The sequence below is a fragment of the Juglans microcarpa x Juglans regia genome, chromosome 7D, assembly GCF_004785595.1.
Source record: "Juglans microcarpa x Juglans regia isolate MS1-56 chromosome 7D, Jm3101_v1.0, whole genome shotgun sequence".
Classification (NCBI taxonomy): domain Eukaryota; kingdom Viridiplantae; phylum Streptophyta; class Magnoliopsida; order Fagales; family Juglandaceae; genus Juglans; species Juglans microcarpa x Juglans regia.
Window position 1 is genome coordinate 9,638,444 of NC_054606.1, and position 72,089 is coordinate 9,710,532.

A 72,089-nucleotide genomic window follows, 5' to 3' on the forward strand; every position below is an offset into this window, starting at 1 on the left:
CTGCATTGAAGGGCAACATGCCCTGCTTTTTGGCATACTTGACAAATGGGACGCTGAGAGTTGTACTGGTGGGAGAAGTTCTGAGGATTCGACTGTTGAGAAAAATTATGAGGTGACGATGTGCGTCCACCACGAGTATTTGGAGTGTAGCGGCCTCTGCTACGGCCTTGACGACCCCCTCGAAAAGAGTTGCGCCCACGTTGATTTGTAGAGCTAAAATGCACCGAAGGCTCAACAGAAGAGATTGCAACACGATTATTATGAGATAATCGAGTTTCATGAATAAGGAGTAGTTGATAGAGTTCATGAGATGAGATGGGGTCGACTCGGGTAGTGATTGAGGTTACGAAGGACTCATATGATGAGCCAAGGCCATTTAACAAATAGGTGACCAGCTCTTTGTCAGATACATGTGTACCAGTGGAAGCAAGAGAATCAACGAGTTGCCGTACCTTCCCAAAGTAATCGGATATTGTTTGATCTCCTTTAGACAAGTTGGTGAGCTGGAAACGAATTTGGAACTCTTTTGCTTGAGATTGAAAAGAAAACATGGAAGAAAGAGAGGTCCATAGATGATGAGAGGCGGTAGATAATAGAACATGAGCTAAGACAGATTTGGAAATGGAGGAGAAAAGAATACTGAGGACGAGCTAGTCAGTCTTGTGCCAGGAGAGAAAAGCAGGATTCATTTTTCGGAGTTCAATGGAAGTTGTAGGAAGAAATTTTGGAGGAGGAGAGCAAGAACCATCGACAAAGGAAAAGAGGTCCTAACCCCGTAAATATGCAGAGGTTTGCACTTTCCATAGGAGGTAGTTTTCAGTAGATAATTTGGTGGTCACAATGTGTGAGAAGGATGAAGTAATGATGGAGTGGGAAGATGGAGGAGGAGGAGTTTCAGCCATGGATCTTAGACTGTTAGTCGAGTGCTCTGGATACCATGTTAGAGTGAGCAGAACCAAAACAGAGAAAGCATAAAAGGATGGAAAATTTCCTCATTGTATTTCATCCATAAAGGCTGTAAAATATATACACTATGTAAAGGAATCAAAAGGGAATAAAAGTTGTTACAGAACCGTAGACAGCAACAACTTCACCTCAGGTCTCTATGGTATTTACAACAGAATGCATATTATCTATTTGTTTATTTTTCTCAAAGGCATTTATTCTAATATTCCATTTCTGGTTTTAGGTCGTTAGGGCATGTCGTAGACATATTGAGAATTATTGCATCAACTTGTTGTTTAAATTAATTTAGTCATTCGATGGAGAGATTTGCTCTATCCATGACTGTCAATGACTGACCTTTATATATGCATGTTCAAATTTCACAAACTGGACTTGTTGCATGCTCGTGATTCATTGTCAATATCAAAATGGACCAAATTAATAGGGGATGTTTGGAAAAGTTTTTAATGATCTTATCCCATCTTATTTCTTTTCCAAACATTATTCAAACACAAATACTTTTAAACTAATTATTACAATCTTTTCAAACTAATCATTACAACTATCCAAACTTTCAAATAAAAAATAAAAAACAATTCAATATTTTCAAATCTCAAAATAAAAATTATATTAAAAAATTATATTTTAATAATATTTTAATTTTCTATTATTTTTATTCAACTTTTTTTCTCTCATTTCACAAAAACCAATAAATATTTAACTTAAACCATCTTATTATTATTCACAAAATCTTATTCTCATTTCATTGTCCAAGCATTCCCTAAGACGTTTAGAAAGAGGGATCGACCTATATAGCTCTTATCTTGAGCAGTACCCCCACTAGGTCCTATAATGCAGTTCGATTAATTTTGGGCGCAGCTAAAACTAGTTTCTAAAGGATGTGTAGATCGATCCGTCTACAGAAAGCTGATTGAGAAAAGCATGTGTACAATGCCCTTTTGAGCTCCTTATATGCAAAGTTCTTTATATCATAGAGTGCGGGCCGGTATCCTTGGCAGCCAAACATATATAAATATATAAGATATATTAGAGAGAGATAAAAGACGAAAAGCTGTATGTTATTGATGATCACATCATAATGCATTGCATTATTAGCTAGCTACGTGCAAATTATATCGATCATTTGTTCACTGTAGCGGTACTCCTGCGTTATATATAATGTCACCGTTGTTTTTCCAAATAATAAACAATAATTTTTCCATCCACCTCCTTATCATTATTAAATGATCGTAGCCACGTACGGATCCTCCAACTTACTAATTATTAAATGAACTATATATAATTAATGGCGTTCCCTTGAAAAATGGTACAAATTAAACCGTACGATTGATTGATATCGATGTAAATTGAGAAGACCATTTGATAACCAAGATGAGAATTAAAATGCAAAATTACTTGAATAAATACCATAATTTAACGAAAACCTTGACGGGAGAAAATGCCATTCTCTTCCTTTATTTCACATGCATGCCTAAGGTGTGACCCCGTTTTTTATTTGTAATAAAGATTGGTGCAGAATTTAAGTTTGGCACAAAACCAGTTCGGTGGGAGTTGGGTGAGAGAAATGGGTTATAATTAAGCATTTTCACATGTACTGTACAACGCATTATCCACAGTCACACTTCTTCTTATATAAGAGTCCCATTTGAATTCCCAACTACAAATCCAATTCTACTCTCTCTCTCTCTCTCTCTCTCTCCCCCTCTCTCTCTCTCATGGAGCATCTCATTTTAGTACTTTATGTTGTCCCTGTCTTCTATTTCCTGTTCTTGGTTTGGAAGTGGGTAGACGCAAAAAGAGATCAAGAATGTTACATTTTGGACTACCAGTTGTATAAGCCGACCGAAGACAGAATGCTAAACACGGAGTTCTGCGGGGAGATCATCAAGAGGACCAAGAATCTTGGTCTCCTTGAGTACCAGTTCCTCCTCAAAGCCATTGTTAGCTCCGGCATTGGCGAGCAAACCTACGGACCAAGGATCATGTTCTCCGGCCGGGAAGATAATCCCACATTGCAGGATGGGATCTCGGAGATGGAAGAGTTTTTCTTTGACAGCATTTCAAAGCTGTTGGCCAGGTCAGGAATTTTTCCCTCCCAAATCGATGTTCTTGTGGTTAACGTGTCCATGTTGTCCGTGGTTCCTTCTCTTGCCGCTAGGATCATCAACCGTTACAAACTGAGGAATGACATCAAGGTATTCAACCTCACCGGAATGGGGTGCAGCGCTAGCCTCATTTCCGTTGACATAGTCAGGTACCTTTTCAAGTCCTACAAGAATTTGAACGCTCTGGTCGTGACTTCTGAGTCCTTGAGTCCAAATTGGTATTCAGGAAATGACAGATCAATGATTCTTGCTAACTGTTTGTTCCGGACTGGAGGGTGTGCAATCCTTTTGACTAACAAAAGGGCCATGAAACACAAAGCCATGTTCAAATTGAAGTGCCTGGTAAGGACACACAATGGGGCTAGAGATGACTCCTATGGCTGCTGCATACAGAAGGAAGATGAACATGGGAGGGTAGGGTTTTATCTAGGGAAGACTCTCCCAAAAGCTGCAACTCGGGCTTTTGTGGATAACCTAAGGGTGATATCACCCAAAATATTGCCAATGAGGGAACTGCTTAGGTTTCTGGTTGTGTCCTTTGCCAGGAAAATGTGTCATAGCTCCAACAAGAGTACTGCTGGGGGAACCAAAACTATGCTGAACTTTAAGACTGGTGTTAATCATTTTTGCATTCACACGGGCGGAAAGGCAGTGATAGATGGCATTGGAGTGAGCCTTGACCTTAGTGAGTATGATCTAGAGCCGGCGAGGATGACACTGCACCGATTTGGTAACACATCGGCGAGTAGCCTTTGGTATGTTTTGGGCTACATGGAAGCCAAGAAAAGGCTGAAGAAAGGTGATACAGTATTGATGATAAGCTTTGGTGCTGGCTTTAAATGCAACAGCTGTATGTGGGAGGTGGTGAGGGATCTGCAGAGCAATGGAAATGTCTGGAATGAGTGCATTGATGCGTACCCACCAGAGTCCTTGACCAACCCTTTCATGGAGAAGTACGGCTGGATCAACCAGGAAGATCTAAGCACCTTCAAAATCCCAGATCAGTAAATCAAGATACTTAAAAAAAAAAAAAAAAAAAAAAAAAAAAATTCCTAGTTATTGCCATCATGATCGATTTCTACTTAATAAAACAAAACAAAAAACACTTCCCATCTGTCATTCTTACTGTTTCAATTATTTTCTGTAATTTATTATAATTAAGAAGGTTCTTTTGTGTAACTTTGAGATGTTTCTTATAGTTGAAATCTCCCGATCGATCGCCGGATCATTCCATGATCTATATCCCACGCTTTTTATCCAAAGCATAACGATTTACACAATTCTTTTTTTTTTTTTTTTGATTTTGTTTTTGTTTTTTTATAATAACGGACCAAATTTCATTCATTAAAAGTGGACATATAAAGTTGACTTAAAAACAAGCCAGTTACAAACATTAATAGCTTCCTAGCACGCTTCCGTGACTGATATGGTCTAGTCCTTTTATAATATATAATGGACCAAATTTTATTCATTAAAAGCCGACATATAAAGTTGACTTAAAAACAAGCCAGTTACAAACATTAATAACTTCACAGCACACTTCCGTGACTGATATGATCTAGTCCAGACGACAGATCTCTAAAAACCTAAGTTTAAGAAATAACACAATTCTGTCCACGACAGAGTTAACAGTATCCAGGTGAAAAAACCCCATACCCTGACTAAGCGTAGTAGGGTGCACCAACCCCAATATAAGCACCGCCTAAGCTGAGGGGGGACTACTCCAATCAAACTAAGGTCCGAAGACACTACTTTTTTAGATTTTTATCTTTCTAAAAAGTAAAGATAGGACATGAAATAAAATACAATGGGAAAACACTGCAAAAATAAAAAATAAAAACAGTTCTCCAAGAGGCTGCTGTGGCACATGCAGTACACGCGCCACTCTGGGAGGAAAATCGACTGTCGATCTTGGAAGTCCTAGACTCATAGACCCCAGAAGCGCCACTCATGGCGTCGACAGAGGGCTTCTCTGTGGCGCATGAAAGTCACGCGCCGAACGTCTTCGAGAACTTCAACCTGCACATGCGGGCTACTCGTTGCTCCGTTTGGTGCCGCATTTGGTGGTTTTGAAGATCGGTGATTGGGCAACACCATGGAGGGACATGTGCTAGACTATGATCGCTGGAAAGTTCCAGATCTACGATTATCCCTTATTTGGCCTAAAAAAACATAAAAACACAAAACAGAGCACTACACAGAGGGAGGGGGAGAGAGAGAGAGAGAGAGAGAGGGAGGGAGGGAGGGGGAAGGGAGCCGAAGCTCCCACCTCCTCTAGCCGGATCTGTAGTGAAAGTTTAGGGAAAAAGAAGAGTGTTTTAGTCTAGAGAGAAGGGAGGCTCTGGAAAGAAAATCACAAGAGGGTCAGATGGCTTTTTCAATAGTCAAATGTTAGAAGTGAGTCAACCGATATATACAATTCTAAAATGTATAAATATCACGTAGATATGTTATAAAAAAAGTAAATTTTATTAAAAAGAAAAGTGAATTTTTTATTTTTATTTTTGGTGACCCCCTATATTTTTACAAAAAATTTACATTTATTTGTGCATTTGGAGGTTTTCCGTTACTCTTTTACCAAAATGTTGAGAAGTCTCCATCCTATATATAGCTGTTAGAACTCCAATCATTATAATCTACCTTGCTTTCTTATTTAAGGTTGATAATGGTATGCTTTGCTTCATTTGAAAGAAATAGATATTGTAAAAAAAAAAAAGTTGTACTATTCACAACCGTTTCCCCTTAAAATGGCAGAAATTATATATATATATATATATATATATATATATATATATATATATATATTTTACTCTTTATTGATTGCCAATAAATCCATTCACAAACCATCTCATTTCATTTAATTATTATAATTTTTTTAAATTTTTACACAAAATACACTAAATAATTAAACTTCTTCAAATCTTAAAATAAAATTATATTAAAAAATTATATGTTAATAATATTTTATTGAATTTTCATCTTATCTATATACCAAAGGAGACCTAAATCTTATGGTTTTTTTCCCTAATTCTTCTTCTTTGCATGCAAGAAATTTATAAAGTGCATATATATACAAACAAAAATGCTAACTTGTCTTGTTATCCATTATCATAGGTAAATCGATTCTCCCTCTACTGTCTCCAATACAGAATTTATAGGGTTCCAGTACCCCTCTCAACCGTTACAGTAAGCGTTCCCACACTTGCTCCTATGTATGTATGTATGCATGCATTTTTCATGCTATCGATATATATATACAATCATTTTTCAATCTTGTTTTTGGATGAATACTGATTTTCTTCTTGTTTTGGACAATTTTTTTATGTTTGGAGCTTCACTTTTTAAGTTTTGGTTGGTGGAAGAATTCAACTTGTTGCAGTTGATTGATTTATTTCTATACATCATGCTTTCCTCTCTGTTTTGGTTTTGGTTTTGGTTTTTTTTTTTTTTTCCATCAATTTTTTTTCAGCTTTCGTTTTGACTTCGGCTATATTCAAGTATTGTTTCAAAGCTTAAAGATCTATCATTAAATCTAGGATAATTGTGTTGTGTCATTTATGCGAAAAAGTGAAAGAAATTGAGTTTTATCATATAGAATCTGGAGTAGTTCTCGGCCTGCCATGGCTTGAGGCTAGCGGTGGTGGCAGTGGAAGGGAAAGAGAAATGAGAGAGTGGGAAGAAGAAAAGAAAAATCTAAAGAATGAGAGAGAGAGAGAGAGAGAGAGAGTGAGTGTATGAAATTAGAGAAAATTGAGAATGAAGAGGTCTCGTCGATGGCTAGGGGAAAGAGAAAAGAGCAAAGCTACGCATCAGCCTGTAGCCGCAGCACACTATATAATTTTTTTTTTTTTTTACCGTAGTACGTGAGGATGCTGTAACTATGAGCTGATACGAATAATTTTCTAAGAGAAAATGAGAGTGGTTGAAGAAAAAAAATTTGTAATAAAGAATAAGCGAACGAGTGAACAAAATAATTGAGAGAGAGAAAACGAAATAATTGAGTGAAAACAAATAACATTTTTTATGCAACCGGTTAGTAACCCCTGCCAGTTCCAGGTAGAGTTTTTGATATATAAATTCTAAAAAAGTCTTGGCTATCTGCCTAGCTAGATGTCGCCCCTTTCGTACCTAATTTCCATATCACGCGGTTCCGCACTTGTTTTTAAATTGTTGATGGTGTTTGGAGCTAGCATTGATTGCATACACGACACCTGGAAACTTTAATTTATTACAACAACTCGTATGCATTAAGTGATGGGCTAGGATACAATATTCGGGACAATTCCATTGATCCAAAATGAAAAGAAGCTGTTTTTGTGAGTGTGAAATTGCCCACGTACTTCTCAAACATTTTCTTTTGAGTGAAATATTTTCAGGTAAGATTGAAGTGATAACATAAATGAGAAGCTCACTGAAAGAATATGTATAAATCAAATTGTATTTGTAGAGTTTTAAATTCTTATTCTTTCATTTGAAACAACATTCATTTTTGATGCCGGCCACTAAAAGAACATATATATGTACATACATACGTGTACACATTAATTAGATCAAATTTATCTAATTCATGCAAATCCGGCCATTGGATAGGTTATCCATTCTGATTATATATATACAAGACTTGATTCACAATTTCATGAGAAAAGCTTGATATGTGTGCATATAATATGCATGCATGGCATCCTATTTAAAAACATAAAATTATTTTTATGTTTATAATTCTGTCCTTTTTTTGAACTGAAGAACCTTAAACAACTGTAATAAATCAAACACATTTTAACGGTTTAGCCAACATATGTGGTTGATGGTCCAGTAGTTGTACCACATGATCACTACCTTTTTGTCATGAATGCCATTAATTGGGCGACTGCCTACTCTGCATTCACGTCTCTGGGCCAACTAGATCAATCAGATCACGAACCTTTTAACTGCAACTAAGATTACCAAAAAGAGTGATGATATATATTATATTAGATATTATGTGATATATTTATTATTATTTAATAATAAAAAAGTATATAATAGATAAATAATAATAAATATATCATATCTTATTTAAGAGGATGATAATATAATATATAAATTTTTTTATCTAATATATAAAATAAAATAAAATAAATTAAAATAAAATAAATTAAATTAAATTAAATGAATTGAGAAAATTGCTAAGTCGGATCAGGGGCATTAAATTTGATAGCGACTAATCCGGAAAAGAAGAGCGGCCACAATCATTTACTAGCCTTAGCAGTCATGCACATGATGAACCATTAGTTGCTGGTATTGATCTACAGGCTTTCCAATCTGAAACGTTTTGCGCGCTGGCCATATAGCACATCATCTTCCAGCATATGTATGTGCATGCAGTGGGTCATGTATACGTGTCAGCTTTCCTCTGGGACTAAAGGGTCTTTCTAAGGACTGTACTACTCGGATCTATAATTAATTATCGAGGAAGTCTACGGACCGACAAATGCAAATGATTTTTTTTTTCTTTTCTTTTAACTATTTTTTACATATCTTTAAATATTTTTAACAAATAAAAAGTTCAAACGGTCACACTGCAATAAATAAGATTTTTTTTGACGATTTTATATCGATTGGAAATAAAATTACCGTAAAAACCTTTTATTTGTAGCATTTTTTACATTCTCGCAATATTTTTACATCATTTTAAAAAATGTTCTTTTACAGTTATTTTATTACTTTTTTACGACAGTTAAATTCACTGTAAATAATAATTTAGTTTTTTACAACGTTGTTTTACTTTTTGCGATGAATAAATTCACCACAATAATAAAAAACATGTTGCAGTGATTCATTGTTTGATAGAATTGTGAAAGTGGCCTTTTGCAGTGATTTTTTAACTTTAAAAATCGCCGCAAATAGTAATCAGACTTTTTCCAGCGATTTTACATCTGTCACAAAAAAATTATTACTTATTTCTAGTGATTTCCAAGTCGCCACTTAATGTCCAGTTCGAAGTTGGGAAAGAATATAGAATTCACTTTTGTGGTGACTCTTTTACTTGTTGCGGCAATTTTTGTCGTCGCAAAAAGAGAATGTGGATTGCGTTAAGGAGGATAAGGATAAAGTTGAATTCAAATGTAATGATAAGGATAGTGCAGAGTTGTTTGACTAGCTGTGATCTAATATGCTAGTTGTTATCTTATATTTAAATCTGTATTGATAAACTTCTATAATCATTATAAACAATGTATATACATCTATAAATATATCAGTAAAATATACTCAAGTAGTATTCAAACTGCATTTCTCTCAACTCTGTTTTATTAAATCTTACATGGTATCAAGAGCCTTTCTTGGGTTAACACCTTTTTCGATCCACTCATGGCTTCGTCAAATGCAACTCCCACCACTACTCCCTTTACTACACAAAATTTAGCCCCACTTATCTCCATAAAACCAGACCACACCAATTACCTTCTCTGGGTGTCCCAACTCACACCTGTCCTTCGTAGCCTTGATTTGTTTGGCATTGTTGATGGATCTGAATCTTGTCCTCCCAAGTTTCACTTGATGCTGAGGGCAAGGAGACCACAACCATCAATCCAGGCTTTGCCTTATGGCAAAGAAAAGATCAATATCTCTTTAGTTGGCTAAATGCCACTTTGACTGATACTATGTTATCTTCCGTTTATGGTCTTACTACTTCGAAACAGGTCTGGACTCTTCTTGCCTCTCGACTTGCTTCTTAATCTAAGTCTAGAGTGGCTCATCTCAAAAGGCAACTCCAATCACTGCGTCAAGGATCAAAGACCTGTAGTGAGTTTCTCTAGGCTACTAAGTCATTATTTGATCAATTGGCTATTGTTGGAAAGTTAGTTGACGATGATGATCTGATATCTTATGCGATCAGGGGTTTAAACCCATCTTTTCATGCATTTATTACTTCTTACTCTTTTGCAAGTCGCCAAACTTCACTCTCTTCTGATGAGTTTCAGATAGAGCTCCTAAATTATGAACTGATGGTCAACAGCCACAACTCTGCACCAGACTCAGGTGGATTTGCTTTATATTCTCATCAAAAGAAATATAACTCCACATCTAATAGAAGACTCTGGTGGTCCATTCAAGCCAAATCAGCATTTTTCTCAAAAGAAAAATGATACACAAAGAGAAACTCGATCTGAGTCCTCATCATCCTCTAATCACAATAGACCTCAATGTCAAACATGTGGCAAGCTGGGCCACTTAGCTATTGACTGCTATCACATAATGGACTTTGCCTACAAGGGACATCATCCTCCAGCTCAACTTGCTGTCATGGCTGCCACCAGCCAAGATGCTGTTGCTGATAATCAAACTTGGCTAGCTGACAGTGGTGCCAACAATCACATTACTGCTGACTTAAGCAACCTTCAAATCAGTGAACCTTACCAAGGTGAAAATGAAGTTGCAGTAGGTAATGGATCAGGTTTACATATCTCACACACTGGTTTCACTCAGATTAAAAAATCTTCTTTGTCCTTACACTTAAAGAATATACTTCACTGCCCTACTGCTGCTACAAATTTGCTTTCAATCTAAAAATTCTGTCCAGATAACCAATGCTGGTTTAAACTCACTGTTGATTACTTTATTGTGAAGGACAACCTCACGGGACAGATTCTTTTACAAGGGCCAAGTAAAAATGGACTGTATCCAATTCACCTTGCCACTTCTCTCAATAAAACAGCAAGCAATAAAGCCTATGCCTTCACTGCCCAACATGGTGTTGCAACAGATTTCTCCACTTGGCATCTTCGTTTGGGGCATCCAGCATCTCAAGTAGTCAGTTTCTTAAAATCTAAGAGTCAAATTCTTGTCAAAGGTCATTTACATAGTGGTCCAATTTGTGAACCCTATCAATTGGCCAAAAGTAAAAAGTTGTCTTTTCCTCTTTCTCAAAGAATGTCTCATTGTCCTCTTGAAATAATACACACTGATTTATGGTGTTCTCCTATTTCTTCCATTAGTGGTTATCGTTACTATATCATATTTATTGATGATTACTCTAGATTTTCTTGGCTATACCCATTACATACTAAATCAGAAGCTTTTACTTGCTTTCTCAAATTTAAGGCTATGCTGAGAATCTACTCAATAAAAAAAATCAAGTGTCTACAATCTGATGGAGGTGGTGAATTCACCTCTCATCAGTTTGAAGCCTTCCTTCAATCAAATGGCATACTTTATCATATGTCGTGCCCACATAGTCCTCAGCAAAATGGTATTGCTATGAGAAAGCATCGACATGTGACTGAAACTGGCCTAGCCATGCTAGCTCATGCCCATCTTCCTCTAACCTACTGGGTAGAAGCATTCAATACTTCAGTTTTTCTTATTAACAGACTTCCCACTGCAGTGCTTGACAACTTCACTCCATATCAACTCTTGCTCAATAAACTTCCTGATTACTCTTTTATCAAGGTTTTTGGATGCACATGTTACCCCTTACTTAGACCATATAATTCTCACAAACTTCTTTATCGATCCAAGACGTGCATTTTTCTTGGATATAGTTCTAATCATAAAGGGTATCCCCGTCTTGACCCTTCCACCAACCGTATATATCTTAGTCATCATGTTGTCTTGATGAAGCTCAGTTTCCAGCCAACTCCACAGTCTCATCTTTATCTCAGCCCGAATAAAAGAATACTTTCTTGCTGCAGGGAACATCCTCACACAAGTCATCACCAGTGGTTCAAGTATTCCATTTACCTCCCTCTATTTTTTCTTCAGTACCGTCTATTGCTACTTCATCAGATACTACCACTCTTGCTACAACGCAACCATCTAGTCCCAATGTTGACATACCTGCAAGTCCAACTCCACCAGAACCATTATTAGATCATTCACCTGCATCTTACCACCCACCACCAGAAGATTTATCCAACACTCACTCTGTGCTCACACGATCTAAAACAGGAACCTCTCAGCCCAAGGCCTTCCCTGACTTCCATCTCTACTATTCTACCAAGTATCTCTTGTGTGCACTTACCTCAAATGCCATACCTACTGCACCTTCTACTTTTCACCAAGCTACTAAGGTTCTTGCATGGTGTGCTGTAATGAGGGAAGAATTTCAGGCTCTACAGGCTAATGGTACATGGTCTTTATGTCCAAGGCCAAATAATGGCAGTGTGATTCGAAATAAATGGGTTTATAAAGTAAAGCAAAAGGCTGATGGATCAATTGAATGACTTAAACCTCGGCTTGTAGCAAAAGGATTCCAGTAGCTAGATGGGTTGGATTATTTTGAAACTTTCAGTCTTGTTATCAAACCTTTTACCATTAGAATTATTTTGGCACTTGTTGTCCACCATAACTGGCCCCTAAAGCAGCTAGATGTCTCAAATGCCTTCTTACATGGGCATCTCGAGGAGGAAGTTTTTATGGAACAACCTCTTGGCTTCATTGATCCATCATTTCCCAACTATGTATGTAGGCTGCATAAATCTCTGTATGGCCGCAATCAGGCACCAAGAGCTTGGTTCTATCGTCTTTCTCAGACATTACTCCAGCTTTGGTTTTGTGAATCTCATGTTGATTACTCCCTATTTACGTATCACAGACCTGGAGTTCATATCTTTATACTTGTATATGTGGATGATTTAATTGTGACAGGCACACATATCTCTTTGATTATGAACCTGATCTCCAGCTTAAAGAAAGACTTTGCTATGAAGGATTTAGGCTCACTCAATTACTTTCTTGGCATACAAGTTGTTAGAGATCAATCTGGACAAGTTGTTAGAGATCAATGTGTGTCCTTTGGTGAAGATGTCAGCCAGCTGAACATAAGTAGATAAGTATCGAAGTATGATATCCTTTTGAGCAATCTTCTCATGGATGAAGTGGTAATCTACTTCTATGTGTTTTGTTCTTGCGTGGAAGACGGGATTAGCTACAAGAGAAAGAGCTCCAAGATTATCACACCACAAAGTGGGAGGAGAAGTGAGAGGAACTTGAAGATTAGAAAGAAGCAAGCGAATCCAATAGAGTTCTGCTGTAGCAAATGCCATTGCTCTGTATTCTAATTCTATGCTAGAACAAGACACAACAGGCTATTTTTTGGCACTCCATGACACTAGGCAGGGACCAAGGTAAATGGCATATCTTGTTGTTGAATGACGGTCCATCACATCTCTTGCCCAGTTAGAATCACTGAAGGCTTGAAGTTGCAGAGATCCTTTGGCAAAGTGAAGACTATGATGAAGAGTTCCTTTTAAGTAGCGCAACACACGCTTTGCTGCAGACCAGTGTAAAGAGGTTGGTGCATGCATAAATTGACAGAGTTGATTAACCACAAAAGCAAGCTCAGGTCGTGTAAATGTACAATATTGTAGGGCACCAACAACTTGTCTATAACTAGTGTGAGTAATTGATCTCATGCAAGAACAAAACACATAGAAGTAGATTACCACTTCATCCATGAGAAGGTTGCTCAGAAGGATATCATACTTCGATACTTATCTACTTATGTTCAACTAGCTGACATCTTCACCAAAGGACACACATCTTCCCGCTTTGTCTATCTTCGAGACAAGCTTTCAGTCCGTGAACTCTATCTCAGCTTGAAAGGGGATGTTAAGGAGGATAAGGATAAAGCTGAGTTCAATTGTAATCATAAGGATAGTGCAGAGTTGTTAGACTAGCTGTGATCTAATATGCTAGTTATTTTCTTATATTTGAATCTGTATAGATAAACTTCTGTAACCATCGTAAACAATGTATGTACATCTATATATATCAGTAAAATATACTCAAGAAGTATTCAAACTGCATTTCTCTCAACTCTGTTTTATTAAATCTTACATACTGTTGCGGCATTAAATTTTCGTCGATTAGAAAAATTGCCGCAATAGGTAATATTTACGGCGAACATTGTCACCGTAAAAACATAAGTGGGCAATTGAAGCTTGTTGGTTGCTTATGTTTTTACGGTCAAATTCGCCGCAACTAATAATTTGGTTTTTTACAGTGATGTTTTACTTTTTGCAACGAATAAATTCGCCGCAATAATAAAAAAACATATTGTAGTGACTCGTTGTTCGATGGAATTGCAAAAGTGGCTTTTTGCAGCAATTTTTTAACTTTAAAAATCGCTGCAAATAGTAATCAAGCTTTTTCCAACGATTTTACATCGGTCACAAAAAAATTATTACTTATTTCCGGTGATTTCTAAGTCGCCGCTTAATGTCCAGTGCGAAGTTGAAAAAGAATATAGAATTCACTTTTGCGACAACTTTTTTACTTGTGGCAATTTTTGTCGCGTCAAAAAGAGCACGTGGACTATTGCGCATTAAATTTTCGTCGATTAGAAAAATCGCTGTAATAGGTAATATTTGCGGCAAACATTGTCGCCGTAAAATCAATTAAAGCTTATTAGCGGCGACTCAAAAGCGCCGGAAAAGCTAATAAAATGTGAAAGCCGCGCCTTACATTTTTCCCTCATTTCTTTCTCTCCAGTCCTCTCCCCAATCCCCCGTCCCCCCTCTCTCTCCCCAATCCCTCTTCTCCCTCAAGCCTTCGCCACGCACAGCCGGTTGCCAACGATCCCGCCACGCCACCGCCACCTTACCTCGATGGCCACCCCCTTCTTCTCCCCCTGCCCCCACGCCGATCTCTTTCTGGCCTCACCTCTCTCCCTCTCTCTCTCTCTCTCTCTCAGATTTCTCTATATCGCCACTACTAGGGGTGCTGTTCACCAACACCCACACCTCGACGCCGTTGCCAATTCTCCGTCGGAGCCCCTTTTCCTCCATGCCTAGCCTAACAACCTGAGGCTCTCCCTCTCTCCCTTTCTCTATTCACAACCCACGCCCACCAGCTCTCCCTCCCTCCAGAGCCACCACTCCACGCCAAGTTCTGTTCTCACAATCTCATAAAGAAACTTCTCCTTTATTTGGATTGAATAAACATATTTGATTGTATTTGGCTTGTTTTGTTATATGTTTCTTATCAAACTTTTTAAATCTCACGTGACAGAGACTTGTTTTGTTATATATTTCAAAATCTCAGGGGATCTCGACCCGAGTGTGACAGAGGGCCATGTCCTTGATTAGGGTTTGTTGAGGAGCTTCTTTTATGTATAAGGCCTCGATTAGAGTAGTCGTTAATCCTACTATTCTGTTCTATGCTCTTTTCTATACTCTGATTTATTTTTACATGACTAATGTTTTTATTAATTGTTAGAAGAACAATAAGAGAACGTGGGAGAATATTTTGATTATGCCAATAAAAATGTAGTGCTCTGTATCTATAAAGATCTTATGGAAGAGTCACGAGGACTTGATTTCGTCATATATTATGCTGCTATGCTATATTCTCTCTCTGTATGAAGTTTATCTTGGAAGGTTAATTAAGACGTCTCTCTCCCTATATATATGTTTATATATATATATATATTTGTATGCTTGCAACTGACCATTTTAGTTTCTATATTCCTTGATATGTTTAAAGTTTGATTTATACATAGCTATAGTTCTTAGGGGTAAAATAAATGAAAGAATTAAAAAATTAGTTCAATTAATATAATAATAAAAGATAAACAAACTAATATAATAATAATAGAAACTAGTTCTATCTTCCTGGATATTATAGATGAAGAAAAAAGGGACAAACATATATAATAATCAGTCTAGCATATGATGAGAGGATGGTTAAACAAACAAGAAGAGGGTTACTTGGACGAGCTACCAATTAAACACAGTTGGCTTTTGGCCCAAAAAAATTCATGCACTCCAATTTCAGTTTGAAGTTCCTATAAATTTGCTCCACTCCTTTATGCACTTTATTTTCTATTCACATTTTCACCTTCACTACCTCCATTTCAACTTGTGCCTTTTTTTATGAAAAAATTAATTATAGAAAGGAAAAGAAAGCAATACTACTAGAGGAAGTCATTACTAAACAAAGATATTTGAAATTTAATTGACAATTGCATAAAACTCAGCTTCTTGTTCAAGTAGTAAGTCAATATCCAACTAGATATATGCACATCAAAGGTCAACGATAAATGTTAAACTTTTGTATGTTTGGCTTCATTTACAATTGATTGGACATGACCGAGAGAATTTTACTCATCTTTCATGTTGGTTTCTATTCAGTTTGTAATAGTGTACGTTTTTTAGAACTTAAAATGCCTACAAACTACTTAGGTATGTTGAGTTATATATTGTGCTTTTCATAAATAAGTATATTTTCTTCACATGGTTGCTCTTTTCTTATTGAATCTATATGTAATAACAGTTTTTTTATACATCTATGCATTGATAGACTTTATTTGCTTCTTGTTTGGAGAGATTCTTTTTCAATCCCTAGTGGTTCTCGATTAGTAGGTGAAGAAATTAAATAAGTGATCATGGTATTTGTTTCCAATTCATTTTGGTTTCAGATTCTTTAGATCTGGGGTTTAGAAGGCTGGGAGTCCAACTAAGTGAGAAAACTTTTACTTACGATTGTTTTGTGAAAGACTGTATCTATGTCGGACAGTTTTGAATTGCCAGATCCAAATGCCCCAACTATCTTTTCCATGCTAACGATGGTTAACGATACTTTTGACATGTTTGACTTAAAAACTAATGGGTGTCATCGATCTTGCACGTGAATTGATTGAGAATTCAACAATTAGTGTGTAAACAAAAAGAGAAATATGGATAATTTGTAGCATATTATAGTAATAACACTCTTTACAAATACTGATAAAATTGTTGATGCATATGTAGATTGTGGTAGGTATTAGAGCTGCACTCTAGGCTTTGTACCAATTATTATTCTTGAATGTTGACTTTGTGCAAGTGAACCATTAATCTTTCTCCGCTTGTTTTTTTCCTTCTAGTTTCATAACATAGGTATGTGGTTTAAGAGATCGAGTTTCTTGCACCCAGTTATATTCAAAACATAATATAAATAAAACTAACTACTATTGCATTTCTTTGTGCCATCTTAATTGGATTAGCTTTGAAGGTTGTTGAACTTTTTGTTTTTAAGTTTTGACTGATATGGTTTTATTTTGGTGCCTTCTTATTTGGTTGTAGGAAAGGGTAGTAGAAGCAATGAATATGTATCTTCTACATGCACTTGTGTCTATTTATATCTTGACTAGGTCTTGGTTCATAATGTGTAGACTATCTACATGCACTTGTGATATAAACCCTCGGGAATAGAATCCATTGAACCTACAATCAATTTGAAAATTCATCCAAGAAAGTCAAAATCAAGTCAAAGGATGGAGAATCTAGACCTGATGAGAAATCGTTTCAAGAACCTAGATTATATTAAAATCTAAACCCGTTGAAGAACCCATCTCAAGAACTCAGATTACAATGAGGAATGCGACAAAGGTTGTGATTTACCTTTGATAAGTTCAAAAGTTCTATCAAGAACACGAGAAGTAAAACTCAACTCACAATGAATAAATTCATCAAATTTCATAAACTTCTTAAAATGCGGCTACAAAGAATACTTAAAGCAAACTCTAATTAAAACCCTAACCAAAATAAATCTCCCTATTCCAAAAATGCTCCTTGTGTGACTAGTGCCGCATTTGCAGTGCGGCTACAATACTCGCTACAGTAAAACCTTAACCCTAGTTTAATAAAATGTCCCTTGGGTGAATAGTGCCGCATCTACAGTACGGATACAATAAAATAATAATTTTTCCAACATACCATTGCATAGGCCCCCCCTTAAGTCATTCTCATAATAAACCCAATTATTCTAAACTAATAAAATAAGTCTTTTAAATAAATTAAATAAATTGAAAGCCTTCAAGTGCCCAAAGCCTTTAAGTCATGTTGTTGATCTCTTCCATAGCTTACCAAATGAATCAAAACTGGACCTTCATCCTTCAAGCCCATCTTGAATGTTGGGTTCTTGCTAAATTCATCCCAAGTGGATTGCATCAATCCTTGCATTGTCTCCTTAATCTTCTTAGCTCTTGACTTTGTAATTGACCCATCTGGAACTTGCAAAGGATCTTTAAGACTAGGTTCATGTTGGTGCCCATCATTCCCCCTCTCTTCAAAAGGATTCGACCTCGAATCTGCACCTGGTTTAAAAGGAAAATGTTAGTAACATTGAAAATAACATAAACATGATACTTACCTGCAAGATCCACTTGATATGCATTATCATTAATTTGTTCAATAATTTAGAATAGTCCATCCAAGATACTCCTGTCATCAACTGGTAAATGCATTAAATTTAAAGGAGTAAATGAATTAAGTCTACAAACAATTTCAAAATATGAAAATTGAGTAGTAGCATGAACACACCAATTATATGTAAACTCAATGAATGGCAAACAATACTCCCGCAAATGTTAATGAAACATATCTAAAGTCTTCATTACATCAAAATGATCACTCCAATTATATGCAAAATCAATGAAACACAAATGATACTCCCGCAAACGTTCATGCAACAAGTCAATGTATGGCAAATGATACTTCTACAAATGTTCATGAAACACACCTAAATCTTTCCTTACACCAAAATGACCACTCCAATTATATGCAAATTCAATGAATGGCAAGCAATACTCCCACAAACATTCATGCAACACGTCAATGAATGGCAAATGATACTCCCACAAACGTTCATGCAACACATCAAAAATCTTTCTTATACCAAAGTTACCCAACAAACCATCATATCTATCACACATAAGCAACTTATGTATAAAACTAGTAGCTACACAAAATCTATTCTCTCTAAACAAGTACCAATCTAGTTTATAGAACTTACCAAATGAGGCTCTCTCACGTACTCCATACACACTAGCCAAGCCATCATCATTAACATACAATTTCTTATCATATTCAAGTCTCAATAACTTTACATTTAAAATGATGACAGGGACACACCTTCTTGCTAAAGCATCAACCAAAAAATTTTCCTTACTTTGTGTGTACTTGATTACATGAGGAAATGTTTCAATGAATTGCACCCACTTGGCATACATTCTATTCAACTTATCTTATCCCTTCAAGTGCGTTAAGGATTTATGTTCTTCAAAGAACGATTGGGTAGGGATTGTTGCACCTAGCACAACATCAATGTAATACTTTATCTCTCTAATAGGTGACAATCCACTAAACACACCCTTAGGAATCATGATCTCATATCTCCGCAACAAAGAAGCAACAACACTAGGCAAATAGTCGTTAAATTCGTTAGTATAAAAGCTTGCCTTAGCATAAAAACTCATTTTTGTTTTTCTGTTTCTCTCTGCAATCTCTCTTTATTTTTCCTCTTGTGGCTCCACTCTTTTTTTTTTTTTTTTTTAACTCTTAGCCACCTCTCTATTTTCTTTTTCACTCTCTCTTTCTCTTGATGTTTCGGCCTTGTTCTCTTTTTTCCTCTTACTCTCTTTTTTTTCTTTCACTCTTCTCTTTTTTTGAACTCTCGGCCTCACAATTGTTTTTCAACTTGTTCTCTCCTTTTCTTAAGGTTTCAGTCTCTCCCTCATCTTTTCCCTTAGGTGGTTCGGTCTTCTCCTTTGTTACAACTTGATCATTTTTGTCCCACATTGGTTCCCAAGGAGTACTAGAAACCGAAGTATACCTTGATGTACCATTTCTTTCTAACTGTCTCTCCACCTTCATAGCCATGTGCACTATGTCCTCTACCTCCACATAATGTTGCAACTCAACAACATTGATTATCTCCCTATTCAACCCACTTAAAAACCTAGCATCGTGGCCTCCCAATTCTCCACTACATTAGCCCGAATCATAGCCACCTCCATCTCCTTATGGTAATCATCTACACTCCTAGACCCCTGTTTAAGATTTTGTAGTTTTTGGTAGAGGTCTCTATAGTAGTGGCTAGGTACAAATCACCGCCTCATGATAGCTTTCAACTCTCTCCATGTTTCTACAGTTCTCTCAAGATTCCTCCTTCTATTGGTCACTAATTGATCCTACCAAATAATCGCATAATCAGTGAACTCAATTACTGGTAACTTCATCTTTTTCTTCTCAGAATAATTATAACAATCAAACACCAACTCTATTATTTTCTCTCATTCTAAATAAACTTCAGGGTCAGTTCTACCCTGGAAGGATGATATTTTCATTTTGATGCTCCCAAGGTTCTTATTTGCTCCATCTCACCCCCTGGGTTTGCCCTAAGTCCTCTTCCACGCCTAACTCCTCTATGTCTACCCAATCCAACTTCAGATGTTAGGTTTTCCTCATCCTCACCATACTTTCCATTCTCATAGCCATTCTCAATACTAGGCTCACGTCGACTCCTATCTCTCCCACCTTTTAGATTTTTAATCACTGCTTCTTGATGATCTATCATATCCCTCACTTCATCTAACACTAAGTTCAACTGCTCAAACTGTTGTTGCATGGCTTGCAACACAAATGATGAGTTATCTGCCATCCCCTTTATTGAAGAGTTACTCCTATGAGACATTGTAATGTGCAGCACAAAAGAATGTTAGTGAAAAACCTCACACACTCCCTTGCGTGTTTACACTCGAATAATGGCACTCCACTCATGTTTCACTCTTAATTGGCTTGTTCTCAATAATAGTCTCACACTCTCTTGCCTTTTACCTCAATAGTTTTCCCGCTCAAGTTCTTTAAGAACTAGTTGAACTAAAATCAAGACAATACAACCTTGTATTATCCCAACCAGTAATATAGATCCAAGAAACAAGAACAATAAACAAAGAAGGAATAAAATGACACGAGATTCAAGGAATTTATACGAGGGAAAGAGTGATTATAAAATAAGATGCCAACTAGAAAGATGTATTTAGCCCATTTGATGATAAAACTCAATCAATAAATATCTTTCTTTCCCTTTATTGTAACTATGTAGCAACCTTTGAATATGTTACAATTGAATTGAAACACACAAGAACTAATAATGAAATAGAAGAGAATCACGGCACTCCAAGAAATTAAGAAACTTAGAGATGCAAGAAACCCTAGAATTTTGAAACCCTAGGTGATGCAAATTTCAACTAAACCAAAAACCCTAAGAATTTCGGCAACCAACCTTTTGTTGTTGTTGTTGTTGTTGTTGTTTTTTTTTTTTTTTTTTTTTTTTTTTTTTTTTTTTTTTTGCAACCCTAGAACAATGAAGCCCTAGAATCAAAATTAAAGATGAAAGAATTAAAAGATAGAATCATACTTGATTGGAAACCTTACTCTGAATATCAAATGATATGAACCCACAGGAATGAAATCTCTTGAACCTACAACCAATTTGAAAACTTACCCAAGAAAGCCAAAATCAAGTCAATGGATGAAAAATCTAGACCCGATGAGAACTCGTTTCAAGAACCTAGATTATATTAAAATCTAGACCCATTGAAGAACTCGTCTCAAGAACCCAAATTACAATGAGGAATGCTACAAATGTTGTGATTTACCTTTGATAAGTTCAAAAGTTCTATCAAGAACAAAAGGAGTAAAACTCAACTTACAACGAATAAATTCATCAAATTTTTTAAACTTCTTAAAATAAAGTTACAAAGAGTATTTAAAACAAAACCTAACTAAAACCCTAACCAAAATAAATCCCCATCTTCCAAAAATGCCCCTTGTGTGAGTAGTGCCGCATCTACAATGCAGCTACAATACTCGCTACAGTAAAAGCCTAACCCTAGCTCAATAAATTGCCCCTTGTGTGAATAGTACCGCATCTAATGTACGGATACAGTACTCGCTACAGTAAAACCCTAACCCTAGTTCAATAAAATAATAACTTTCCCAACATAGCCTTGCATAGGCCCCCCTTAAGTCATTCCCATAATAAACCCAATTATTCTAAACTAATAAAATAAGTCATTTAAATGAATTAAACAAGTTGAAAGCCTTCAAGTGCCCAAAGCCTTTAAGTCATGTTGTTGCTCTCTTCCATGGCTTACCAAATGATTCAAAACTAGATCTTCATCCTTCAAGCCCATCTTGAATGTTGGGTTCTTGCTAAACTCGTCCCAAGTGGATTGTATCAATCCTTGCATTGCCTCCTTAATCTTCTTAGCTCTTGACCTTGTAATTGGCTCATCTGAAACTTGCAAAGGATCTTTAAGACTAGGTACATATTGATGCCCATCAACTTATGTGTTTCTTGTAGAAGCAGCCTTACTAATATAGAAATTTTGTCTTTGATCAAAAGTTTTTATGGTCTTAAAGAGTTAGAAGCCAATTAAATCTACAAAAGTATATACCGAGCTCTCTCTCTCTCTCTCTCTCTCTCTCTCTCTCTCTAACATAATTCCCACTTCTAATATTTTTCTATTAATGTGCTTGCTTTCTTTATTCAAGTACATCCAATTTGTGAAAGACCATTCTTGACCAAGTGAGTTGGCCATAATTCTGCCTATTTTTAAGTTCTATTTTATTTTATTTTATTTGGGTAAGTCATTGAGGAAGCTGGTTGTTTCTGAAAATATCACTCATCTTTTTTCTATTTCTTTTGCTGATAGTACAAAAAATCATTTCTCTTGGTGTACTTTTGTGATGGTATAAACATTTTGTGTTTTCTTTTCAATGAATGAATTCATACAGCCTACATGACACTTTACTTGATACTCATTATATGCTTATTTTTCAATGGTTGCAACAAAATGGAGTTTCATTGTCTAGTGCAGTTGTAGAAGTCTCAAGTTTTCAGGAGCAAGTACATGATGGGTATGAGACTTGAGGCTTATTCTTGGTCCTGTGCTATTTCTTTTTTATCAATAAAAAAAAAATAGAAGTATGAATATGAAAGGGGAAAATGCCATGGTTTTAATTTAGAGAAAAGTACATATACCATGATCTTTAGTTTACATTGGTATAACCAATCAATATGAGCTTGTGGTTATGACATCAAACTTAAAATTCATCTCTTTTTTAGGATGAAGACGTGTCTTTGGAGAGGGGCTTTCTTGGTGCAACAAGCCATGAAGATTTGTTTTGCTTAAATTCTGTTATTGAGTTTCCCTTTGTTTATTTTTTAAGTAAGAAGATTTTATTAACAAGTGTAATGGTGCAACCCCCATACACAAGTTGAGTTTGGTGTGGTAGAGTTTGATGTGCAAACCTATTTGCTTATGCAGAATGTGGTACTGTACTGGTCATATTGCCATAAAATGTTATGAAGAGAAAAATATGTGGAGCATTAAAAAAAAAAAGTGTAGCTGGAAGGATTTCTGGAGTGGATCCCATCAAACAAATAACCAAGAGATGCATCCGAATTGTCAAAAATATAGAAGCTGACCTTAGTGGATGTCTGTTATGCAGGTAAATGATTACTCTCTGTCTTGTTCAGAAATCTATTAGAGCTAATGGGTCGTGTCATTCTCTTCATTATGCTATTTGTGTGTGTGTGTGTGTGTGTGTGTGTGTGTGTATAGCTTGTAAATCAGAGGGTTAAAACCTTAAGTAAGGCATGTAAGCTTGTTGGGTTTTTGTGCTCCCTTCAGACAAGCATATAGTCTACTATGACCAATTCTTAGAGAGATTCAGATTGAGGAAGAACTCAAATAACCCTAATAGAGATGTAAATAAAATCAAATGTTAGATACTAAGTAACCATGTTAAATAAAATCAGATGTTACATCAAACATGTTTGATATACATACTAAATTGCAATTTATATAGCTTGAGCTTTGTGCGGCCATCCAGAAATTTCATAATGAATATAATTTGGATGTGTAGTATATTTTTTTATTTATTCTATTTTGTGCATTTTTTATTTTTTGAAACATCATTTCTGGCGAGTACAGTTCGCCGTAAATATTCTTTTGCAGCCACAATTACTCGCTGGAACAATATAATTGCAACGATCATTGAAAATCGATGGAAAATATCGAGGCTTTTTGGGCGATTTTTAAACTTTTTGCGACGATATATCGCCGCAATTGACTTTTTTCAACGATTTAACATTAAATGGGAAGCCCTTTTCCAGCGATTTTTTGAATAATTCCGGCGTAAAAAAAAAGGCCAAAAAAATAACTATATGCGGCGATTTTTGTGGTTCACTGGTTTAACTTATAATTGAATAGGCAATTGCAATGAACATTTAGCACAATAAAAGTCGCCATGAAAGATCAAATCTGATGATTTTAGGGGTTATTTCCGGCAATTTTTTGCGCTAAGAAAAACTATTTTTCTTGTAGGATCATTTTTATCATTCAACTAGCATTTTCTTTTTTGTAATTTATTTCTTCCATTCTTTTCATTTTTCTTTTGTCCTGTTTCTAAAAATTTATATATTTTTTAAGAAGACATGATCGGAACATAATTTCCTCCATCAGTACATTTAAAAGTGCAGTTTATATATTATTTATATATTTAACTGTCATAAATATTAAAGACAAACGAATCATTGATATATTCTTTTTAAGAAAATTTAAGTTCTTAACGGAAAGAAAAATAGATTTTATAATATTTGTTATTTATTTAATGTTGTCCAAAATATTTTTATAGATAGTAAGAAATATCATAAGACCTATTTTATATTCTATTTAATGAATAATATGCCCCCTAATTTATACAAGTCATGACTTTATCCCTTGACGTGGTTTATTAAAAAAATTTAAAATACAAACATAAAAGGGTAGAGAAACTTTAGGGTGTTATTGTTTCTCTTTTAATATTTTTAGGCAATGTTTTTTTTTAAATATATATATTTTTTAAAATTTTTTAATTTTTTTAATAAATCATGTGGCACAACATTTGGTGTCACGTCAAGAAGCCAAAGTGAGCGGTATAAATTAAGGAGGCATAATAGTGTTACTCATCATACCCTCAAATTCATATATAAGGATTTAACAGTGGATGTTTGAATTACAATTTTCGTAATATTAGTGTGATATTTTTAATTAAATTCTGATCTATTTGATTAATACCGTTTGAACGGTAAATAACCAGTTCGAACGGTAAATTATCATTTATAAATCCATTCGAATAAAAACAGATCCATTTGAAAAAAAAAAACTAACTTATTCGAACGACAATCGAGAAATACAATCTGTATGAATGTTCGAACAATAAAATATCTATAACAACATTAATATGTAAAACCTTATTCGAACAAATATAATTTTTTAAAATAAAATTTATGTTCGAACGAACATAATTTACGTTATTCTTCTTCTTCTTTTTTTTTTTTTTTTTTTTTTTTTTTTTTTTTTTTTTTTTATAACAACAACAATTGCATTTAATACAAAAGAAGAGATTACAAATGACTATCAAATGGCTTGAGAGATAAAATCTGGAAATCCATCCCACCACATAATGATGGAATCTACAATCCAAGTGTGTCTAGCTAGGCCATGAGCTACCCCATTACCTAGTCTATTCACATGACAAACTGTTACATCAATGAAATTATCTAGCAGTAGCCTAATCTCACGGATGATATACCCCTGAGGGGACTGATCTGTAGAAGCTTCATTCAACTCCTTCACCACCAATAGGCAGTCTGATTCCAATACCAGGTGTGTGATCCCCATGTGCGAAATAAGTTGTAGGCCACGTAGAGCAGCCATGAACTCTATCACCTCTGGTTGTTCCACTTCCCATTCACCCTTGCTAACCGACATAATGACCTTCCCTTGTGCATCTCTCAATATTGCTCCAACCCCTGCTTTATAGAGATGACGGAAAACAACTCCATCTACGTTAAGCTTCACTGATCCCCCAGCTGGTGGCTGCCAACCACAAAAGCTCTTCAACCCCAAGTTGGACATACCTTCATCTCCCCATGCAATCTCTGCATGGTTACATCTTGTTCAAACACCTTTCTTGCCTCAAGAATATCATCCTCATGACGTTTGCGGTTCCTCCTAAACCATATACTCGAGGCTATAGAAAAGAAAGTAGCCAAATCTTGCAAATTCCCTAAAGACCTCACCTGCATAGCAACATTAAAAAAACTCTGATTTCTATCTACTTGAGCCATAACGGGGATATAACATGTCCATAAACTCGCAATACTTGAATAGCTCAGCAATACATGTGGCAAGTTTTCTGTGTCAGCATCACAAAAGCAGCAGCCATCACTCACATCCACCTTCTTCATCTGTAAATTTTCCTCTGTTGGTAAGCAATCCAGACAAGCTCTCCATGAAAATATCCTTACCCTGTGTTGGATTTTCAACCTCCAAATTGCCTTCCATAAATCCCCTTGGGACTAAGCAGCAGATGATTTCCCTCCAGCTTGTCTTTTGTTGGCTCTCAACCACCTATAAGCCAACTTCACACTAAAACCTCCACTTCTATCCTCACCCCATATTAACTTATCAGCTTGTGCCCCTGGGAATACCAGAATCCTCAAAAGTTTGTCAGTAATGTTTGGATTGAAGAGAGTTCTCATGTAACACCTGGTTCCAACTAGGCTCGCTTTTCAATTTTTTTTTTTGGGTGTATAGACATGAAAAGTCCATTTGGAATCATGAGTATTTTTTTTTAAGAGAGTACGGGCCTAGGATTCTTTTTCGGCAGGATATCAAATTTTTATGGGCTGAGAAAATTTATAAGTTGTAGTATTTTTTTTTTAGTTTGAGTCGAGGCCTATAATTCACGGAAAAAGCCCATTTTGTGAGAAGTTTTTTTTTTTTTCTTTCTTTTTTTCTTTTCAGCCCTTTCCGCGCACATTCTCTTTCTGTCTATTTTCTCCCCTAGAGTTTTTCCTCACGTCCTTGGCATGCACATTTCTTCATCTTAGTGTTTCCCTTAGGGTTTCCATCTCATATATAAATCCACCTTATATGCTTTCATGCATTGTCGCCTTGGGCTTCATCTCTTTTTCCCTCTGCTGCACCTCACCCCCTTTCTTTTTTGTCTTTTTTTTTTTTTTTTTTTTCATTTTTCTTGTTTTTAGTTGCGTAATACATACATACATTTATCTCTGCTGCATGAAGAAACTCTCAAAATAGGGCTGCCGTAGCCTGCCTTTTTGCAACTCCATACCACTTTAACTCCCTCTCGTTCACTGCCGTCAGCACCTTCACATCCAACCGACAACCTTGGGCTGCCTAGCCGTGACCACCAAGCTATCGTTCAACTTCAGTCTGCATCCTCCCACCACGGAAGCCCAACATGAGTCACCCCCTGCATGAAGAAACCTCATGCCACTGCCCTACCACACGAAGTCGTAGCCAGCAACTCCTCCTTGCAAATAGCACACCACCCTCCAGCCCGTCCTCACCACCACGGAAAGCCAACCATCGAAGCACAGAGTGTGGGTCACACTGCCGAGTTCCGTCAAGCATGGAGACACCACTCCAGGTCGCATCACCCTCCTTCCGCTTATTTTAAACCGACGTCGCAGCTAGCCCCACGTGAAGTTCCAGCTGCCTAGCCCTCCGTCGTCCGTACTGCCACTACACCAATGCACCCCCACGTAAACCACTGCCTAGACCACCACCACCATCACCCAGCCGTTGAAGGAAACACACCCACGAAATACTCTGTTTTTGACCCCCAAAACAGAGGAAGTAGTCTTCCACATCGTGTGCAACCAACCTGCCACCCTAAGCCGCCAACCTCCTCCACGACATCGCCATCGCACAGAGAGCATCGCCGGGCGCTGCACTCCATCCAAGTCCGTCGCTCTCCTCTTGGTAAGCTACCACCGAACTCACCCACTCTCCTCTCTGTCTCTTTCTGTCTCTCTCTCTTTTTCTATGTGAGGTTGCTCTCTCTCTCACCAATCTCTCTCTTCCAGTGCACCACCGTAGTAACCACCACTGCCCACTGCACCCAACTCCATCGCAGCTCCACTCTTCACGGTGAATCTCCATCGCATACGTAGCTTCTGTTTTATTCAAAGAATTTGGTTTTACGTAAGTGTAATTACATGCTTCTAATCTATATTTTACACTAATATTGTTAATTACTTTATTACCCTTTGAACTGCAAGTTATGCTAATGTGTTTTAAAATTTTAATATGTGTTAATAAACTCTTATTTAATTATGATTATAGAAATCATTTAAGTATTTTAACATGTTATTAAGTAAAGATTTGTTTTAAGAGTAAAAGATATTGGTGTAATGTTATTTTTACACTTTAGATATGATTTAGTCTATTAAACAATAGTTATGATTTATTTTAAAATATTTTAGGATAATTATATTATCTAGTATTAGACTTTATAGTTTGTTTTCAATAATAAATAGGTCAGACTTTTAAATGTTTTAGTCAAAGTGATTAAATGGACATTGATGATTTTAGAAAGTGATGATTTATAATTTGAGGTTATGAAATTTTAGGTTTTGAGGAATTAAATAGGTTATTTTAGAAGCTTAGGCTTAAATATCGAAATACGTGATTGATTGGAAATTTACGAGAATTACGTGATTATTTTATAGGTGACGATTAATTATTGCTAGGCATTTTTAAGGAAAATTCTGAAAAAACTAAGAAGTCTAGGTAAGCGGGGTTTCTATACTAGAGTTTGCATAAAAATAAAATAAGCTGTGGTTGATTTTTGAGAAGTATGCATATTTTTTTATGAAAAGAAATTTGATCTACCTCAGTTATTTATTCTGCATTACTCTTGAGATTCTGTTTAAGAACAAAATATTTTTCTGGCATGACTAGTTTAGATATGAGCTTATTTTTGACATTTTGTTTTCTGAACTGTGCAAAAGAGAGCGAATATGTAATTTTGTGCATAAATTATGTTGTTGTGATCTGATTCTGTTATGTTCTGAAGATGTTTTGTACTCTGATATGATATGATGTGATTTCTGAAAACCTCGGGCATAACATTCTATTTCTTTTCTGTTCCGCTCTAATCGTACCATAGGTGTAAAACTGTGGCCTCTGTTCTGATTGGTACCAATTTTTTTGTTTTTGGTGCACCCACTTTGGAAACAAAGTGGTTTTCTGTGTGGTCTTTCATATGTGCACACTCAGGGCTTCGATAATGAATAAGGGGAAGATTCACATTTTATTTCTGCTCGATTAGCTATCGGGGTTTGTACAACCCGACCATAAAGGTTAAACATGGTCTTTATTCTGATATGATAAGATAAAATGAATATGTTCAGTTATGCTCTACTAAAGGAAATTTTGCATAAGAATGTTTTCTGGAAGTTTCGCTCTTATATTTTTTGGTGATATGTTATGATTTTGTATTCTGAAAGCAAGTATTCTGATTCTGCATTCTGAAAGAAAATATTTTGTTCAGCATTCTGAATTCTGATAAATGCTCATGTTTACATACTAGTATATGTTTCTGCTTACTGAGTTGTTGATAACTCACCCATTGTCTCCAAATATTTTTCAGATAATTTTGATGGTTCAGCTGGAGAACAAGAGTATGAAGTTTTAGCAAGGTGTGATGATTGTAGTGGAATAAGTGTCTGATAGTACAAATGCTTATTTGAGAATCGTAGTTAGTAAATCGATTTATTTTCAGTTATTTTGAATTGATGAGTAAAGGATATTTTCGAGTCTTTGGAGAGTTTTTAATTTATGTTATTGAGAATTTCTTTATTGTCCATATGAAGGAACATAGATATTTGGGTTGAATACATGAATTAATATTTTATGGAGTTTTTGGGATTTTATAGTTGTGTTATTGAAGTTGATATTAGGTATTAAGAACTAACTTTTCGGACTTTCGAGATCGGGGCGTTACATGTCACCTTCTCAACATGTCACCATTTGGTAACCCTATCCAGTAACAGATCCGCGGTCCTATTGTCAACTCCCCCTGCACAGTATAAGGTGAGTCCTGTAGCAACACTGGTTCAGCACTTGGTATCCAATAGTCCTACCATATCCTCACAGTCTTACCATCTCCTATCCTCCACCTGCACCCTCTCATTAGGACAGACTTTGCCTCCCAAATGCCCCTCCAAATATAGGAAGGGTTACTACCCAATTTTAATTCAAAGAAGCTGCATTTTGAAAAATATCTAGCCTGAAAGATCTTGTGAAGCAGAGTACCTTCACCATTTAAGATCCTCTACCCTTGCTTTGCCAAAAGAGCCAAATTAAAGACTCTTAAGTCCTTAAAACTCATACCTCCACAAGCTTTAGACTTACACATTTTAGCCTAGCTTACCCAGTGTATCTTTCTCTCATCCTTTCGTTGACCCCACCAAAACCTAGCCATCATGGCTTCCAGCTCAGAGCATAGCACTTTAGATAAGAGGAAACAGCTCATGGAGTATGTTGGAATTGCCATTGCCACTGCTTTAATCAGAATTTCCTTTCCCCCCTGTGATAGTAACTTCTCCTTCCAACTTTGCAACTTCTTCCAAACACGATGCTTAATCTCTAAGAAGGCCCTTGCTTTTGATCTACCAATAATAGGTGGTTAGCCTAGATACCTTTCAAACTTATTCTTAGCCTCAATGTGCCACATGTCCAAAATCTGCCTACGGGTCTAAGTACTCACATTTTGGAGGTCTTCTCCATATTTATCTTTTAGCCTGAAGCTAACTCATACACCTTCAACAAAGACTAGACATCTTGACTCTCCTGAACAGTAGCTTGACAGAAGACCACACTATCATCTGCAAACAAGAGGTTATTAATCATTGGGGCCTCCCTACACACTCGCACCCCACTGATTTTCTTTTTCCCCATGCCTTCTTCAATAGAAAGATAAGACCCTCCGTGCACAGTAGAAATAGGTAAGGGATAGAGGATCCCCTTGCCTTAAACCTCTCTTTGGAACAATTGGTCCCTTAGGAACTCCATTAATCAACACTGAATAGGATATAGTTCTCACACAAAACATAATCATGCTCACAACTTTTTCATCAAAACCCATAGACCTCATAACTGTTTCTAGGAACTCTCATTCAATCCTATCGTAGACTTTACTCATATTTAGTTTAATCGACATGTAACCATTTTTACCTGCCTTTCTGTGTTTCAGGTAATGAATGAGTTCATATGCTATCAATACATTGTCCGTAATCAATCGTCCAGATACAAATGTAGATTGTGATTCAGAGATAACATGAATTAGCATACCTTTCAGCCTATTTGCAATCATTTTGGAAATCAACTTATACATTACATTACAGAGGCTCACAGGTCTAACATTAGTAACTTTTATAGGCCTAGGCTTCTTGGGAATCAGAGTAATGAAGGTATGGTTTAAGCTTGAAGGGAGCTCACCAGTGTTCAAGGCCGACAGAATTGCCTCAGTCACCTTTCTTCCCACAGCTGGCCAAAATTTCTGAAAAAAGACAAGAGGCATCCCATCGAGCCTGGGAGCCTTTAAAGGGTGCATCTCCTTTAAGGCTAGCTCCACCTCTACCTCAGTGTAGGCTCCACACAAACCCTCATTCATGGTAAGTTTTACTCTACCCTCGAGGCTACCCAAGAAATCCATCTGACTCCTCTGATATGTGGAAGAAAACAATTCCTCAAAATAATCTAATATCAGCTTGCCCCTCCCTTCCCCATGCAACCATTCCCCTCTCTCATTCTTTAAACTCCAGATAGAGTTCCTTCTCCTACACTGAGAAGTTTTTGTATGGAAGAATTTAGAGTTTTGGTCCCCCTTCTTTAGCCACAGGGCCTTCGATCTCTGCCTCCACATTAACTCATCCCTCTCCAACCACAACTAGACATTTTTTCTTGCAGCCTCCATCTGGCTAGACCCTACAGGGCTCTTCTCTTGTAACCTCTATAGAATATGTTGAGCTTTTTTCAACTCCGACTACACTTTTCCAAAATGAGTCTCATTCCATCTCTGTAATTCCTCTCCACACTCTAAGATCTTCATCATGGCCCTGTCTACTGCATTTCCTTGCCCATCCCTCTCCCACACCCTATTAATGATGCCCTGACAACCCTCATCTCCCAGCTACATAGCCTCAAAACGAAACATCCTCTTTTGTCCTCTTCTATCCCCACCTCCCTCCACCTCAATCTAGACAGGGATGTGATCAGAGTAGGATATAGAACCATGGGTAACAGTAGCCTGTAGAAACAATTCACACCAAGCTCCATTTGCTAAGAATCGGTCTAGCCTCTCATAAACTCTATCCTGCCCATCCCTATGATTGCACCACGTGAACATAGATCCCCTGAAACCCAAATCCCTCAACTCACAGTCTTGAACCATCCTCCTAAACTCTCTATTCTACCCTTCACGCAGTGGCCTACCTCCTTTTTTCTCCCTTTGGCTCATTATTTGGTTAAAATCCCCCAATAATAACCAGGGGCCAGATCTACCCGCATTCAGGTTTCTCAAGACACTCCATGTACTTCCGCCTAGACACCTCAGGATTGCCATAAACCCCTGTTACATAAAACCATTGTTTCTCTACCCCCACATCCCTCACAACCGCATCCACATGGTTACTCGAGTAGCTCTGGATATTTAAGTTAACAGAGCTGAACCATAGTAGTGCAAGACCTCCACTCTGACCCACACAGTCCACCGCAAAACAATTGGAAAAAGCAAAGGCATACTTACATCTATCAACCATAGTAGTATCTCGGAACCTTGTTTTGCCACTAGATTCCACAGCGTACGAATGTCACTTGGGTTCCTAAGCCCCCATGCATTCCATGATAGGATTTTCATAATCTCCGACAGCGCTGGAACCTAGCCTCTACCGATCTCTTCTGCAATTTTCGTTGGCCATCGTCTTGACCCTCAACCACCGCCTCAGAATTCTAGGTTTCCCCATTTCCCTTCCTGGCAGGAGCTATCTTCCGTTTTCTAGAATGTGTAGTATATGTTCCTTCCTCCCGAGGAGTAGAAAACCCCCGCTGGGCCTTGGGGCCCAAATCTGCTACTCTTTTCCATTTACGGCCCGTAATCCCATCAGGTTTCTCAATAGCTGGGCCTTACTCAGACTCAGCCCATCCTACACTCCTTCCCCCCTTTCGAAACTTTTCCATTTGTCAACCCCTTCTCAATGGGCTCTCCTTCAGGTTCAACAAACCTCTTTTCCAAACCCGAACCATCCCCTGGTTCTGTCTCCAGGACACCTGACCCATTTATTTCTCCGTCGTCTTCCTTGTTACCCTGGTCTTCTGCATCTTCTCCACTTTGCGGTTGTTGGTCATGAGTCTCACCAACTAGCTTTGTTGCTCCCACTGACTCGGATTGTACAAAGTTCCGATCGCCCTGGTGCTTCCTATCCCAGCTCCTACCCCCCATGCTTGTTGCCCGAATCCATGGGCCATACGAGAGCTTCATCAAACCCTCTACAAACTCCATTTAAACACAACTCACACATTCTTTATATTGATGCCCAATCCTTCCACATAGGTAACAATAATCAGGGAGTCTCTTATACAAAAACCGTATCCATATTGGTTCCCCCCCCCCTTCCAGGCATAGCTTCTTACCTCTTAACAATGGTTTACTCACATCCACCACTACCCGAATCCGCATATGCTCCCCCCACTCCATTCCCCCTTGCTCTCCATCGACCTCCTCCACCTTACCAATCTCACTCGATATATAGCTCGCGCAGAGACTGGAAGATCATGGATTCTAACCCATAAGGATGCCCGAGTTAGATGAATATTGTAAATCAGTTGTTTCCCATCCACCTCTCCCACCAGTAACAAATACTTATCGAAGGACCAAGGGCCCTCCCGTAAAACCTTCCTCTTATCACTATCATTCTCAAACTCAATAAGCATTATCATTAAACTCAACTCCCGGAACCACACCCTTTTAACAGGGTGCCAGATCTTCCTCATTGTATTGAAGAGCGCATCTCTATTGTAATTTTTTGACATTAGTAGCTGGGCGAACAAACATCTCTCGCTCCGAAACGATGTATTCTCCAGGGCATTTCCTTCTTTCAGAACCTCTTCATGCTCTCCCTCCATCAAGGACAACCTTTTGTAAAGATCATCCAGATCCTCCATCATCGTTGCAATGGCCATAAAAGACCACAAAAGAAAAGAAAAAGAAACCCCAAACCCCTACGTGGGAAAAACCCCGAGAGGATAAGAACCCTAGCAGAGCGTTTTCCAGCCTGCTAAGTTATTGATGCCACAGCAACTTTTTTTGAAGGTAACATAATTTATGTTCGAACACAAGTCATTTGAAAAATTTATTTGTTCAAACACATAAAATCTATTCGAACACTCCATTCATTCGAACAGGATCAAATATAGTCATTAGTTCGAATGAATATTTCATATTGTTCGAATGAATGTGTCAGTTCAAATGGAGAAATATTCCATTTGAACAATATATTGAGACGAAATTGGTTTGTCTCAAAAAAAAGTTTCGTTCGAGCTGTTTCGACTGGTTCTACCTAATTTGGTCTCTAAAAATGAATTTTTGAGATGAAATTTTATTTTCGTCTCTAAAAACTTTTTGAGACAGTCTTTCCGAGACAAAATAGAGATGGAATCTTTTCATCTTCAAATACAATTTGGGATTTTTGAGACAATTTTTTGTCCCAAAAAATCTAATCTCTTGTAGTATATCTTAGTTGGCTGTCTAAAAGGTATGAATAAAACTGATCGATTGATGTAAAAAAAAATTGTTGTATATATATTGTACGTAGTGGACGTACGTACGTAGTTGGGCGCGAGGGTTAATCCTTAGGTTGAGTAAAAAGATCAAGAGTGAGCCGTGCTACAGGGTGTAGCAATAGGATGGCTACGGCCACAAGTTATAAAATATATATATATATATATATATTTATTTGTTTGTATTCATTTTTCTTCATATCTTTATATTTTAAAAAAAAATCACAACATTTTTTAAAAACTATTTTCTTAATCACTGAGAAAAAGTAATTTAAAAAAAAAAATTCATCGGCAACCATCTTCGGAATCCAAACTCGGTGAGTTTAGAATTATTCTTTATTAATTAGTAGGTGCAAGTAGCAATGTCTGGTGGTTGATAATTTTCAACCATTATTAGTGTTCACGGAAGTTGAGTAGCCTTACAAATCAGTTCGTTGGGGAGTTGAGCGTTGAAAAGGAGTCGTAATTAAAGTATTTTTCGCCCGGCAACTCCTACAATCTGATCGCTCCCACTCCGCTCCTTATATATACGACTTCCATTTGGATTCCCAGATCTAATACGTCGGACTTCTCTCTCTCTCTCTCTCTCTAATGGAGCTTCTCGTGTTACTTTATGCTCTTGCCACCTTGTACTTCCTGTTAATGGTCTGGAAGTGGGTAGGTGCAAAAAGAGATCAAGAATGTTACATTTTGGACTACCAATGCTATAAGCCTACTGACGACAGAATGCTAAGCACGAAGTTCTGTGGGGAGGTCATCAAGAGGACAAAGAATCTTGGTCTCCTTGAGTACAAGTTCCTCCTAAGAGCCATTGTGAGCGCCGGTCTTGGCGAGCAAACCTACGCACCAAGGATCATGTTCTCCGGCAGGGAAGACAATCCCACACTGTTGGATGGGATCTCGGAAATGGAGGAGTTTTTCGAGGACTGCATTGCAAATCTCTTGTCCAGGTCAGGCGTTTCTCCCTCGGAAATCGATGTACTTGTCGTTAACGTGGCCATGCTCTCCCCGGTTCCCTCTTTAAGTGCTAGGATTATCAACCGCTACAAAATGAGGGATGACATTAAGGTGTTTAATCTCACTGCAATGGGTTGCAGTGCCAGCCTTATTTCAGTTGACATAGTCAAAAACCTCTTCAAGTCCTACAAGAATTTGTTTGCACTTGTTGTGACTTCTGAATCTTTGAGTCCGAACTGGTATTCAGGTAATGATAGATCAATGATTCTTACAAACTGTTTGTTCCGTTCTGGTGGGTCTGCAATCCTTTTGACTAACAAAAGGGCAATGAAAAACCGAGCCATGTTCAGATTAAAGTGCCTAGTTAGGACACACCATGGGGCTAGAGATGAGTCTTACGGTTGTTGCATGCAAAAGGAAGATGAACAAGGTAGGCTGGGAATATACCTTGGCAAGACTCTCCCAAAAGCTGCTACACGTGCTCTTGCCGATAACCTGAGACAGATATCACCCAAGATCTTACCGGTGCGGGAACTGGTAAGATTTGTGGTTGTGACCCTTGCCCGGAAAATGAATCGAAGCTCCTCCAAAAAGACTGCTGGGGGACCAAAAACGGAGGTGAACTTTAAGACTGGTGTCGACCATTTTTGCCTGCACACGGGTGGGAAGGCTGTCATAGATGGCATCGGGATGAGTCTTAATCTTAGCGAGTATGATGTAGAGCCGGCCAGGATGACACTGCATCGGTTTGGGAACACATCGGCGAGCAGCATTTGGTATGTGTTGGGGTACATGGAGGCCAAAAAAAGGCTCAAAAAGGGTGATAAAGTATTCATGATAAGCTTTGGTGCAGGATTCAAATGCAATAGCAGTCTGTGGGAGGTAATGAGGGATTTGGGCGATGGAAATGTGTGGAAGGACTGCATTGATATGTACCCTGCAGTGAAGTCTTCGGACAACCCTTTTATGGAGAAGTATGGTTGGATCAACCAGGAGGATCCAAGCACCTTCCAAGTCCCTGAATTTATATAAATTAAGCACGCATGCGAGCAGCCTAAAAACAGTAATCATTATTTTTCTGAGCACCATAATAATAAGAAGTTATTGCCGAAATCCTATATGTACTGCTACGTAGGTACGAATAGTTTAAGATATAATTACTCTTTAATTTGTTTGATTTTGCAGTTACGTACGTACCATTTTCTATTTTGCTCATTTCTCATGATTTGCAGCTCAGATATTTTAATTACGGGCCGGTTGGATTTTGATTGAAATAAAAACTTTCTATTTTTGGTTAAAAAGGCTGAGATATTTGCCTTCAGGACGCCCCCACCACCTGGCCTTTTAAATTTTTAACGTTACTCGGATCTGACATCAAGATAGTGGCTGTCATATTATTTTTCAGCAAATATTATATATATATATATATGTGGATTATTTCTTCTTCTTTTACATTCAAGAAACTGCAACGTCTTGTAAATTCTAAAGATCAAGTCGATCTTTAGGCACTTGTAAGCTGTATTTTTCAGCAAGTACTTGTCAACTGTATGTCGTCTGTCGCCCAGCTCCCTGCCTCCTACCTATATATCGCGCGGTTTAATTCGTACGTCTTTGGTCATAAGTTTTATATCTATATATTCGTAGCTAGCGTTAAGCACTTGTTGCATGATTCAACGACTCCCTCGAAACTTTATTAACGATTTAGGCTAAGTTTAGACATTGAAAATAGTTAAGTTAAGTTATAAATAGTAATATTTTGTAGATTTTATTGAGATGAATTTAATTTTTTTTAATTGAGATGAGTTTAATTAACATTTTAGACTAAAATGTATAAAGTATGTTGAGATTAGTTTGCCTTTTTTATAAGAAGTTAAAAAAGTAATGAGTTTCATAAATAATTAATTTGAACTGAGTTGAGTTTGGTTCAACATTAACCAAACACAAGCTAACGTACTAATTATAAGAATACTTCTACATACAATCATAAAATGCATAAATTAAATTATAGAAATCATGAAGTTATGGAAATCATGAAATGGTAAACGATTTTCTAAACCTTGCTATTACCAAATATATATAATTAATTTCCTAATTCTCCCATATATACACATATATTGACTTTCAAATGAGGCGGCATGACCCAATTAAATGTTTGTCGCTAGCTCTATATATAGTTTCTCTTTCCAAAGGAGAAAAGGACTACTTTTTTCAACTTGGCCATGTGTGTAACATGCTGTTTGACTACTTGCATGTCGTCGATGCATGCAAATTCATGAACTCTAGTACTACAACAGGCTAAGCAGCTAGGACGACATCGAAACCCGGCTCCCAGCTCCCTTCCTCCTTTGATCACTCCCTTTCATGCATTTATCCTTTGCATTGAAAAATAAAAAAGCTGATTTTTTTTTTTTTTTTTTGAAAAGAAGAATCTCAATTCATATTCTCTTAAAGCAACAAAGCTTGGATATAAGGAGGAATACCCTCCAATACAATGCTCTCCTCAGAGAATTTAAGTGCATCCTTAGCTAATAAATGAGCTGCATTATTACAATTTCTAGATATGTGTTGCTTAACCGACAACTGATGCATCATACCAAGTTCATTACGAATATCCTGAATGATTATCCCTACTAAAGTCCACTTGCCAGAGTCATTGTTGATATCATCGAATACTGTCTTGGCATCTCCTTCAAGCATGATTCTGGACAATTGTAATTGTTGACTGAAAGTAACTGCTTTGAGTGCCCCTACTACCTCTACCATGGTTGGATTTGGGAAGAGTTTAATTCCTTTGAGACCTGAGAGTAGCAACTACATTACCAAACCAATCTCGGATGATGACCTCAATTCCAACTCTACAGTTTACTCGATCCACTGAAGCATCCCAATTGGCCTTGTACACCTGTGAAGGAGGAGCAGTCCACTGAGGAAGAATTTGATTTGTTGTCACCCCATCTCCCATTGTTTTATGGTTTGCAGCTTAGAAGTCAGACACTTTGAGTGTAGCAGATTGTACAATTGAGTTTGGTTCCAAGAACTTTCCCTCAAAGACAACTATTTTTGCAAAAACAACCATATCAAAAGCACACAGTACTGAAAATAAGTCCATAACCAATTCCTTGAAAGGGATCACCACAACCTTTATTTTCTACAGACTCTTTAAACCTGCTCCCCATATTGATTCTGGTTCACACTTACATATTAGACACATAGGAGACTCAATGATTCTTTTTTTTTTTTTTTTTTTTGGCTAAATTTTGGTTTGTAGGCAGAGATTCATGACAAGCTCTCCATATCAACATGCGTGTAGCCTTAGGAACCACTAACTTTCATAAGTCTTTCCAGAAAGCACTCTTCTGCACACTTTGAGATGATTAACCTTGCTGATTTGCTGACATCTCCCCTGCCAAATAGTAAGCACTTTTGATAGTGAACTTTCCTTCAGTTGTGTACCTCCATATTAGTTTGTCTTGGACATTACTCACATTGATTGGGATCCTACTGATCAAGTTCACTTCCTATTCAACAAAAGCCTCTCTTAGAATAGCCAAGTCCCAAGTTCTTGTTTGCTTGTCAATTATATCAGCCACTTTCCTACCAGCATAGATCTCATGTTGAGGAGGTTGTACCTTGTAAGTGGGGGGTCAAGGGGGCCACTTGTCTGTCATATGTTCACTGATTCACTATTGTCAATTCTCCAAATTAGATCCTCCTTCAGAACTGCCCTTGCTTCCATAAAACTCCTCCACAAAAAGGAAGCATTACTTCCAACCTTTGCATTTAAAAAGTCTGTTCTATAAAAATATTTAGCTTTAAGAACTCGAGCTGCTAAGGATGATGGTTGTTGAATAACTCTCCAGCCTTGTTTTGCAACTAAGGCTAGATTAAACTCCTCAAAATCTCTATAATCCAAACCACCTTCCCCTTTTGGCTTTCCTATTTGCTTCCAAGGAATCCACTGAGTTTTAATCCTTTTAACTCTACTCCCCCACCAAAAAATTTTCATGAACTTATTAATAGCAGATAAAACTGCCTTAGGAAGTTTAAAAATATTCATACAAAAAGTGGGAATTGCTTGTACTATGGACTTTAACATCACCTCCTTTCCTGCTTGAGATAGAAAATTAACCTTTCAATCGCACATTCTGTTTCTAATGGAATCCAAGATAGGTCTGAAAGCTGCCAATTTTTGTCTGCCCACATAGGAAGGAAGGCCTAGGTATTTCTCATAAGATTTAGCCTCCCTCAATGTTACTCCTGACAGAATTGCATCTTTAGCTACTTGTCTTGTGTTCTTGCTAAAACAAATAGCAGTTTTATCCAAATTTAGCCTTTGCCTAGATGCATGTTCATACAATCTACTCCACTCAAGTGCATTAGCTTTGCAAAACAACAAACTATCATTTGTAAAAAAAAAAATATGGTTAACTAATAAAGTGCCTCGAGCAAAAGGAAACCCAAAAATGAGTCTCTTCTTCTCAGCTTTATCTAGCAACTTGCCAAGCACCTTTGAGAAAAGTATGAATAGATAAAGGATAGAGGATCTCATTGTTTAACCCTCTTGAAGGATAAAAATTTTCTAAGGAACATGGTTAATCAATAATGAGTAGCTCATTGTTTGTACACACTTCATGATCAGACCAATCCATTTCTCTCTAAACCCCATTTTCTTTAAAACAGTAGCCAAAAACTCTTACTCTATTCTATCGTATGTCTTGCTCATATCAAATTTTAGTGTCATATACCCTTCCTTTTTACTCTCCATTCTATGTTGCATGGAGTGAATGACTTCATTAGCTATGCTGATATTGTTTGAGATTAAACGACCTTGGACAAAAGCACTCTAGGAAGGGAAAATCAGAAAAAACAGAAACTGTTTTAGCCTATTAGCCAAGACTTTGGATACAATTTTATAAAGGACATTGCACAGGCTTATAGGCCTATATTCAGAAACCAATTGAGGTTTTTTCTCCTTTGGGATCAATGCTATGAAGGTCTCATTAACACCACCCAAGCCTTTACTAGAAGACAAGAACTCTTTCACTGCCAAAATAGCCCAGTCCCCACAACAAACCAATTGTCTTGGTAGAACCCTAGTGAGAACCCATCAGGACATGAAGAACTCATAAGGTCCATCTCAAAAATAGCTTTCTTCACTTCTTCAAAGTTACACTCCTTTTCAAGCTGCCTATTCATTTTAGAGGTGACCAATGGTTCAATGTCACACAAAGTTGTATCAATGTCACTAGGATTGGATGACTTCAAAAAAGTTTGATAATATTCTTAGAATAGCTAGCTAATGTCCTCTTGATTTCCTGCACTCTGGCCTCTGTCATTCTTGATTTTCTTTATCTCATTCGACTGCCTCCTTTGTGTAGCACAACAATGAAAAAATTTTAGAGTTTTTATCCCCTTCTTTTAACCACAACTGTTTAGATCTTTGTCTCCATTTTGTTTCTTCTTCCTCCATTAAGACATTCACTTCTTCATACGGTTCTTTAATTGTATCAATGAATTCACCCTTGTTTAGTGTCTGAAGTTCTTGAATCATGTCTCTCTTAATTAGCAATCAGTAGTCTCCATGCTAAACCCCCAAGTCCTTTTTATTATGTCCTTGTAGTCCTGATGTTTAGACCAACTGGTTTGATAACGAAAAACCTTCCCAACTCTTCTGTTTATTCCTTCACCATTCTCACATGATATTAAAATAAGGGAATGGTTAGATTGAAGAACAGGAAGCACTTGCACCCCTGTGTTGCAAAAACACTCATGCCAAGGATAATTACCAAAAGCACGATCCAACCTCTCTTTTATAAAAGCAGCCCCTTCCATTTTGTTGCTCCAAGTAAATTTAGACCCTTCATACCCTAAGTCATTGAGTTCACATGCATCAAGAGCCTCTCTAAATTTTTCCATATGAGAAAATGATTTATTAACTCCACCATACTATGTTATGATTTTGGTTAATAAGTTCGAACGGGTTTGAACGGAAAACAGATCGAGCTCACCCATGGCTACATCAACTCAGCAGCCATGAAAACCTATTAAATCCATCAATTTTGTGGGTTTCTTCAACAAACCACATACTAGTCTACATTTCTAAACATCCTACAGTGGATTTGTGATGTTTTACAATGCCTATTAATGGAAAAATATAACTTTTCTAGAGAAAATGAATAAAACGATAAAACGATAAAAATAAATGGATACATATGATTTTAAGGAGCGTACCTTCACTGATGAATGGGTTTCGACGTGGGAGGTGATTACAGCGGCAGATGGCAATGATTGATGGGCGTTCAAACGTTATCAAATGTTTTTCAAACAGTTGGGGACGGCGGCGTTGAAATGCCTTCGCCTGCAATAATTTATATGTACAGAATCGTTCGAACAATATATTTAAACATTCGAACGGTATTATTGACTGTTCAAATGGTATTTGTTTCAAATTTAGTAAAAATGTATATATACTATAATTTACCATGATAGTATAATACTTGAAAATTGCTATCATATATATAATATATTATAATAATTTACTATAAAAAAAAATAATGTGGTACCTCGTAATTTTTATAAAGCGAAGCAATTGAAGTAAGGGTTAGGATTTGATTATAGTATCATCCATGCTTGTAAAAATTATTGAAATTATTGTGTTATCTTCTGGCAGCAATATGCAAAATTTGATTCATGTCCAGTGTGTTATGAGTCAAGATGGACATCCGATAAGCGTAATGTATCTCAAAAAGTGTTAAAACATTTTTCGTTGATTTCTCGACTTCAAAAATTGTTTACGTCCTTGTTGACTACTGCGAATGATATGTCCTAGCATCACACAAAAAGAGTCCAAAATGAAAACTTCATCTCGCATCCTGCAAATTCCTTACAATGGAAGAAATTTAGCGTCGAGTATCCATAGTTTGCCGAAAAACCTCGCAATGTATGTCTTGGTTTAGCAATGGATGGTTTTAATCCATTTGGCAACATGAGCACTTCTCATAATACTTGGCATGTCATATTAATGCCCTATAACTTGCCACAAAGGTCAATGTCATATACACTATCAAAAGTTCAGTATTACAACAGAGGCACGCCAAAATCCATTTCAAGCAATGCCACCAAATAAATGAGAGAATGTTTATGATATGTTTGAAGATTCTGCTTATCAGGTAATTTCGCTGCTATTGTTTTTTAATAGTATATGATAGATGTATTAAACATATAGACATAATATTTTTTTTAGCAACGAAGAACTGTAAACAAAGCAAATATATCAAATATAACGATACACCATCATTCATGTTCTCGATCTTTTCATCGTTTGTTTAAAAAAATAGTAAGTTATTCTAGTCCCCGTTAAATACTAACATATAATACACTTTTCTGATTTAAATTCTAATATATATTTTTCTTTTGTAAGAAAAATAAAGTCATATTAAATATGATCTGACACAATTGTATGATAAAGCACATACAAATTGTGATGGTATTTGGACCAGTCTCGAAGTAGAGACAAATTATATAAATTTAAAATTCTTTAATTCCATTGTTTAATAATATTTTTGTTACTTATATTAACTTTATGTTTTCATTTTTGTAGGACATGATATCTCTTCAGGAAACTGATGCAGATCCATCTGATGAATCATCTGTCAACGATGCTCAGATCATTTCTCAAGTTCTTGAATCACGTTCTGGATATTTGAGAGACTTAGACATAGCATGAACCCATAATTCAACATCATCATCCTTTTCTTGAGTTAGATTGAATGACAACAAGACTAAGGAATTAGAGGAAACAACACTTAAGATAGAGCAATTGAGATCCAAAGAAAAAGAATTGTTGACCCGATTAAATCAAGCAGCGGATTTAGAGGCAAGATTAGAAAAGAGGCTGTAGTTGAATAACCAAAAAATGTTTAAATAGTTCCAGTCAATCGTGATGTTCTAAAACTCTATGCCACCACCACAATCTTAAAATTTAGTTTTTCTTTAATTTTCTTTCTATTATGATGTTCTAAAATATTTGAACAATTGTGATGTTTAAATTACAATTTCTGTAATATTAGTATGGTATTTTTTATTAAATTATGTACTATATGATTAATACCGTTCGAATGGTCAATTATCATTTATAAATCCATTCGAATAAAAATAGGCTCATTCAAACACGAAATAACACATTCGAACGATAATCAAGAAATACAGTCCGTTCGTCCGTTCAAACAATAAAATATTTATTCAAACAACATTAATATGCAAAATCTCATTTGAACGGAAAGAATTTCAAAAATAAACAGTTTGTTCGAACGAACATAATTTATATTCGAATACAAGTCATTTGAAAAATTTATTGGTTCGAATGCATAAAATCTATTCGAACACTTCGTTTGTTCAAACAAGATCAAATATAGTCATTTGTTCGAATGAACATTTCTTATAGTTCAAATGGCAGGTGTTGGTTCGAACTGATATTATTTCATTCGATCGTATTTTTTAGTCAAAAATTTTTCATCTTAAAAAAATATCCGTTCGAATAGATTCGACTAGTTCCTCTCAATTTCGTCTCTAAAATCAATTTTTGAGTTTTCAAAAACCTTTTGGGACAAACTTTATGAGATAAAATGTCTCTATTTTTCGTCTCTATAAATAATTAAAGACAAAAATTAAATTTTTTAAAATAAAATAATTTATCTTGAAAAATTCAATCTCTTGTAATGGCTACGTGGATAATCTCTTCCATCATAATTGAACGTACTTGATATGATATATATTAATTTCGTTCCATCTCTGGGCAGAGTACGTACGTGTTTTTGGGATAAATTTAATGGAGAACGTTAGCTCTACGACAAGAAATTATTTTTTGGTGAGTTTGAGAAGCGTATACGTTAAGACTCATGAAAAAGAGACCACCACCTTGAAAGATATCGTTATGTCACATCTTCAATATTCTGGCGCGGAATAATTCCTGTCCATACAAGTATGCATGCATGCCATAAATTAATAAATATATTAATTATGTTTGTTATAAGATACTAATAATTTTGCGGCTACAATTTTAGCTTATCAACGATTTAGATGCGCTTACATGTTGCAGCTAGCCAGCCCCTGCCCATACCAAGGAAATTAATAACATATAAAGACTTCTCATAACTTATGAAGTGAAGGATCATTTACGAATTAAATAATGTCGGCTGCCTTGAAACGACTCTTTTAATATGTGAAAAAAAAATTGTGTTGATTTGAGATGATCATCAGATTATTTCGAGGTCAGGTCCCACGTAATTAATTGACTCGGAATACCGATAGACGTCGGAGAAAACAAGGTATGATACGTTCATCATGTCGATGTACGTGCACCGAGGTTCATTTCAAATTATAACTTGATTTGATTCTAAAAAAAATATCTGCATTATTCTTTGAATACTCTGGTATGAATGTGCTGGTACGTGATACCGGCGCGCGCGGCCTTTAGGCCTGTATATATAGAAGTAAAAAATCAAGGAAGCATTGTCCAATTCTTTATATATATTAAATAGTTTTGCTTGATTGGATATATATATATATACATATAAAAGAAATATTTTAGTTATAAAAATATTTTACAAATTAAAAGTAAATTTATAAATTAATGTGACTTAATGTGGTTCATTAAATTATAAAGTTATTTTTATTATAAAATAGATCTAATATATCATCTAAAATTATGTTAATTTATTTTTATAAAAATTGTTACGAATGTAATACTTATGGTGTGTGTGTATATATATATATATTTTTATTTTTATATTTTTTAATAATTAAGGAAGTAACTATTACTGAATATTTATTTTTTCTTAACAGTTAAAAATGTTTTTAAAAAAATGATTTATATTAATATGCACATTTGATAGGACCCTAGCATTATCCCCACACACACCTGGAAATAATGAAGGGGTCACCATTTCATTATCACTATTTCGAATTAGATCTAAACATACATATTGTGCGGTATAGAGGTTGATTTAAAAAAAATAATAATAATGAGTAAATATAGAAAATTAGGAAAGATATTTTATGTCCGGGTTCTCAAGGGGTTGGCACCAATTAATGCCAGTGTCCCAGTGATATCTTTAGTTGAAGTGGTACACGGAATAAGAAATTTTCATAAAATCCATTATATAATAAAAAGATATAGCCTCCAGCTAGGCTTTGATATTTTTTATTTTTTCAGAAAATTTGATCCATAAGATCGAGAGGAGAGGAGAGGAGACAACCATGTGCCAGATATATGGTGATGCCAATAAATGGGATGGGTGCAACCTCCGTCCGAATTGGATGCAATTATGCATGATCCATCAATATTGGAAAAGCACTCATCTAGTTAGTAGTTTCAATTATTCAAATCAGTGGAATCATTTCCCAGATATGAATCATCAAACTTTGATCGAGTTCCCGGCAACACCAGTTCTTTATGATAGTAATTAGATTTTAATTGTATTTTCAACAATTGATGTAAAATTTATTTTTATAAAGAGAGAGATTTTGGCCTTCTTGAACATTAATTACTTCACTGAAATGCAGTACAACATGTGGGTCATTCAACACATGGTAATGTATTTGTGTCTAAAATATGGAGAAAACCCCACAGACAGAAGGTTAAGTACGCTGGCCACCAATATTTTCGGTGGATGGTCCACAATATCAGTTTGTCCTACAACTTGCTATCCACCTTGTTCGGATATATATTGAGCAACATATGCTAATATACCATTCAAGCATTTCCACAAGTACATGGTGAGCATTCTCAAAAAATAAAAATTAGCTAGCCACAACTAGGCTAAGTAGCATACCCAACTAGATTATCTGACAATTCATTGTTTGATTCTGTCTCAAGGGACCAAGAAACAAAAATTGCAAAATCTATTTTCGGCACGCCTTTGAAGGATGAAAATGACCAATCTCTTTAACATATGCTCTGTTTTCCCACCCATATTTGTTTTGTCGTCGGAACCGTATAACACAACCTACCAACACAATAAATAAATCACCAAATAGCCTTAGGCCCGGCTTGTATTCGCAAGTCATCTCAACTGATTTCAACTCATCTCACTACTATTCATTATTATTCATCAACTTTAACTCATAAATCTCACTACTATTCATAATTCATCTCACTACTATTCACAGCTCATCTCAACTCATTTCAACTCATCTTCGAATCCAAACGATACCTTAGTCACTGGCTTATGAACGATATAAAATGTTTATTAAATCTCGTACGGTTCATTTTTATGCGTCTCTCCTTAAAAATTTGCTTAAAAATTATAAGGAATTTCGATCACATAATTTATTGTTAATTTTATTTATTTATTTTAAGACAATGTTGAGGACGTGTTTCACCGATACTCACTCTCGATCTCCTGCATCCAAAGAGTAAGAAGGCTTGGGAGTGGTAAAAGGGACCTTCCAATGCCTAAGTCATTAACAATGTGAGTAATCTCAAAGCCAAAGATGTTCTAGCTTTCGTCAGCGTACCTGACCTCTTTAAATAGAGATTCTACCTTCTTCAGGTCCTTCGGATTAATTGCCGCATCTATTATTTGAAACTTGAATTCATGTTCCTTAGAATTATCCGTCTGTTTTGAATGGATAGACATCTTAACAATGTTGGGATAATTAGCGGGCATTCTCTTTATCGAATCAGCCTAAACTCCACTGGGTCAGAGGGGTATTTAGGCCTCAGGTGTCATGCTAGGCCATAGAGGTCCAAGCTCGGGAAAACACCCCTTGGACCTCTGGGGGTATACCCCTTGGACCTCTGGGGGTATTGAAGCCCTTCCAAACAGGATGACATTTATATAATCAGTTACAATGTTGGCATTCAGCCAGTACATGAGCAGCACTACATGTAGGAATAGAATCAATGTCAATCAATTATGTTGTAAGAGAAACATTCTCTCTAGCAAGACTATGAGCTACCCCATTTACACTCTTTCTACATGTCTAATTTTCCATTCAAAATCAGAAAACAAAGACCCTATTTCAATAGTTAGACTGGTAAAGCAACCAACAGGAGCCTCCTTGACTAAAATAAAAGTAACAACTTGAGATGAGTCTCCTTCAAAGATAACATGTTGCAGACCAAGATCTCTGCAAAATTGAGTTGCTTCTAGTAGACCCCTTGCTTCAGCTATAGATGGTTCCAAGCAAAATGTGAGAGGTTTCATTAAAGTGGCAAGAACATAACCAGAACAATCTCTGATAACTACACCAGTACCAATTTTTCTGTTGATAGTATTTACAGCCATATCCCAATTAGCTTTAACCCAATGCACCGGAGGTGCTTCCCAAAGTAGAATGTGAGGCTTTGTAGGACAGATTGGTTGCCTTAGAGACTCCATAGCAGCTTTATACTCAACACATTAATTGATAGCAGTACTATAAAGAGCAGCAGGATGTAGAAAAATTCCTTCATGAATTAAAGCATTTCGTCTTAACCAAATGGATCTAGCACGAACAGCAAACAAAGCCAATTCATGTAAAGATAGTTTTTCCATCATTTGAGAAAAACTGGCGTCAAAGGTTGTGGCTGTAATAGAGGCTTTTTGAAAAGCCTTATCACTAAGGAACCAAACATCTTATGCAGAATGGCAGGACCTAATAATATGTCGAGAAGTTTCATCTTCTTGCAAACAGATTGGACATAAAGATTAAACAACAATATTTCTTTTACAGAGATTTAACTTTGTAGGAAGAGCATCCACACAAGCACGCCATAGAAAAAACCGAGCTGTATTTGTTGTAGGCAGATGCCAAATCTTCTGCCATAGTTGTTGCAATTCACATTGTCTTGAGGATTCACCCCTACTGCTTATTTGGAGTTGCATACATAAGTGGTATGCACTTTTGACTGTGAAATGTCCATTTGAAGTGCCACTCCACACAAGTTTATCTAACAATCCTGTAGAATTCAATGGAATATTTAAAATATGATAAATGTCTTCTAGATGAAATACAGTTTGAATGAGATCCTGCTTCCACCAACCCTCATATGTATCGATAAGTTCAGCCACCAGTGCATCTTCAGGTAGGGTATTTACAGGGGATTGAACTATATAGGAGCTTGCTCTTGGTAACCACTTATCCTTTCAGACATGTATCTTTATACCATCACCAACCCTTCAAATAAGTCCCTCCTTGAGTAGATGAGTGGCTTGCTAAATACTTTTCCAAATAAAAGAAGGTCTAAAACCCAAAATAATAGATGTAATAGGTGAATGAAGAAAGTATTTTGCCTTGAAGATCCTACTTGTAAGTGAATTAAGAGAGTGCAATATTCTCCATTTTTGTTTAGCCAAGAGGGCTTGGTTAAAATACTCTAAATCCTAACCAAGAGCACAAAGTGCTCCAACTCTTCCAATGAATTTGGAGTTATAATCTTGGTGGCCCCACTATAAATTGGAGATTAAAAAGAATTAAGCTTTTTACACAAAGATTTAGGTAATAAGAAGACACTCATGTTGTATGTAGGTATAGCTTGCAAGACAACTTTAATAAGAATCTCCTTCCCAACCATGGAAAGGAATTTAGTTTTCTAATTCCTCAACTTCCTTTTAACTCTATCTACAATACCATGGAAAGCAGCCACTTTTAATCTTCCTATGTAAGAAGGGAATCCCAAATATTTATCAATGTTTGATGAGGATTTTAAACCTGTAGTCTCCATTAAATAATCTCTGGTAGTTAAGCTAGTATTTTTGCTAAAAAAAAATAGAGAATTTTTATCCCTATTGAGAAGCTGTCCCGGGGCAGATTCAAGACTCCCAAGAGATGATTAAGCCTTCCTCATTCATGCATGTTTGCTTGACAAAATAAAAGATAATCATCAACAAAAAAGAGATGACTCATCTTTATCACACCTCTGGCTATTGGGACTCCAGTCAGCAGACCTTGCTGTTGAGCCACACATAGTTGTGCACTTAAAGCCTCAGCATAAAGGATAAATAAGTAGGGTGATAACAGGCAACCATGTCTTAAACCCCTTCGCGGATTGAACTTGTCAAAGGGAGCACCATTAACCTAAACTGAGAAGGAAGATGAAGTCATACAGTGTACGATCAGATCAATCCACCTCATATCAAAGGCTCAAAGCCTAACTTGAACTTTACAACAGAAATAAAATTCCACTCAACACAATCATATGCTTTACTCATATCCCATTTTAAGGCTATGTAACCTTGTCTCCCATGTAGATGAGTATGCATAGAATGAAGGGTTTCATATGCAGCAAGGATATTATCTGTAATTAATTGACCAGACACAAAGGCACACTAGTTTAGAGAAATAACAGAAGGTAAAACAACTTCAATCTATTTGCAAGCACCTTAGTGATAAGTTTGTAAATCGCATTACATAGGCTTATAGGTCGATACTCAGTCATTTTTCTCTGGGTTGTTACCCTTAGGAATAAGCACGATGTAAGTGTATTAATGTCAGCAATATCAGCTTCAACATTTAGAAAAGATAACACAACTGGACATACATCATCTCCAACAATAGCCCAATGAGTTTGATAAAAACAAGCACCATATCCATTAAGACCAGGTGCCTTAAAAGGACCCATTTGATATAGAGCTATTTCAATTGCATCCCTTGTGAAAGGTTTTAAAAGTTCAACATTCATGGCTGGAGTGATTTTCTCTGTAAGAGTAGCAAGACATATCTCAATGCCAGAAGGAGAAGAGGTGGTAAATAACCTTTGATAATATTTTGTGAAGGCCCTGCCTATGCCTTTTGAGTTTTTAAAGACATTTCCTTGATCACCCAAGACCAGAAGTATCTTGTTCCTTCTTCTTCTTTGACTTGGACAATGATGATAATACTTAGTGTTTTTATCCCCATGTTGAAGCCAGTTAACTTTTGCTCCCTGCTTCCATTTCAGGTGCATTTTTTCCTACAGGTAGTTAATTTCTTGCTGAAGAACATGAGCCTCCTCAACTGAATCAGCTATCAAATTTTGTTGTAGTGTTTCAAGTCTTTTAACCTTGGCCTATAAAGAAGCATCAATGATAGGGTCTTTGCTTTTACTCCATGATTTCAGATTTAACTTACAGCTTCTCAATTTATTAGTAAGAGTAGTGAAACCCCCAAAAGAAGTAGGAGATTAAGACCATGCTTGCTAAATCACATCCCCACGATCCTCATATGTAGACCAAGTAGTTTCAAATCGACATGGTCTATGATAATACCTTGTCTATTTTTTGGTGGAAGAAATATTAAGTAAAATAGGATAGTGGGCAGAAGAGGATGAGGCCAGAACCTGAATAACTCCATCACCAATTTTTTCACACCAAGATTTAGTTGTCACAACTTTATCCAACCCCTCCTTTGTGAAAATACCATCATTTCTATTATTAGACCATGTAAAACTTCCCTATAGAGAAACCCATATCACTAAGTTGGAAGTTATATAACACTATCCTCAAGGAGTCCATTTGCTTCTCACATCTTCTAGCCCCACCAACTTTTTCTTTGTGAAAGAGTAGTTTATTGAAATCACCTAAACAAAGACACTTCAAAGGGTTCAAGTTGGAAAGATAAATCATAATATTGTAGCTTTCTTGTCTCTTTGCCACTTCAGGATGACCATAAAAATAAGTGAGCATCCATTTGAAGTTATCACCATCATCAGTTACCCGAGAGTTTATATGCCTCTGTGAATAAAATGAATATTAAGATTTACATACTCTGGCCACGACAATTCTAATCCCCCACCTCTACCAATGCCATCAACAGTGAATAGACAATGAAAATTCAAATGCACTTTCAAGCTGTCCATTCGAGATTTAGGTTACTTAGTCTCCATTAGAAATAGCATACTAGGTTTCTTGTCCTTAACCATTTGGTTAAGGGCATGAACTGTCCAAGGGTTGCCAAGCCTCCTATAGTTAGAACATAGAAGCCTCATTTTTCCTGGCAGGACTGAGTAACAGCCTCCGTCGTTTGACCAAGAGGACGTGTCCTCCTCAATGCTCTTGGGACATCCTCACAATCTAGAGAAATACCTATAGATTTCTTTCTCTTTCTTACAAGAACACCAAATTTAGTAGATGCATTAGTAAAAGACCTAGCCTGGCCGAAGGCTATGCATATAATCTGAAATTTTGTTGGATCCGACTAAAATGGCTTGACCCGACCCGGTTTTTGTCGAGTCATTTCTGATTGGGTCTCCAACCTGACTAATCAACGGGTTTAAAAAATCTTCACAACCTCCTAACACTCCACACTCCACATTTTTTTTTAAATTTTATTTTTTTTCTTTTATCAAATATTTATTATATGAATAATGAATAAAAAAATTGAAATAATTTAAAAAAAATAAACTCAAAAAAAAATTTAAAACAAATATTAAAAAATTTAAAAAAATGTGGAGTGTGGAGTGTGATGGAGGTTGTGTAATAAAACTCTTAATTTTTAGCTTTAACCTGTCCGAGTATAAAATCACACTTAATTCTCCAACCCAAGTCATATTTAGATTTTCGCTCACTCAGATTTCAGATTTGATCTTCAGAAAAGTTCGCTGATTGCTAAGGATTTTTCTAAAGCCATTCTACAGCCATCATTCCAGTGCATCCACGTGATCGCCCACCAAGAGTATTGGAATTAAGGACTGTGCCGGCGAACCAGGAGCCCACGAATCCAACATCGTTGTCTGGAGTTTATGCAGGCGCAATTTTCACGTTGTCTGGAGTCTTCTGGGTGGTTGTGTAACTCAGTTGATTTCTCCTCGGCAATCATCCTTTGGGCTCGTAGTAGTCGGCGTGAGCCTCCATACACTTCTTCAACACCCCAGTCACCTCGACGGACAATGCCCTCATTCATCTTCTCAGCCTCCTCAATGCATTGCTTCCACGCTATAAAGCTCTCCTTGCAACCGCTAGCCTTCATGAACAAGCAAAACCCACTCTCTCTTCTTCCCCTTCCTCCTCATTTTCCATCTCCACTTAGCCTAGATCCTTTTGGATGGCTTTGGTAACAGAGACAAGACAGCCAAACAGAGAAGAGAGAGTGAGAGTGAGAGTCTGTAATAGCTACCGAGAACCACCCTGAAAGCAAGAGGAGCAGCGGCGAGGGAGGAGCATCTCGAAGTGTCGGCTGGAAGAAGAAGAAGAAAACCTAAGAAGAAGAAGCAGCATCTCGAATTGGGCTTGGGCCCTGTTACGAGTTGATGAAGGCCAGCAAGGGGATAGTGGGCAATGGCTTCGATCATTTGGTCCACGATGTTTGGTCGGGTCATACGGGTCCAACCCGATTTTATTTTTATCAGGTCTGATCGGATCGGGTTGGAACCTAAAATGGTGGATTTCGGGTCGGGTATGAACCGGACTGTTCCAGGTTGGGTTGCAGGCCTAGCCTAGCCCTTTATCCTTCTTTTCCATTTAAGTAAAGAATCTGTTGGGAAAATATCTGACTCAGGTAGCTTAGAGTGAGGAATAAGAGAATAGCTAGATTCCAACTTAGCATGACAACCATCAAATACCAATAGAGAATTTCGGGGGTTATTTTGAGAGTTACAGGTAGGTAAGATCTTATTGGCAGAATCTTCAGAAATTGGAAGTTGATTGACACAAGGGACAGCTGAGATAGTTATCAAAGGAGCAGTTACAAACTAAGAGAAGTTACTTGTGGCGCCCTCGACCCCCACGTGTTATTTTTATGGAGTTCGTGACACCGGGATGATGACCATACGGATCACGCACCCCAAAAAAAACAGTATTGTGTGTACAACATACATAAAATGTACAGTAATTTTCGCAGCGGTGAAAATAAAAGGGTCTTTCTTTATTAAGTACTAGAATTGTTCATAAAACAGCAAAATAACTTTACAAATATTTTACAGTCTTCCGTCAGATAATTTAAAGAAAGCAAATAACATAATGGAAACAAGTCCCAAAACGCTGAACAACATAACAGCGACTTAAGCTTCTGGCAGAGTCGGTCCTTCAGGTTCATACTCGGGCTATGTGTCAAACTCTACGGCACCATAAAATGGAACCGTAGGGTAAACACCACTATGAGATTATGACATCTCAGCAAGTAATTAACCAAAATAACATCCAAGAGATTTAAAACATATTTATACAAACACGTGTTCCCATGCGGACAAAATAACAACTTACATTTCTTTCCTAAAAAAATATCATTTTATTCTTTCACCCAAAAATCCCATTTTTGTCCCATTCATATTTATTATGAATTTACGCATGCACCACGGTCTCCCCTATGGACCGTCCGTACACCCTGGCTCTCTTCGTCACATCACGGGTAACGTCCGTGCATGACACTTCGTAACGAGCGATGCTCAGTTCCACGCCCAGTGCGTACATGGCCAAGCATCCTCTAACCTCGCCAGCCAAAGGTCACGGAATCGGTACGAGAGCGTTACCGTCTCATCCGTTCCCGTCGTCGGCCTGCGACAACTCAGAGGATGTCACGTCAGTCTGTTACGCTCCCGAGTGACCAGAGGAGCTCCACCGAGATAGTGCCCCATCTCGGCTTGGGGTCGTGAAACACACGCACCCACGCAACAGTATCAATATCCAACAGACTTCGTGACATTACCGCATAATTTAACAAAACGATAATTTATGCTTTTCAACAGTTTATTAGAATACGCATTTAAATAATTCATTTTACAAGTTCTCAATAAACACCGAAACACAATTTCATAAATACACGCATAGTCCCATCCGCCAATCCGGCCCAAGGCCCAATTACATTTAAAATCTCAACAACTTTGACGGCCCAAGGCCCATTTTTCCACAATACCATTTAAAGCCCAACACTTCAACAAATACAATACATTTTCAACAAACCAATAATGTACAAGTAAACAACAGTTTATAAAGCCAATAAATACAACAATTTATTTATAAAATTGAGAAATTACAAATAATATTAATAAAAGAGAAAATTACATACACACGATGAAATTGATAAAATCTGGAAGATCACGTGAAAGGAAGTGCTGCCAACAGTGGCGACAGCGTCTCACGGCTGAACACCGACAAACCGTTTCTCTCAACTCACGGGTTGTAACAAAACCAGATGGAAACTCAACAAACAACCCAACAAAAATACAAGATTTTGAAAGCACAAAGAGCTCGGCAAAATCACAACACCTCACGGATTTACAAACCAAATACCCAGAAATGAAAGAGTTCAAGAGAAAGTTATTCTCGGATCATACTAAAATTCCCGATTAATTTATCCAAAACAAAATCAAACACACTCGAACGAAGATCCCCAAACCATGAGAAGCCGTGGTCTACTTATAGGCCAAAAGTGGCGGTTCGCATGGCGTGCGTGTCGCACGGTGGAGGAAGGAAATAACGGCAGCATGCCGTGGAGAAAAAGAAGTCCTCTTGCGGACGCGTGGCACGGCGGCACTCACGGAAGCCATGCCCATCGCCACAGAGGAGCTTGCGGAAGAGCAAGTGATCGTGCGATGCCACGGGTTGACAGCAAACCTTCGGGGTGCATGCCGAACGACACGAGAGAGTGAGACGTAGGTGGAGGTGGCTCTCGGCTGGGATCTATTTTCGGCAGCAGCTGCGTGGAGATCCGGTGGGAGAAGTAGAAATGAAGAAAAAAAAGGAAGAAGAAGAATCGGGAAGGAGGGTAGCAGAGTGCGGCGGGAGAAGGAAATAAGATGGAGCTAGGGCTCTATCAAAACGACGCCGTTTCTCTTTGAAGAGACTGGGTTCTCACGGTCCTCACGGCTGGGCCGTGTTCCGCACAAGGCCTGGGCCCCTGCTGGGCTGGGCTGGATCTCGGGTCACCAAAAATGCACACACACACCCACGGCCTACAGAGAAAAACACATACACACACAGCCCAAATAAATAAACAAGCAAATAAAAAGCCCAAAAATAAACACAAGTCCAAAAATAAAAACAATACAAATAATTAAAATAACATTCTCTAAATTAAATTTAAAATAAAATACCAAAACAAATAACATATTTAATTAACACATTAAAATAACAAAATAACACCTCAAAATAATAAAGATTTAAAAATTCAAGTGAAACTAGAGATCTCACAACCTCCCCTCCTTAAAAGAAATTTCGTCCTCGAAATTGCCAAGTTCCTAAATTGATTCCAAAACATGATACAATACAAAACTCTTAAACAAACTTGAGAAAGAATACAAATATTCAAAACTACCCGAATAAGTAAGGGTAGAACTTTCTCATGTCTGCCTCTCTCTCCCATGAAAAATCCTGGGCTAATGGATCTCCCCAAGATACCATAACTAGAGGTATCGACTTGGATCTTAATTGTTGCTCCTTCATGTCAAGGATCTGAGTTGGAACAACTTCATAAGTGAGATCAGACCGGAGTTGAATGCTCTCTGGATCAACGAAACGTGGCTCCTGTTGACCAAAGCTCTTCTTTAAAGACGATACGTGGAAAACATCATGAATTCCACCAAAATGTTCTGGCAAAGCAATACGATAAGCAACTGGTCCAACCTTCTCCAGAATCTGAAAAGGGCCAACATATCTCGGACTAAGTTTCCCTTTCTTACCAAAACGCTTAACACCTTTCATTGGAGAAACTTTGAGGTAAACCCAATCACCATCCTCAAATAATAAATCTCTTCTCCTCGTGTCCGAATAGCTCTTCTGACGACTCTGCGCAGCTGCCATCTTGTCTCTTATAATTTGAACCTGATTCTTCATCTCCTGAACAATATTCGGTCCAAGTAGATTCCCTTCACCAACTTCATCCCAAAATAAGGGGGATCGACACTTCCTCCCATAAAGAGCTTCATAAGGGGCCATTTGAATAGTCGCTTGAAAACTGTTATTATATGCAAACTCTATAAGCGACAGATGACTTTCCCAACTTCCCTTAAAATCCAAAACACAAGCTCGCAGCATATCCTCAAGAGTCTGAATAGTGCGTTCTGATTGACCGTCGGTTTGAGGATGATAAGCACTGCTGAATTTCAACTTGGTGCCCAAGGCTGTTTGCAAACTCTTCCAGAAGTGAGACGTGAATCGTGGGTCTCTATCTGACACTATACTCATGGGTATTCCATGAAGATGTACAATTTCCTTGATATAAATCCGAGTCAAGGTTCCCAAAGTATCAGTTTTAGAAATAGGTAAGAAATGAGCGCTTTTGGTCAACCGATCAATAATAACCCAGATTGAATTCTTCCCACTAGGTGACCTTGGTAAACCAATTACAAAATCCATTGCGATGTCGTCCCATTTCCACTCAGGAATAGGGAGTGGTTGAAGATAGCCAGTGGGCCTCTATTGCTCAACTTTAACCTGCCGACAAGTTGTACATTTCGCAATAAACAAAGCAATGTCTCCTTACATTCCCTCCTACCAAAAACTTTTCTTTAAGTCTCGGTACATTTTTGTACTTCCAGGGTGAACTGAATAAGGTGCTGCATGGGCCTCAGACAAGATTCTTTCTTTAAATTCTGAATCTGTAGGAATCACCCTACGATTACAGAATAAAAAAATGTCATCTTTGCTTAGACTGAAATGCGCGGGTCCTTGTGACTTCTTGACTCTTTCTTTAATGTCTAACAACTTAGAGTCATTTTCCTGCAGAGTCTTCAACTCCTCAAAATCAAGAACTCGGATATCAAGAATTGAAGTCAACACCTCTTCCTGCTGAGAACTAGTGGTAAGAAGTCTCCTTATACCAGAAAGAAGAGAGTCCAACCCTGATGACTTAACCTCATCAACTGAATAAGACTTCCGACTTAGTGCATCTGCAACCAGGTTTGCTTTCCCTGGGTGATACTTAATCTCACACTGGTAATCACTGATTAACTCCAACCACCTCCTCTGTCTCATGTTAAGATTTTTCTGCGAGAAAAGATGTTTAAGGCTCTTATGATCAGTGTAAATTTCACAAGTCTCGCCATATAAATAGTACCGCCAAATTTTGAGAGCGAAAACCACAGCTGCTAACTCCAAGTCGTGCGTGGGATAATTCTTCTCATGATCTTTCAATTGGCGGGATGCATACGCCACAACTCTTCCCTCCTGCATAAGCACACATCCCAAACCAAATTTGGAAGCATTACTAAAAACTACAAACGGCTTATGAGGTTCCGGAAGTGCCAAAACAGGTGTTGTAGTTAACCTCTTTTTCAGCTCCTGAAAACTCTTCTCGCATTTGTCTGACCAAACAAACTCAACATTTTTCCTGGTAAGAGTAGTGAGAGGTCCAGACAATCGAGCAAAGCCTTCCACAAACCTGCGATAATAACCAGCAAGTCCTAAAAAACTTCGAATTTCGTGCACCGTTGAAGGACGTGGCCATGCCAATACAGCTTCGACCTTACTTGGATCAACTGCTACTCCATCCCGGGACATAACATGACCAAGAAATTTAATCTCCTTCAACCAAAATTCGCACTTGTTCAGATTTGCAAAGAGTTGATGATCTCTTAACTTACCCAAAACCAATCGAAGATGGCTGGCGTGCTCTTCTGGTTCTCGAGAATAAACCAAAATATCATCAATAAAGACTATCACAAAGGAATCTAGATAGGGTCGGAATACTCTATTCATCATATCCATAAATGCTGCAGGGGCATTTGCTAATTCGAACGGCATCACTTTAAACTCGTAATGCCCATACCTAGACCTAAAGGCAGTCTTAGGTATATCCTGATCCTTTATCCTCAATTGATAGTATCCCGATTTTAAGTCAATTTTTGAAAAAGTAGTAGCACCTTGAAGTTGATCGAATAAATCATTAATCCGAGGTAGGGGGTACTTATTCTTAATGGTTACCTTATTGAGTTCTCGGTAATCTATACACATTCTGAGGGTACCATCCTTCTTTTTAACAAACAACACTGGTGCTCCCCAAGGTAAAAAACTAGGCTGAATAAACCCCTTATCCACCAATTCCTGTAATTGACTTTTCAGCTCTTTTAACTCTGCTGGCGCCATTCGGTACGAGGCCTTATGAACAGGTGCCGCACCGGATTCTAGATCAATGGCGAACTCCAAATCACGAACAGGTGGCAAGCCGGGCAACTCATCCACAAATATATCAGAGAATTCCAACACAATCGGAATATCTGCTACAGATTTCCTCTCCGAAAGTGCAGATACCACATGAACCAAATAGGCATCCGCCCCATTAGCTAAGTCCCTGCTTGCTTGAATGGCAGATATAACTGCAGGTTTCGCATTTACCTTACTTCCTGCAAACTCTAAATACTTATCCCCAGGTAGTTGGAAACTAACAATTCTACTACGACAATTAATGCTGGCGAAATACTGATATAACCAATCCATTCCTAGAATAATGTCAAACTCAAGTAATTTAAACCTTATCAAATCTGCTTTAAGAGTCATTCCATTTAAAACCAGAGGACAACCTAAGGTAACCTTCGAACACCACACAGTTTCCCCATTTGGTAACTTCACTACCAAAGACTGTGATAAAGGTTTAAAAACCAGGTTGCACATCCGAGCAAAGGTGGCAGAAATGAATGACTGAGATGCTCCCGAGTCAAATAAAGTGCAAGCATAAAAATCATAAAGTCGAACTCTACCTAAAAGATTTAAAACTACCAATTAAGTCTAACCAACAAAATACCCAAATAAAGTATCTCAAATGATTGAATAGAAATCTATACCTGTGATGACTCCAGCATTTTGGGTTTCCTGAGCTTCATCGTCTACCTCACCAGGTGTCACTGCGTAGACCCTAGCTTGAGCAGTTGGTCTTGGGGTAGTCCTCCCACCACGATAACCGCCTCGATTCGCCTGCATCATGGTAGGGCAACTGCGAGCAAGATGTCCTGTTTGCCCGCATCTGAAACACTGAATCCCAGACATGTGGCACTCGCCGACATGCGACCTATTGCATTTGCCACATACTGGCGCTCGACCTCCCATTCGTACTCCGGTGGCCATCTGCGGTCGGGCCCCAGTCCTGGAAATAAACTTAGGTGCAGACCCCAAACTACTTCCTTCCCCAAAAACTCTTCTCTTTTGCCCCATTGGTGTAGCAACAGGATCAATAAACTCCCGCTCTGCAATCGAAGCAACCTCTACTAATTGCTGAAAAGTCAGAATTTGCAAGCAAGCAACCTTTCTACGGATCTCCCGCCGTAGACCCTCCTGAAATCGCTCGATCCGCATCTCTTCCGTAGCAATCAAATGTGTAGCAAACTTCCCAAGTTCTATAAACTTCCGGGCATACTGCTCAACCGTCATCACCCCTTGTACTAAATTGTTAAACTCTCGTGCCTTTTGTTTCCTCATAGTATTCGGGAAGAAACGATCATTAAATTCCTTTTTAAACCGCGGCCAAGATACCGCCGCAATAGATCCTAACTCCATTTCCAGAAGCTCCCGTTTGGTTCCCCACCAAGCAGTCGCGTCACCTTGCAACAGGTAACTTGCGTATAACACCTTTTGAGTTACGGTACACCCACAGATCTCAAATGTCTTTTCGAGATCACTAATCCACCTTCCAGCACGAAGTGGATCCTCTTGCCCAGAAAAAGTAGGGGTCCTATGAGCTAAAAAGCGTTCGTACGGACAACCGTTCTGTTGCTCCCTTTGCGGTGGAAAATTCTACTGAAGAAATTCTGTCATACGGGTTAAAGCTCTAGCCATGTCGAGATTCCCATCCGAGCGAGACAAGTCAATCTCAGGTTCCGGATGCGGTATTCCTGATCGGTCCATCTTACTGAAAAAACGTCACTTTTTAAAACTCGATAAAATTAAAATAAAAAATTCTGGTACTATACCTAGGTATTTATACGGTTTTACCCAGAGCCAGACCGCTCTGATACCACCTGTGGCGTCCTCGACCCCCACGTGTTATTTTTATGGAGTTCGTGACACCGGGATGATGACCACACGGATCACGCACCCAAAAAAAAACAGTGTTCAATGTGTGTACAACATACATAAAATGTACAGTAATTTTCGCAGCGGTGAAAATAAAAGGGTCTTTCTTTATTAAGTACCAGAATTGTTCATAAAACAGCAAAATAACTTTACAAATATTTTACAGTCTTCTGTCAGATAATTTAAAGAAAGCAAATAACATAATGGAAACAAGTCCCAAAACGTTTAACAACATAACAGCGACTTAAGCTTCTGGCAGAGTCGGTCCTTCAGGTTCATATTCGGGCTCTGCGTCAAACTCTACGGTACCATAAAACGGAACCGTAAGGTAAACACCACTATGAGATTATGACATCTCAGCAAGTAATTAACTAAAATAACATCCAAGAGATTTAAAATATATTTATACAAACACGTGTTCCCATGTGGACAAAATAACAACTTACATTTCTTTCCCAAAAAAATATCATTTTATTTTTTCACCCAAAAATCCCATTTTTGTCCCATTCATATTTATTATGAATTTACGCATGCACCACAGTCTCCCCTATGGACCGTCCGCACACCCTGGCTCTCTTCGTCACATCACGGGTAACATCCGTGCATGAGACTTCGTAACGAGCAATGCTCAGTTCCGCGCCCAGCGCGTACATGGCCAAGCATCCTCTAACCTCGCCAGCCAAAGATCACGAAATCGGTACGAGAGCGTTACCGTCTCGTCCGTTCCCGTCATTGCCCTGCGACAACTCAGAGGATGTCACGTCAGTCTGTTACGCTCCCGAGTGACCAGAGGAGCTCCACCGAGATAATGCCCCATCTCGGCTTGGGTCGTGAAACACACGCACCCACGCAACAGTATCAATATCCAACAGACTTCGTGACATTACCGCATAATTTAACAAAACGATAATTTATGCTTTTCAACAGTTTATTAGAATACGCATTTAAATAATTCATTTTACAAGTTCTCAATAAACGCCGAAACACAATTTCATAAATACACGCATAGTCCCATCCGCCAATCCGGCCCAAGGCCCAATTACATTTAAAATCTCAACAACTTTGACGGCCCAAGGCCCATTTTTCCACAATACCATTTAAAGCCCAACACTTCAACAAATACAATACATTTTCAACAAACCAATAATGTACAAGTAAACAACAGTTTATAAAGCCAATAAATACAACAATTTATTTATAAAATTGAGAAATTACAAATAATATTAATAAAAGAGAAAATTACATACACACGATGAAATTGATAAAATCTGGAAGATCACGTGAAAGGAAGTGCTGCCAACAGTGGCGACGGCGTCTCACGGCTGAACACCGGCAAACCGTTTCTCTCAACTCACGGGTTGTAACAAAACCAGATGGAAACTCAACAAACAACCCAACAAAAATACAAGATTTTGAAAGCATAAAGAGCTCGGCAAAATCACAACACCTCACGAATTTACAAACCAAATACCCAGGAATGAAAGAGTTCAAGAGAAAGTTATTCTCGGATCACACCAAAATTCCCGATTAATTTATCCAAAGCAAAATCAAACACACTCGAACGAAGATCCCCAAACCATGAGAAGCCGTGGTCTACTTATAGGCCAAAAGTGGCGGTTCGCATGGCGTGCGTGTCGCACGGTGGAGGAAGGAAATAACGGCAGCATGCCGTGGAGAAAAAGAAGTCCTCTCGCGGACGCGTGGCACGGCGGCACTCACGGAAGCCATGCCTATCGCCACCGAGGAGCTTGCGGAAGAGCAAGTGACCGTGCGATGTCACGGGTTGACAGCAAACCTTCGGGGTGCATGCCGAACGACATGAGAGAGTGAGACGTAGGTAGAGGTGGCTCTCGGCTGGGATCTATTTTCGGCAGCAGCTGCGTGGAGATCCGGTGGGAGAAGTAGAAATGAAGAAGAAAAAGGAAGAAGAAGAATCGGGAAGGAGGGTAGCAGAGTGCGGCGCGAGAAGGAAATAAGATGGAGCTAGGGCTCTATCAAAACGACGCCGTTTCTCTTTGAAGAGACTGGGTTCTCACGGGCCGCACGGCTGGGCCGTGTTCCGCACAAGGCCTGGGCCCCTGCTGGGCTGGGCTGGATCTCGGGTCACCAAAAATGCACACACATACCCACGGCCCACAGAGAAAAACACATACACACACAGCCCAAATAAATAAACAAGCAAATAAAAAGCCCAAAAATAAACACAAGTCCAAAAATAAAAACAATACAAATAATTAAAATAACATTCTCTAAATTAAATTTAAAATAAAATACCAAAACAAATAACATATTTAGTTAACACATTAAAATAACAAAATAACACCTCAAAATAATAAGGATTTAAAAATTCAAGTGAAACTAGAGATCTCACATTACTTATCAGATCACCTTGTGTCTAGACAGCAGAAGGCCGTGTGTGAGCCTTGTTTTTCTCATCCAATGATTGATTAGCAAGCCAATAGTTGCCAATCTCCCTTTTGCAACTGTTAAAACTAACATCATCCCTGTCTTGAACATGTAATTGCTTGCTGCAGAGAGCTTGTGCATGAAAAGTCGGATGAGCATCCACAAATCTGCCAATACCAACATGTTAAACAAGCCCTAAGCCAGGAGCCATATCATTGAAAACTAGATGATCCAGATATAACAGTAGCATTCTTCTGTGGACAACCTAATCTTGATAGTGCAATCATGCCACAAGAGAAATAGAATCTGGGTAACCTTTCATACTTGAAAGAGACAAAAACATGATTTCCACCCAAATATAGAATTTTTCCCTTGATCAAAGGTTTATTAGATTCATTTTCAACAAGAATTTACAAAAGCTTCCCCCACCCGTTACCTTGGTCATCAACCACGACATGGAATACTTTACCAATACAAGCACCAAGTTTGGAACTTCTCTAACATGTGGGAGAAAGAGATATCATTAGGTGGAGTCAGGCCATCAAACCACTTCAAATAAATGAGATATTGATCAAATAACTATGGTTGGCCATCCCAGACACGTTGCAAGTCATGTGTAGAAGGAAATTCAAAGATAAAAGTATTTTCATCCACTTCAACAAAAGTAATTGAAGAATCAAGTTTCCAAACTTTGAGCATAGTATTCTTAAAGGTTTCACGATTGATGCATTTCTTGGCCATAATCTTCCCAATCAAACAACATTTCCCATGTTTAAGGGTTTCCTGAATTTTGTCACCACCAACTACAAGATTATGCTTTTCAAATTTTGTGAGACTCAATTTATCCCACAGATGAGCAATATCATCAGCCATAAAAACTAACAGAGCGACAAAGAAGACCATAGAAAGGACTTGAAGGACAAACAATTGTTATAAAGACAGCTACAAATCCTGCACAAAATCATCCTTAGGATTGTAACTGTTATACCAAAACCGTAGTTGTTCTGATCATTTAATTCACTCCTTATTTGTTGATTTGTACAGCTCAATAGTGATATACGGTAGCTTAAGTTTAGGAGCAATTATCTTGCTTTCAAACTTGTATATATTCTGTAATCCTATCTCTAACAAAAGTGTGTGAGCCTACTTTCCAAGTCTGTGTATTTTCTCTATATGGTATCAATCTAAAAGCCACCAAACCTCTACCGAGTATTTTTTCTGGTTTTTCCCTTTCCTTCCGCTTTCACCATGGCCAACCCTTCTTCTGAAAACACCCCATAGCCATTAATGCTTCTCAACAAATCACTGCAAGGCTCACACCAACCAATTTTCCTTCCTGGCATGCTCAGTTTGAGTCACTCCTCCTTGGTTATAACCTCTATGGTTATGTCGCCAGAACTCATACGTGTCCACCAAACCAACAACAATTGATGCAGTTGCTACTGCAGCTTTGGTTCTGTCAGGATAAACTTATTTTAAGTGCTATTCTAACCTCTGTCTCTCCAGTTGTGATACCGCTCATAGCAACATCAAAGACATCTCATCAAGCTTGGACTAAACTCACCAAGCTCTATGCCAGTCGATCGAGGACTCGTGTGATGCAAATCAAAGAGGATCTCACCCTCTCACAGCGTGGCACTCACACAATCACAGAGTATCTCCACTCTGTCAAAACAATAGCTGATGAACTTGCCCTTATTGATGATCCTCTCTCTCGGGATGACATCATGTTGTATGTTTTGCATGGATTAGGCTCTGAATATTGTGACATTGTTGCCCCCATTCGAGCCTATGAATCCTCTCTTTCCTTTGAAAAGTTACATGATCTTTTAATTGGTCATGAGGCCTATCTCAGAAGACTTGATTCAACTGCACAATCCTTGGTGCTAACAGCAAACACTACTTAACGTCGAGACTCTCGTGCTTCCAAACCACATAACTTGCAATCATCAAAGAATGACTCCAAGTCCAAAACTAGGCATTTTAAGCAGTATAAATACCCACCAAAATGTCAGTTCTGTGGTCACCAAGGGCATATTGCAAAACACTGCCCCGAGCTGCATCACCTAGAACCACATGTGAACTGCACTACTATTGTTTCCAGCCCAGACAAGCGTTGGCTTCTTGACTTAGCAGCCTCCCATAACATCAAATCTCAGGTTTCCAATCTCCAACTTCACTCTGAATATGATGGTATTGATGAGGTTATTATTGGAGATGGATCAGGTTTGCCAATTATTCACTCTGGCTCCCTTACTTTATCTCCCGAAAAGAAACTGTCATGTTCAAGATACACTTTGTGTACCTATTATAAATAAGAACCTGATTTCTATTCATCACTTTACCAAGAAAAATAATGTTTCTCTAGAATTTCATCCCAACTTTTTTTCTTGTGAAGGATCGGAGAACGGGGGAGATAATTCTTCAAGGACCGTGTGAGCATGGCATCTATCCTCTACCCTCATCATCTGCTGCTACACCCGTTGCACTCATTCATGAAAGAACTTCTGTAATTGGTTGGCACCAGAGACTAGGCCACCCATCTTCAAAAGTTGTTAACAGAATTCTTAGTTGGTTTTTTCTTCCAACTAGTTCTTCTGATTCCAATTCTACTTATTTTCATTCATGTCTCATTAATAAAGCTCATCAGTTGCCTTTCCATAAGCATGGTTTAACTAGTAAAGCTCCATTTGATTTGATATATACGGATGTATGGGGACCTTCACCCACTGCCAGTCTCAATGGTCATCAGTTTTATGTCATTTTGGTAGATCACTTCACAAAATATGTGTGGTTCTTTCCATTACATCAAAAATCTGATGTGAAAAGTATATTTCATCATTTCTACAAAATGATTGAAACAAGATTTCAAATGAAAATTAAAGGAGTGTATTCGGACAATGGGGGAGAATTTGTTGCCTTGAGAACATTCTTCATTTAGAATGGCATTAGCCATTACACAACAGCCCCCCATACACCCCCAACAAAATGGAGTGTCCGAGTGTAGACATAGGTATATTATCGAGATAGGCAAAACCCTTCTCACTCATGCCTCTCTTCCCACCGAATACCAGGCCTATGCATTTGCAACAACCACGTATTTGATTAATAGGCTTCCTTCACCTGTTCTTCAACATAAAACACCACTTGAAGCTCTTTTTAATCAAGCACCTCGGTATGAGAAACTAAGACCCTTTGGCTGCCTCTGTTTTCCATGGCTTAAGCCTTATAACACAAACAAGCTTCAAGACAAACCTGTCCCCTACATCTTTGTTGGCTACTCAACTAGTCAAAGTGCCTACTTGGGCCTTCATCTCCCAACTCAACGCCTCTATACTTCTAGGCATGTCATCTTTGATGAAAATGTCTATCCTTTCAAACAAGAGGCAGCTAATCCACCCACTATATCATCCAGTTCAGAAAATGATTTCATCTCGGGACCAATTTTGCAGCTTGTCTCCAAGGATAGCATACATGTCTCACGGCCTCAAGAAGACATTTCTCCTACTTCTTCACCTTAAACTGAAGTCCAAGAGCGAGCCATTCCAGTTTCAAATCAGGTAACTCCAGAAAATCCACCTCTTTCATTGCCACAACACACACGCACCATCATCACAAGGTCAATGAATAATATTTTTCGGCCTAAACAAATTCACCACACAGCTAAGCATCGATTAGCTGAATCCCAAGAGCCTACATGTTTTAGTCAAGCTCTAAAGGATCCAAACTGGTGAAAGGCAATGTCAGATGAAGTCACAGCACTTCTTAACCATGGGACTTGGGAATTGGTTCCTTATGCTCAAGATCAAAATCTGGTTGGCTGTAAGTTTGTGTTTCGGATTAAGAGGAATCCGAATGGCACAATAACTCGATACAAAGCCAGACTTGTTGCCAAAGGCTTTCATCAAAGACTTGGGATTGACTACTCTCAAACATTCAGTCCAGTTGTGAAACCAGCCACAATTAAGCTTATTCTAACCATTGTTGTCATGCATGGATGGTCAATGTGACAACTAGGCATCAACAATGCTTTTATGGATGGTTCTCTTGAAGAAACTATTTTCATGCATCAACCCCTAGGGTTTGAGGATCTATCTAAACCACATCATGTATGCAAGTTAAAAAAGAGTATATATGGGCTAAAGCAAGCACCACGACAGTGGTACAAGACTCTAAGGGATGCACTACTCAGTTTTAGGGGACAGAATCCCTGAGAATAGAATTGTGAGAAAAGTTATCAGATCTCTTCCTGAGAGATTCCGTCCCAAAGTCACTACCATTAAAGATAGCAAAGATTTGGACAATATGACGATTGAAGAGCTGGTGGGCTTTTTACAAACCTATAAACATACTCTTCCTGTGGATAAGAAAAATAGGTCCATAGCCATCAACACTATTGATGAGCCATCCGATGAGTTGGCTATGAGTGACAAAGAAGTAGCCTTTTATGCTAAAAAATTCAGGAAGATGTTTGTGTCCAGAAATAGAAAGAACTCGGACCATAAGAAGAAAAATTTTGAGAGAGTCAATAAAAATTCCAGTTCAGGAAACAAGGAAATAAACTCTAAGAAATACACTAGAGCTACCAAAGACAAGGTTCAATCTGATATACAGTGTCATGAATGTCATGGTTTTGGGCACATTCGCCTTGAGTGTGCAAATTACAAAAAGGCCAAAAGGAAGGCCAAGGGTGCTTCCTTGAGTGATAATGGTTCTGAGACAAGTGACTCTTCAGAGAGTCTCTCTCCAAAGAAAAATTTCAACTACATGGCATTCACTTCTTCTGTTGGTAGCCAAAGTCACAGAAGTGAATCAACGTCTGAAAATGAGAGTACATTCGGAAGTGAATCCGAGGATGAAGATGAGTTGGAGGAAATCTATGAGAAGTTGTACAAGGAATGTGTGAAATTGAGGAAACTCAATAAAACACATATTGAGAATATAGATATTTGCAAAAGAGAAAAGAATGATCTCCAAGGTAAATTGAATGAAGCCATTTGTCTAACCGATCAGTTGCAAAAGAGGAATGTGTCTCTCGAGGATAAAATGAAAATGTAGGAAAGTGAGTTGATTTTGTTGAATGATAAACTGAAAAGCTTTTCTTCTGGGAAACAAAAGCTTGACAAAATCCTAAACTTGGGAAAGTCCTTTGGTGACAAGAGAGGTATAGGATATGATGTGGCTTCAACTTCAAAAATCGCCTGCAAAAATGAAAGAAAAATAATGTTTGTTATTGCATCGAATGAAAATGGCCAAGCACAACTTTTTAAATAGGGTAAGAAAACCCTACATGTGCAAAAGTTTGTCTCACCTCCCAAGAGACAAAGAGCTCGCAACATGAGCCATATTTGTCATCATTGTGGGAAGGTTGGTCATGTTAGACCAGATTGCTTCAAGTTAAAAAAACAATTTGTTCATGCTCCTGCATTCTCTAAAAGTAGGACTGGTTATCCATCAAAAATGAGTGAGAAGTTCTTGAATGCTCCTAGGTACGTCTCACCCTCCATGGGACATAAAGCTCACAATGCAAATCAGGTTTGTCACAATTGTGGTAAGATTGGTCATATACAACCAAACTGTTTTGAGCTTAGGGGCTATCCTAAGAGAATGGAAAAGTCCTACTCAAGAAAAGGGCATCAAAACTTGTGAAGCTAAGTCATGGTCTTGACCAAACAAAATAAGATTATCAATGTGAAGTTAGACCAATTGACTACTAGCCAGAAGGCTGATAAGGTAAATCATCCAAAAGTGAGACAAGTGTGGATGAGAAAGGGGGAGGAGCAGACCAGACATGGTATAGACTGATGGTCATGCATTCATGCATTTTACACATGTTTAAGTCTTGTATAGTTTTTCTTCATTTTTGTTAAAAGTATATTGTGTGTGTTCAATTCATGCATTATTTTGTCTTTGTATATTGGTGTGTGTGTTCCTCAAACATCTTGAATAATGTTTTGCACATGAATATGACAAATAGTGTTAGTGATGTCAATTCTGAAAATTCTAGGTACTTATATCTTTTGAAAATTGAATCATGTACCATTATAAGTTACAAAAGTTTGAAACATGTATCTTTTGTAATTTGTGACTAGCATCACACACTTCACTCCTTGCTTAGTCAATCGACGTTTCATCACTGTGAGTTTTAAGGAGGCAATCAAAAGTGTTAGGAAGCTCTGTCTACACACAGAATTGACCACAGGCTAGACAACCTAATTATTGTTCCCTTGTGTAAAGAAAAAAAAAAGAGATAATGTTGTATATCATTGAAAAGAAAAATGGATATTGTTGCAAATTATTGTTCCCTTGTGCAAAGAAAAAGGAAAAGAGATGATATGGTATATCATTGAAAAGAAAAAGGGATGTTGTTGCAAATAAAAATAAAAAATAAAAAAAAGGGGGGGGGGGGGGGAGAAAAAACAAGTATCTTGATATTGATACAGGTAATCAAACAGAAGAACCCAGGTTCTAGCAGCATTAGGTTTGACTTTCTGCATCTTGGAATAGCTTCTCAAACACTTATGGTTTCTTGTATAGCCCAACCCCGCTCACACTTTTCGGTTGAAATTTCTTGATTGAGCAAGGACCTTGTTAACACGCATGTCTTTATTACTTGTGGTACTTTGTTTTTATTACCTGCGTGTTTTATGAGGATATGATGCTCTTTTACATTTGATGTGATTTTCAAGCTTCAAAATTGACTTCATTAATTGTTGGATCACACTGAAATTATCAAGAGAGAATTTTGGTCCTCCACTCGAGCGAACTTAAACTCCGCTCGAGCGAAAGTATTTTAAAAACACCCCGCGTCCTTTCTTTTTCCCCAGACCCGTTTCCCTCCTGCGCTGTTTCCCTTTCCCTTCGTGCAATACTTCCCTCCTTTCTCTCCGTGTGTATTTTTCTTGATTTCTCTCAAGAAATCTCTTCTTAATCACGGTAAGCCTCTCTCTTTTGTGTTTATTTTTCTATTTTCGGCATTAGGGTTTGTTTATTTTCCTAGTTTCGGGGTGCTGCATTTGGGACTTTTGTGTTGGTGTTTGAAATGGACATTTTATGTTAGGCATTTTGTTGGTTTGTGAATTGAGTGTAGAGAATGATTCTCTCACTCTTGTATTGAGGAGGTTCATGGAACTCCCAAGGAGTTTTTCATTTGGTTTTTGCTTGGATGCACACCAAGTGTTCGGTGAAATGCCTCAATGAGGTTTGGTTTCTCATTTTCATCATGCATTAGCATAACATTGTTCCCTTATTCATTCCATGTCTATCCTAGTGTTGGGATAGTGTTTGACATTGAGGATTGGGACCTCCATTGGGTTTAAAACCCAACATTGGCTTAGCTGCACTTGAAGTGCTCAAAAATGCCAATTGAGTTGTTAAATTGTGCTTGTGGGCATGTGCATTGTGCATTTTAAAATGGTTTTTGGCAACATTCATGCCTTAGTTTTGAAATGGGTTTTTATAACCTAATTTTGGCAAAGTATACATTGGTTTTTACTTTAGGCATATGCATTGGATCATGCATTGGGCATTTTGCATTTTGGACATGCATACATCGGGTCTTAAATACCTTTAGCCTTGTCTAACGGTCTCTGATTTTGTCCACAGTAAGAGTCATGTCTCGACGTGTTCGTCCATGCCAAAATCCTCCTGCCCCAGCTCAAGTACTTTTCCACGATGCTCGTGCAAGAGAACTTTACGCTCAGAACTTTTCTACCCGTTCTCCTATTGTCGAGCGGGAAGTCACCCTCGGTGAGCTTTCTGAGACTATTATCCCACATATTTTTGTGTCTCGCCAGTGGCTGGCATTGACCACTGGTCATCCTCCTCCTTCTGTGGAGTTGGTTAAGGAGTTTTACTCCAACATTCATGCCATCTCTGATAATGGCTCTTTTGGTGTTAGTCTCCGGAACATTGTCTTCCGGGTGACTCCAGACATGTTAGCGGACTTGCTAAATGCCCCGCGTGTGGCAAATCCTGCGGATCCCTATACACGGACTTCTCCTCCTAGTCCGTCAGTCATTGTTAAGTTTCCAATTGGTCCTTTTTCTAGTTGGGATGGTAAGTCACCCATTCTAACGGCACGTTTTCCACCTGATTTTCTCATTCTCAGTAGGATAGTCCTTACAAATCTCTATCCTACTGGTCATCAGAGTGATGTGGGTCCTGACCGCGCCACTCTTTTGTATGCACTGATCAACGATGTCTCCATAGACCTGGGGAGTCATCTGTGCCGGGTTATGCTTGAGGCTTTTAATTCCCCTAAAACACGGACTGGTTTGCCTTTCGCTTGCCCCGTCACTAGGTTAGCCCTATCTCACTCAGTTGCGCTTCTTCCACATGAGCCTAGAGTCCATCTTAAAGCTCCTATTGGTCGTAAGACCATGCAACTAAGTCGTGCTCACATTGCCCCTCAACCTCTGGATGTTGAGCATCCTCCACCACCCTCTTCTCAGCCATCGAGCTCTCGGCCTTCGAGCTCACAGCCACATAACTCGGTACCATCCACATCAGCACCTGGTTTGACCGAGCTCAGCCTTCAGCAAGTCATTGAGTACCTTGCCCGTCTTGAAGCCCGGTTTGATGCACAGTTTGATAGCCTTGATGCTAAAGTTAACAGTCTGCAGCAGCTTGTGACTCAACGCTTCAACAATATAGAGGAGCGCTTTGATGATGATGGTGGCAGTTAGAATGATGGTGATACATGAGACCCTTAGCTTGTCGTGACAAAAAGGGGGAGTAGTACATATTCAGGGGGAGTGGTATAGATGTAGGGGGAGAAGCAAGAAAGCTGTAGGGGCAATTTTTGTTTTGTTAGTAATGGTATCACATTGATTTTGTGGGGGAGCAGCTCTTGTTGTTAATTGCATGCTGCTATTGTTTGTCTATTGAACTCAATGTCTGATCAATTTCTTAATGAAAAGTTTTTTATGAAAACTGTGCAACTGACATTGTTTATGCTTATGAGATTATTTCTTGCATATTTTTGGTGGTTCGTTTAACTGTTTGCTAAGTGTTTGCAGAAATTTCTCAACATGTTTAAGATTTTGTCTAAATCATGGGAATCCTGTTTGGGGTGTGTCAGGATTAGGTTCTATGTATAGGTTAGAGGTTTTGTCACAGAAATGCCAAAGGGGGAGATTGTTGAGGGAAAAATTATTTGATTGGCATATTCTTGTGAAAACCTGTGTAAAATTGAGTTGTAACAAGTGTTGAAGCAGTGTAATATGAAAAAGATCGAAGTGTGCTCAACATGGCTCAACTGGCGCTATACTGGCGCTTGAGCGGGACCTTCCAAAGTGGTTCGCTCGA

The 72,089-nt window shown here is 37.8% G+C and overlaps 3 protein-coding genes across 3 annotated transcripts; 2 read left to right on the top strand and 1 right to left on the bottom strand.

Annotated features, from left to right (window-relative positions):
* The first annotated feature begins 2,572 nt into the window (after positions 1–2,572).
* On the top strand, positions 2,573–4,190 carry LOC121240108 (3-ketoacyl-CoA synthase 12-like). Its single transcript, XM_041137585.1, has one exon. It carries the CDS (start codon positions 2,682–2,684, stop codon positions 4,077–4,079), a length of 1,398 nt encoding a protein of 465 aa, XP_040993519.1. The 5' UTR covers positions 2,573–2,681; the 3' UTR covers positions 4,080–4,190.
* Positions 4,191–25,281: 21,091 nt separating this feature from the next.
* LOC121238111 lies at positions 25,282–26,114 on the bottom strand. Its single transcript, XM_041134961.1, has 3 exons — positions 26,049–26,114; positions 25,785–25,946; positions 25,282–25,743 (listed from the first exon to the last, which is right to left on the bottom strand). The coding sequence occupies exons 1-3, from the start codon at positions 26,112–26,114 to the stop codon at positions 25,282–25,284; spliced, it is 690 nt and encodes a 229-aa protein (XP_040990895.1).
* Positions 26,115–35,073: 8,959 nt separating this feature from the next.
* On the top strand, positions 35,074–36,652 carry LOC121240102 (3-ketoacyl-CoA synthase 12-like). The gene has a single exon (XM_041137580.1). The coding sequence runs from the start codon at positions 35,110–35,112 to the stop codon at positions 36,505–36,507; it is 1,398 nt and encodes a 465-aa protein (XP_040993514.1). The 5' UTR covers positions 35,074–35,109; the 3' UTR covers positions 36,508–36,652.
* The last annotated feature ends 35,437 nt before the right edge of the window (positions 36,653–72,089 follow it).

Coding starts and splice junctions, on each gene's coding strand:
- LOC121240108 (XM_041137585.1), top strand. CDS start 2,682: ATGGAGCATCTCATTTTAGTACTTTATGTTGTCCCTGTCTTCTATTTC.
- LOC121238111 (XM_041134961.1), bottom strand. CDS start 26,114: ATGAAGAAGGTGGATGTGAGTGATGGCTGCTGCTTTTGTGATGCTGAC. Junction 25,947..26,048: donor ACACAGAAAACTTGCCACAT/GTATTGCTGAGC, acceptor GTTGCTATGCAG/GTGAGGTCTTTAGGGAATTT. Junction 25,744..25,784: donor GATTGCATGGGGAGATGAAG/GTATGTCCAACT, acceptor TGTGGTTGGCAG/CCACCAGCTGGGGGATCAGT.
- LOC121240102 (XM_041137580.1), top strand. CDS start 35,110: ATGGAGCTTCTCGTGTTACTTTATGCTCTTGCCACCTTGTACTTCCTG.